The sequence below is a fragment of the Saccostrea cucullata genome, unplaced genomic scaffold, assembly GCF_032062105.1.
Source record: "Saccostrea cucullata isolate Sc308-1 unplaced genomic scaffold, CSIRO_AGI_Scuc_v1 ctg33, whole genome shotgun sequence".
In the NCBI taxonomy this organism is placed as follows: Eukaryota; Metazoa; Mollusca; class Bivalvia; order Ostreida; family Ostreidae; genus Saccostrea; species Saccostrea cuccullata.
The window spans coordinates 24,108-79,431 of NW_026936019.1; the positions used below are offsets into that span (position 1 = coordinate 24,108).

The 55,324-nt window shown below is 32.7% G+C and overlaps 4 protein-coding genes and 1 pseudogene across 4 annotated transcripts; 1 reads left to right on the forward strand and 4 right to left on the reverse strand.

The window, feature by feature from the left end:
• Window positions 1-2,991: 2,991 nt before the first annotated feature.
• On the forward strand, window positions 2,992-4,837 carry LOC134244577 (uncharacterized). Its single transcript, XM_062726832.1, has 3 exons — window positions 2,992-3,734; window positions 3,834-4,026; window positions 4,152-4,837. Exons 1-3 carry the CDS (start codon window positions 3,225-3,227, stop codon window positions 4,835-4,837), a joined length of 1,389 nt encoding a protein of 462 aa, XP_062582816.1. The 5' UTR covers window positions 2,992-3,224.
• A 2,851-nt stretch (window positions 4,838-7,688) lies between these two features.
• Window positions 7,689-13,872, reverse strand: LOC134244578 (receptor-type tyrosine-protein phosphatase mu-like; annotated as a pseudogene).
• LOC134244589 (multiple epidermal growth factor-like domains protein 6) lies at window positions 13,361-26,139 on the reverse strand. Its single transcript, XM_062726842.1, is given in 10 exon segments — window positions 13,361-13,743; window positions 13,847-14,636; window positions 14,728-14,783; window positions 14,866-14,968; window positions 18,019-19,665; window positions 22,344-22,547; window positions 22,625-22,786; window positions 23,693-23,803; window positions 24,701-24,758; window positions 25,024-26,139. Coding segments are annotated over 9 exon segments (2,511 nt in total). The 5' UTR covers window positions 25,030-26,139; the 3' UTR covers window positions 13,361-13,743; window positions 13,847-14,472.
• A 1,888-nt stretch (window positions 26,140-28,027) lies between these two features.
• Window positions 28,028-33,061, reverse strand: LOC134244588 (uncharacterized). The gene is made up of 5 exons (XM_062726841.1): window positions 32,796-33,061; window positions 32,496-32,553; window positions 31,529-31,639; window positions 29,273-29,434; window positions 28,028-29,195 (listed from the first exon to the last, which is right to left on the reverse strand). Exons 1-5 carry the CDS (start codon window positions 32,811-32,813, stop codon window positions 28,879-28,881), a joined length of 666 nt encoding a protein of 221 aa, XP_062582825.1. The 5' UTR covers window positions 32,814-33,061; the 3' UTR covers window positions 28,028-28,878.
• Window positions 33,062-34,078: 1,017 nt separating this feature from the next.
• LOC134244579 (multiple epidermal growth factor-like domains protein 6) lies at window positions 34,079-48,789 on the reverse strand. The gene is made up of 9 exons (XM_062726833.1): window positions 48,773-48,789; window positions 42,611-42,641; window positions 42,335-42,392; window positions 41,373-41,483; window positions 40,037-40,198; window positions 39,756-39,959; window positions 36,252-37,607; window positions 34,229-34,302; window positions 34,079-34,120 (listed from the first exon to the last, which is right to left on the reverse strand). The coding sequence occupies exons 2-9, from the start codon at window positions 42,614-42,616 to the stop codon at window positions 34,079-34,081; spliced, it is 2,013 nt and encodes a 670-aa protein (XP_062582817.1). The 5' UTR covers window positions 42,617-42,641; window positions 48,773-48,789.
• Between the last annotated feature and the right edge of the window lie 6,535 nt (window positions 48,790-55,324).

Consider the following 55,324-nt stretch of genomic DNA (forward strand, 5'->3'; position numbering starts at 1 on the left):
CTAATTAATTACGACAATCAGTAAATCGTACATTGTTTCATTCTCTCAAAATGGCGTAACTATACTTAATAAAAAATAATGAAAGAAAAATCATATAGTCGGGATATTTAAACACATGAATTGTGATCAATTATAAATTTTGAAATATTTTATGACTTATTATCGGGAAAAAATAATTAACAAAGGCGTAAGCAATACATAGTTATGTGGGTTGTTCGAGAGTTGGTGACGCAAATAAACTGTAGAGTTTACACTAAATTGAGAGAATAAACTTGTTTAGTATGATCAGGAATCGGGTCTAGTTTGCGTTCATTCTGGTGAAGTCATTCAATTTGTTAATACCATTAGCGCGGAATGACTTCAATCTGTGCATCCAGAACTTTTCTTTGCTTTTCCTCTGAGCATCTGTCCATCTTGGGTTATGGTCAATCACCACTACTGTCATGTCCTCCCATTTGTGACCCTCAAGGTTGAAATGTTCCCCAACGGGTTCATTGAGTTTTTTGGTCCTAATGGTCGAACGGTGGTTATTGACTCTCCTGCGGAGATCTCCTGTTTCACCAATATACTGTTTGGAGCAAACTTTGCAACTGATGAGATAAATGCAGTTGTCAGTATGACAGGACAAATTCCCTAGTATTTTGTAGCTGCGGCCTGTAACAGGGCTGTTAAAACTGTCTGTGTCAGTGCTGTGCTTACAAAGAAGACATCTCCTGTCAGAGCAAGTTTTAAAGCCCCCGTTAGGTAATGGGTTGTCCAGTCTGGTTCTTACTACCATGTCCTTTAGATTCCTTGGGCGTCTGTATGCAGCCAATGGGGGTTCCTTAAAGACCTCTGCCATTCGTTTGTTTGAATGGAGAATTGGTAGGTTCTTTTGAAGGATACCGCTAAGGTTTTTAAGGACGGGATGGTATGTGGTTACCAGAGGGACCCTGTCGCTATTGTCTTTTTCCTTGTAGCGTAATAGGTTTTGCCTGTCATGTTCCGCCATCTCATCAATAGCTGTTTGCACGGTGCGGGCATTGTAGCCTCTTTTGCATAAGTGGGACTTAAGAAGACCACTTTGCTCCTGATATAAGGCAGGGGACGAACAGATGCGTCGAATCCTGGTGGCTAGACCCTTAGCAACTCCCTTAAAAGTGTGTGGGGGATGACAGCTAGTGGGCATAAGATATAGGTGGGAGTCTGTGGGTTTGGTGTGGAGACTAAATTCGATTTCACCATCAATCAGGGTAGATGTAGTATCTAGGAATACGTTTTTCGAATTAGACATGTCTACTGTAAATTTGATCGACTGATGAAAGGTGTTGGCAAACATAATGAATGCCTCGAGGCTCTCACGACATTCCACCCACTTCATCTCTATATTCAATGAAACGCAACCAGCTATGGGGCCTAAATGGTGCTTGAAGTAACAAGTTGCGTTCCAGTCTGCCCATGAAGACATTGGCATAAGACGGTGCCATTTTCGTACCCATAGCAGTGCCATTAACCTGCAGGTAATGTTCCGAAAGGCTTTCAGATAAATGTTACACCTAACATAGGGCCAATCTCCAAACGCTTTCAGGAACGCTGGGACGTTATTACAAGGAGATGTTCTAAACAATTGATGTCACTATTTCATAGAGGATATATATATATATATTTCATAGAGGATATATTTAAAGTTTTTTTTACTATTTTATTATTTCTTGAGAGAGTGGTTATTTTTTGTCCCCTTTAGACTCAAACTACTTTAAAACAAACCCTTTTCATGTATTTTATATTTTCATGTTCGTTGCTGAAAGCGGGGCCCTTTGAGATGGCTCCAATCTCAATGATATCTAGTTGTAAAATTTAGAATGCTTTTTAAGCAATTGCAATGCTCTTATTGTTTTGATAAAATATACGAATTTAAGTTTGATTTTGCATGAGTTAGTGTTAAAAAAGGGTGCTTTTGAGAACATCAATTTACTAAAATCTACCAGAACATAATTGTCCATTTTGGGTTAAATTATCCGTTTTTCTCAAGAGAAAAGGGTCATAATGAATTTTACAAATTGACCAGAACAGAATTAACACAAGAATGAAAGGTGTTTAAAATGCTCAATTAAAGTTATGTTCCTTAGTTCTCCTGCCGAACAACTGAGCTTGTTTTTATTAAAAGCAGAAAAAAATTAAATAACATGTAGAAGTGATTTAATTTTAATAAAGTAAATAACGAAAGAAGTAAAACAGTTAACAAAATTGTAGAAAAAAATTGGACTCAAATAAGAATATCACACATCTTAAGTAAAATATTACACAATCTTATCCCAAGCACCATAATGCCATAGTAACATGAAATACATAGGAAAAGGGGGAGTCAACCATACTAGATTAAGAATTTAAACCCTTTAATTTTTCACAAGATACTATATGCATGTATTTCAAGTTGACCTCTTATAAACATGATAAGATTAAAAAACATATGCAAAATGCTATAAACTACTGCTTGCCATCATAAAGGGTGGGTAAAACAAATGAACAAACAACCAATAACAAAACGATCGATTGATTGTACGTTGTTAAACGTCCCTCTCGAGAATTTTTCACTTATATGGAGACGCCATCACTAATAAAAAACGAAATAACAAACGTCCGCTGCATGCCATATGTCAACCTAAAAGATTGATTAGTTGAATATTGTTTAACGTCCCTCTCAAAAATTTTTCACTCATATGGAAACGTCAACCTAAAAGAAATAACAAGCATTGAAGACAGATGGGTTAAATGATAGGTTTGAAAAATTCAGCAGTTCAAAAAACTAGTATAAAACTAGGTACAATACAAACACTGTTATATAGTAGAATTTTTACACCAAAACATTTCACATAAATATTTTTTTTGCAATAAGTACTTTTGTATGTTCCTTATTTTATGGGTCAGAATAACCCTAAATGCCAGCAAAGATCAATCACACAGTTTAAACTTAACAATAATTTATTTACAGTATATATATATATATATATATATATATATATATATATATATATATATATATTATTTTTACTGTGTAATTCAGTTAGATTGATTGGTTTGGTTTATACCACGTGTTAAATTATATTTTGCCGATAAAGACTTGAGTTACTAAGAATAGAAAAGGAAAAATCCAAGATTTGTTTTACTGATTGCGATTAGTTCATGATCGAAAATTTAAGCCAATGAAAATCGTTCTTTCATGTACGTTCCGAAACTAGCAGAAGATGAACGACACGAAAGAGCTCGCAAAAACTGAAAAGCGAAGATTCGCTTCTATTGACGATGAAGGCATCAAAAATTTGATGGATAATGTTGAAGCACAAAATACCAAACGAGTTACTTCAACGTCAGTGAAATTGTTTCGGGAATACCTGTTAACGAAGGGGCAGGAGTTAGATTTCGAATCTTTCGACAATGAAAAACTTGACGAACTTTTATCCAAGTTTTACCTTGAGATGCGCAACAGGGATGGTGAGATGTATAAAAAGACAACACTGCTTTCGTATCGACAGGGCTTACAGAGACATTTAGAGAAAACGAGAACTGATATTGACATTTTGAAAGGAACTGATTTTAAGAAGTCGGCAAGGGCATTCAAGTGTATGACTAAAGAGCTAAAAAGACAGGGTCGCGCAGCTATAGATCACCATCCACCCATCTCAGACGAACATTTGGAAGTAATCTATGAACATTTAACCCAAAACTTGGAGGATGCCCAAATGTTGCAGTACAAGGTTGGTACTTTAGCCATTATGAATAAGAAATTGTAAATAATTAGGCCTATATGATATATCAAAGTTTTTGAGAGTGATATCGTGTCTTGTTTGTTTAAGGTCTTTTTGGACATAATGTTACATTTTGGCCGGCGAGGCAGAGAAAACCTTTCCTCCCTAACACGAAAGGACTTTGCAGTAATGAGAGGGGAAGGAAATCAGCTCTTCGTGTACAAAACAAAAGATGAAAAAACAAAGAACCATCAAGATGATTCTGAAAAATCATCTGATGGAAGGATGTACGAGATAAAAGGTAAATATTTGAAAAGTAAGGAAAGAAAAAATAATTTTATTTTTACTTTAATTATAATAATCACCCTACTTTTAATAAGATATTGGGTCAAAGCAGTTCTTAGAATTTATGTTGTATAATTTCAGATAGTGACCGATGTCCCGTACGAAGTTTTGTGAAATATCTTCGACGACTGTCTCCTCATTGCCCAAGATTGTTCCAACAGCCTCGAAGTGTTCCTAAAGACAATACCTACTACTGTAATATACCTGTGGGTCATAATGAACTTGGACAGTATATGAAAAGAATTTGTGTCAGTGCTGGAATAAATGTACTCTACACTAATCATTCATGTAGGGCAACAACTGTAAGTGTGTTAGATTCAGCAAATATCCCAAGTAGACATATAATGTCAGTTACTGGTCATAAAGCAGAGAGTTCCCTTAAAACATATTCAGGGAAGACCAACGAGAACACCAAGAAAGTAATGTCACAGATAATCTCAGAGAAAATATCAGGAAGAAAGGCAACAGAAACAGTCACTAGTCCAAGCCCAATGCAAGATTACAGTTTATTGCCCCTATCAAATTCACAGGAAGAAGTTCTTATGAAAGATTTATTTGATGAATCGGATGGAATTGATGATATCGTGCGTTCTATCGAATTTAAACAGAATGTCCAAGCCCAGAAAAAACAGGTTAACACCACCTTGGTACAGCCACATACCTTACAGTCAGCTAACATGCTTGTACCAATGCCAGGCCTGTGCCTTAACAACTACACAAGTGTTACTATAAACTATAACATAATGCAAAACAATAACACAGAGTAAATGAGTTTTTGTGTTCAAAATTGTTGTTAGTTAATACAAAATGTTTGAATATATTATAATGGTCCAAAAAATTGTTTTAGCCTTATTTTTGCCAAAGAAAATAATATAACAAATGTAGCCCTTTGATTCAGTCGATCCATAGATATATCGACTTCACAGAAAAGCATATCGACCTCGCACTTCGTGCTCGGTCGATATGCTTTTCTGTGAAGTCGATATATCTATGGATCGACCTCATCAAAGGGCTATATTATATATATATATATATATATATATATATATATATATATATATATATATATATATATATATATATATATATATATATATATATATATATATATCATAAAGTACAAACTTAGCAAGAATCTAAGAATACATACAAGAGAGTGTCCGTTGCTGCACACAATATACCAATGAAAATATATCCCAGTCTCTTGGTACGCCAATCTTACTTGTACATCAATGGTGCTTATACGACAATAAATATCATGCTTACAGTTGACAGGGTATTTATACATTATCATAAATCTAAAATATTCTAGAAGTTGTTAAGACATTATATTACTGAAACAACCTGGACATACACAAATGTTCTAGAAAAATGACCACTCTGGAATGTTCAAGAAACTTCTTAATGTTACTAATCATATACATGATGAAACAATACAAATACAACACACCCTACAACACTTAGTTTTCCTGTCAAATAACTGAGGTTTTTGCAATAAGCAGGCAAAAACAAAGGGAACTCAAATAAAGAATTTTACACATCCTAATCAAAATACACAATCTGACCCCCAGCACCATAATGACGTGGTAACATGATGTACATAGGGAAAAGGGACAACCAGACTAGAATAAGAAATCAAACCCTGTAATCTTTCACAAAATAAAATATACAAGTCATATATTTCAAGTTCACCCTTATAAACATCAAAAACATCAAGATTAAACAAGAGGCTCACGGGCCTTATAGGTCACCTGAGCATCATGTAACAACTTTCCAGCGATTGTATTTGGTTCGTGTTTTAATCCAAAAGCCATGAAATTCACAAATTTTGAAAGAGGCACCATTGCTTATCAAAGGGCAGATTTCAAAGCATTAATTTATTTTTAGTCAAAGTACGCCCCGGTACCCCTGACCCAGCGGCCCTGAAATTATCTATATTTTGAAAGAGGCCATTTTCTTCATTATAAGGCCAGCATTTTTTTTATGTTTAGGTTTAGTTATGAACATGAGAATAAAAAAGTCCCGCAGGAGAAGGAAATAAAAAAAAAATTGATAAATCAATTATTAACATTTGTACATTCTTTTTTATGCTATCCTAACAGGCTCCTTACCACTGGACACATAATGCTTACAAATAGGAAAGTAGAACATTTAATTGCTTATTTCATCATCTGCCAGTTTGGGCCAGTAATATAAAAAGTCTTTCAATAGTGTAGACATTGTTCTAAAATTTACTTGATACCTTAGATTATAATTCCTATCATAAAACAGACAGGGAGTATTGGGGAGTAGGGTGAACATTTTTTCAATTAAGTGTGAAATAATTTTTCTGGCTGATACAAATGATACTACATGCCTGTATATATTTGTATATTCTTGCCTTTTAATAGTTGAATTTTTTTTATTTCTACAGGTTATTGTTTATTTCTTCCTCAAATGGACTTAACTTCTCCCAAAGTTTTATTCATTACATCTGATGCATAAGCAAGAATGATGCTTAGACTGTAAGCTATAACAGAGACCTAAACAATGTCGCTGGCAATATGCAATAGCTACCACGGGCAGTTTAAAACCTGGGGGGGGGGAATAATTTACAGATACTTTTGAAACGAATACATAATTATCTCACCAGCATGTCATTGTGCAACAAAGTCGTCAGCATTTTATTTGTCCTTTGAACGGGTGAAACGTTTTGAATGGCACTCTTATCGATGAATTTTACACTAAACCAAGCCATTTTCTCAGAACTAGCTTTTTTACCCGCCGTTTCGAGATCGTAGAACCGGAAGTGCGAGTTCGTATATTTGGAATCTCGATCCCGACTCAAATTTGACATCGGAAAGAATTTTTTTTCTGAAAATTAAAAACTTTGAGCGGTGGGTTTGTAAAACTGAAAATAAAATAAATCCTGGCCTTAAATATGTAATTAGATCATTAGCATATTAACCAGGAGCAAAAGATAAGATGTTCAGGGAATTCATGCATTTCACTATATAATCATTAGAGCCCCACCAGGAGCAGAGAAGAAGATTTTCAAAGAATTCATGTATTTTCACTATATAATCAATAGAGCCCCGCCCTAACACCAGAACCCCTGACCCTGGGGTCATAAAATTCACAATTTTGGTAGAGGCACTCTTGCTCATTATAACTATGTACTTAGTTGGTTTATTTAATACCCAGGAGCAGAGAAGAAGATTTTCAAAGAAATAATGCATTTTCACTACCTACTTATTTAGCCCCGCCCTAGCACTAGAACCCCAGACCCCAGGGCCATGAATTTCACAATTTTGGTAGAGGACTCATTGCTGATTACAATCATGCAAACAGTTTGACTGCTTGATGTCGAGGAGTAAAGAAGAAGATTTTTAAAGATTGCATTAATTTTAGTGGTTTTGGCCCCACCCCTCAGGCCCCAGGGGGGCAGGGACCATGAAATTCACAATTTTTGTTCCCCTTCACCCACAGATGCTGTATACTAAATTTGGTTGAAATTGGTTTAGCGGTTTCAGAGAAGAAGCTGAAAATGTTCAAATATTAACACACGACGAACGACGGACGCCGACGGACAAACACGGATGGCAATAGGTCACCTGAGTGACTCAGGTGACCTTAAAAAACACAACAAAATGTTCAAGACTGCTGCCTGCTATATAAAAATTCGGGTTAAACAAAATATCAAACAGCTACAATGCAATCAGAGATTGAATCATCCCTGAAAGTCATCTCAATCCATGTTGACTCCATGTTTTTTCATCCATAAATTGATTAAAATTTTAAAAAACCCAAAAATTTCATATCTTGTGTTTTATGCTTTATATTTTTACACAATATGATGGCTGTCTCTCTTTCTTTATGTAAGAAGAGGGTTAACAAAAAAACTAAATTAAAGGCCACATAATGTTTACTCTGTATGTCTTTAGACATTGATACAATTCTCACTAATTGTTTTTAAGTAGTTTTCTACAAAATTGTAGATGTATTCCAGTTGTGCCTGAAAAAGATAGAAAATAAACAGTAGAAGATTATTGTAAAAAAAAGCCTTCAAATTTTTTTACTGCTTTTGAAATATAGGGTACCTACAAAACTTTTTAACAAAAGTTTACAAATCAATTGGAAAAATGCTGAGAGAAATACTTTCACAAAAATCAAGGCGGTATTAAAAATAAAAGAGAACGATATATTTGGAATAAGATTCCAGTACCTAAGATTTACAATTTATATACAATAACATAATTAATTTTCATATTGTTCCCCGTATAACATAGATTAATATATATTTCAGTATCTGCTTTACTATACATGTGCATGTGAATATAAAGGGTTGATCAAAGTGTGTAAAACAACAGGTTCTTACCAAACACGGAACAATTTGAATTCACCGATGTTGTTTGTTAACTACCGTCTGCAGAATGTCAACTATACCAAGTAAACGCCTAGTCTAAAAATGGAAAGAAAATATGTAAGGAAAATGTTCTAATGGAAAGTATCAATACAGCAATAAAAAACATGTTCTATTCATAGAAAATGTCATTCAGGATCTGAAGCTTACAGTTAACCTCTTCTTGATCATGTTGAAACATTACAATACTTAAGACTTCATGATCCGCCACTAAGGAGAGGAAATTTCCCACCGTATTCGGCAATGGAGTTTGTGTCAGGATATATCCGAAAGGACGCTGGGCATCCTACAACACCTGTAAAGGTGATTATTAGCAAATTTTACTTTCACTAATTTTATACTCAGTATACTATAATAATATTAATAATATTATTAATGCATAAGTGCCTTTAAATCCTCTTTAAAAACGTGTTTAATGCAAGTTTGGTAAGGCAATTTGACTGTATAAATAAATAGATTGTTGTTATCTTTATTTTCTGAGATTTTTTCAATGTGCAAATGGTGTTAGACAGGGTGAAAATATGTCATCGTTTTTATTTCCTATGTATCTTAACGATTTACACGATTTCCTGAATGCATCCAATATTGAAGGTTTATCAACTATATCAGAGATGTTTGAGAACAAACTAAATATATTTTTTAAATTAGGCCACACCAATAAAATGTTTTGTTCGTCGGACCCGCGCGCTCGTATTTAAACAAAACTATACAAATAATATTAATTTAAAATCCCCGCACCATGGGAATTCTGTGCTGTTTTCTGTTCCATTTCCGCTCTATTTATAGAAATTTTAATCTACTTACTCTGCAAATCAGAAAAAAATATAATTCTCCGCTCAAATTTTTTCATGCCCCATCTAAAATTTTTGCCTACAATAAAGTAATAATATTATTATTTAACCGCTAGCCTGCGCGTACTTTTTTCATCAAATGTCCGACGAACAAGAAATTAAATTGGTGAGGCCTTATTTGCAATCTTATACGCAGATGACACTGTATTGGTTGCAGAATCTTCTGAAGAGCTACGAAAACAACTAGATAGATTCTGTAATTATTGTAAAAAATGGAATTTAAAGATAAATATCGACAAATCGAAAATATTAATATTTAGTAAAAGTAGACGTGAAGAAAATATACAGATGCAATATGATGATAAGAAAATAGATGTAGTAACAGAATTGAACTATTTGGGAGTTATATTATGTAAATCTGGCTCATTTATAACGGCAAAAAAGAAAATAGCTGAAAAGGCAACAAAAGCACTATACGAAGTATTAAAAAAAGGAAGATTACATAACCTGTCAATACAGTGTCAGCCAGATCTATTTGATAAAATTGTGCAACCTATTTTGTTATATGGATGTGAAGTTTGGGGATTTTCAAATAATGCAATAATAGAAAGGGTTCACCTAAAATTTTGTAAACTTCTACTCCGTTTAAAAGATTCAACCCCAGATTTTATGATATATGGCGAACTTGGCCGACACCCCATGGAAATCCAAATAAAAACGCGCATGATATCTTAATGGTCAAAATTAATCACTGGAAAGGAACTTAAAATTGCAAATTTATGTTATAAATTAGGCTTCACTATAAATCAAGAAATAGGAGGGAAAATTGTTTGGCTTGAAAATATTAGAAATATCTTAAATATCTGTGGACTCTCAAATGTATGGCTTGAATAAAACCCAATTAATATTAAATGGTTAAAGGCGAAAGTTAAACTCACATTATTGGATCAATTCAAACAAAGTTGGCAATCAATCCTTCAAACCTCATCCAAAGCTTTAAATTATAGAATATACAAAGACAAACTAAAATTTGAAAACTATTTCAATATTTTATCAAAAAAGGACTTAATAACATTCTGTAGATTTCGAACATGTAACCATCATTTACCAATTGAAAGTGGATGCTGGCTTAATATACCAAGACAAGATAGAATTTGTCCCCATTGTAATCTAAAAGAACTTGGAGATGAGTTTCATTACATTGTAAAGTGCAACTCGCTACAAACAGAAAGAAAACTATGCTTAACAGAAAAACACATAAAATTCCAGAATATAATTAGTTTTAAAAACATTATGAATAACAATAAACACTGCTCTCTAAGAAAATTGTGCTCCTTTGCAAAGAAAATAAATAAAATATGCTCCCTGGCCTAAATTCCCTTACTTCACATTTATAGTAACCTACATTTTTTTTTGTTTAGTTTCTTACTCACGCATGCCTTTCTAGACCTATTGCTGTATATAAAATCACCTATATGTTTTTTGTAGTCTCTGTACGCTATTGTAAAATGGTGAAGAGATTCAAATAAATGATTGATTGATCAAAATACTATAATGCACCAGACCGGTAGCTGAACAGCATTGATTTAGTCACTTTCTCTTCTGCTTAGATATAATCTATAACCGTCGTCTAAAAATATAAAGAAAAGCCAAGGCTAGTTTAATTGGAATGCAAATATCCCGAGCCCTGAAATTTCAGGTGTGTTTCGGGTAACGATTTTTTTCATAATATCTCTAATGTATAATCCATGAGAAAATTCATCTCTAGAAAAAATGGATACCGGGGTATGGTATGTCAAAAACAGAGTTAATTTCATATAGGGTATATGTTGGTAAAAACTAATGATCATAAAGACAAGAGTCGCCCCAGAAACAGATTTTGTATTAAAACTGACTCAGTTGAGAAGTGTGGCTAATGAGCATCTTGTATTATATCAAAATCATATATACGGATACCCCTTTTTGAATGAACGACATACCTGGTAAAACATTGTTATGCCTATTTTTGATAGGTTGTTCACTTCTTTCGCTGTTTGGTATTACTTCTCATTAAAAGTAGGAGTAAGTTTTTCGATCAACTGAAGTAAAAGAGACAAGCAACTTGTAAATAACAGTTGATAATTAAATATAAAATATAAACACTGTGAAATATAAATGTGTTGCTTTTCATTGAAACTAATATTTAAATAAATATTTTTATTACATGTAATTAATAATCGGAGAAATAAAATGGTCGACATATTTGCGAATCTGTGAAGCAATTGCAGATCTGGTGTTCCATCGAAATGTTAGAATTTTAATTTGAAACTAATTGTGTTATTTTTAAGCCGATTTTTGTATTCTCAATGTTACAAAACTTAATCAAAATTTTTTACATGAGAAGAAAATATTTGCTGTGGCTTTCTACTAGACATTCGGATTATATTGACGTTTTTCAATCAATAATGATATTTATTTTCACTAATTTTAGTGAACAGTCAGCTATTTCTCTTTCATATTTAACTGTGTAACTGATTTTAGATGATAAGAGCGACATAAGAGTTAAATAGTATGACAATCGATATGACTTCAATTTCTATCGCGCCAACTTTTTCTAATATTGGCAGCATTATTTCGCGACCACCTGCATAATTATGGTGCTTAGCCTTACCAACTTATAGATACTCAAGAGCATGTTCCGAGTATGATTGTGCTTTAAAGAGGTTAAAGAGGAAGGTTACTCACATGTAAGTGGATGTAACAGGGTTTCCTACGATCAGCATCTTATCTACGAAACTTGCTTTCTTATTTTTTAGGTTTATGGAATATAGGTATTTCGAATTTGTCTTATAGTAGTTTATTTATAAATGGTATACCAGACCTTAAGGCAAGATCATTCAAAATAGGCCATTTGACATAAATTAGAAATGTTAAACATTTTACAGGTCAAAAATTTGAAATGAAGGAAAATTACATATTGTCTGTTTGATAATTGGTAACCACAAGAAGGTAAAATTTATTGGTATATGAAGGATTACCTGGAATTCCTCTTCAATGTGTTGTTTTCCAGTTCCTGGATTGAGCGACTTAAGTTGACTTAAGTAGTTTCTAAAGTCGTTTTTAAGTAGAGCACTCTGACGTCCAGTAAGTTTTTTTTGTGATGACGTCATATAAATAAATATACTGTTCCTAAAAATAGCATTGAGTGCAAATAATAAAAAAAACGTCAAGTTGCAGTGACCTGCGAAACAAAACTTAATCACACTTGAAATGAGAATACTAAAAAGAATATAGAAAGCACATAACATGCTGTTACAACATTCCAATCAATGGAGTTTGTGGAAAGTCTTTGGGTAGAAGAATATTTTCAATGCATTTCATGCAATCAGACTAAACTGAAATACATTCAATGCCAAACATATTGATTTTTATGAGAGGAAGAGAAAATAAATTTATACATGTACGTATATGTTGCAATCTTGTATACAGTATACTAACAGAGAAAAGATTTTCAACATTAATTAGAACTTTTTATACTTTTAGAGAGGAAAAAACATTATGTAGATAAAGAATCAAGTTATATGCGTCAGGCTAATTATTTATGATGAGCGTTGAATAAAGAGGGATAGAATATAGATATTTCAGTGCATTCTTCGAACCACTGTTTGTATGGCGTGTGCTCTCTGATGTCTGATCCTAGACACACAGCTGACCACATCAACACTACCGTCCCGCTGTCCCTGTTTTATCAGGTAGTCTATAGCTATAAAGCTACCCGTCCGACCAATCCCCGCACTGAGAACAAAGACACGTTACACACGTTAAAAAAAATTCAATAGATGAATGAAAACGTGAACTTTAATTTAGCAATTTACAAATTAAATAAAATTCAAAGATACTTACAATTTCGTTTTCTTCCAAGTTTGTTAAGATAATGATTGTGTTTGCGTTTGATTGCCAAATCATTCGCCAAAAATCATTGATCGTATCGTCAGTAAATGGACCTTTAGAAACAAAATTATTGCATAAGAAACTCAATATAATAATGATCAGCTTTGTTCAAATAAACAATCAATATTAACTTATATATTAATATTATACACTATAATGTATCTTGCCTTGAGCTGCTATATATTCTCTCGGTTTTTCAATTCCTTGAAATTTTAAAAATTACATGAAATTAAAATAATGTCAACTCTATGGAATGCGGATAGGATCATGAAGTTCACCAAACTTTTGAGATTTAGATCCATCGTGCAAAGAGGCAATAGTGCCATGACGATAAAGAAATTGTACAACAATAATGCAATGACAATGATGCTATGGCTTAATGAGGTGATAAGGCGACACAGCACAATGAGGCGATAGGGCCATGATAGGATAACGATGCTACAATGGTACATGTAAGGTGATAAGGATAAATATGCTTGTATCTGTTTAGTTTTTTGTTTCCTGTTTTCTTTGCTACTCTACACTCCAGCAGCAGCCCTTCAGGAAGGTCCTGCAGAAAAGGAAAATTAACCAGTTTTATTGAATGAATTAAAACTTAACACTAAATTTTGTAAATGTTTATACAGAATTCATCTGCAAAAGATTCGTTATACCCTGAATTCTTCCTTGAGATAATCATTGGCTTTATTCTTTCGAGTAAATTCCCAGAGACTGTTAACGAAAATACGCGAAATTTTCACATTAAGGTACTGTAAACGTAGAAATTTTGACGATGTGCTAATTTTGACTATTTTGACGATTTTTCTTTTCTCGTCAAAATATAAACACGTCAGATTTTGCATCATACATATAGCGTCACAACATACATAGACCAGTGTACAAAATTACGCTTAATTTTCTCGGCTTTCCCCTATTAAACCTAGATCAAAGTTACTGTTGATATTTTTTGTATTAGTTATGAAAACAGAGATATATAATCACATTTAAAAAAACCATTGAATCTAAACTAGTATATCGAACACTACTTGCGTAACGTAGCCTAATTATCACGCCGTGTTTGACCTAGTTTGTCACCTCAGGCAATTGACCGCTTATAATGAAACCAACTTACAAGAGTTGTTATTTAATCAAATCTTACACATTGTAGATACTAGTAGTCTGTACAAAAATTAAATTTTAGTAATTACTTTGTATATCTCCGTGAATTCAAAGATATATAACTCTTGATTAAATATTTCGTCAAAATTAACACTCGTCAATTTTCGTAAACAAGAAATCGTCAGTTTTTCAACTCGTCGATATAACCACGTTTACAGTAGTTGTGGTTTTCAATCACTGGAACAGATATTTCCTCAATATCTTCCTCTGGATCAAGTTCTGTCAGAAGGGCCTGGGATCCATGAATATTATACAATGATAAAGCATTGTTTTCAGCAACAAGACCTCAAAATTATAATGCTAAAAATTAGAACTGTTATAAAAAGAAATGCGTAAAGTTAATATATAATATAAGATATTTAATAACTAGCATTACCATTTCTCACGTGTATAGTCAGTTGATCTTCTTGTGATTTGACCCTTCTCACCTTCCTGTAAATTCATTTTTAGCTGTTACAAAGCTTTACTTTGACAAAATATTAATTTATAAAAAGAAGTATGTAAAATATATTACCTTTTGACTTTAAGATATATAAAGACTATTACGGCTATCATAATAGTGACAAGAAGTAGTACAATGGCGATAATCAAGATTTCTGGTGAAGGATTGGTGCCATCTGAAAAGAAAATTAATTTAACATTTGTAATAATTATTATTGCAATTTTTTTTTACAGTGTATGTGAACAATGAAACATTTTAAACAAAAAAAAACTATAAGAGTTCATTTCATGTTCTATTTTATCTCAGTTGCATTTGAAAAAAGCAAACGTGATTTACATTTACAAAAGTTGGTGAAAATTATTCAAATATTAACATAGGCATCATACAAAACTTAAATATATATGTATCCTAAATTGATTAAATTGAACTAATGTATTTATATTGTTTATATATTGTAAGTGAGAATGACATTACCGTTTATATTCTATAAAAAAAATTAAGAGATGTACGCTTTGAATCAGTTCATTACCTTCAGGTTGGCAGTTTTACGAAATTTTCCTAATTCGAATATAATTTCCTTTGTCTCACGAGGCCTACTCTAATAATATAAATTTATTGTGAATATATTTAAATGTAAGGATCCCAATTTCTACAACTTGCGGCAAAGGTTTGGAACTACTGGGGAATCTGTCTAAGCCTACGCTACGCAATTATTGAATGGATCAAAGATGAAAAAGAAAACATTGAGATTCTGTTAGATTGGATTAAAAGTATAAGGTGGACATTTACTATTTCATTAAACGGCGAAAGGGAAATATGAAACTCGTCTATTCTTCTGTCTTCAGATTTGACCAAAAATCGTCTCCACTTTGGCTGACTTGTCTCATAACAATTGTTAAGCGTTTGATTTTTGACCGAATTTCACTGTGGAATATTCTATCTACTTGCGTTAATAGTTAGGGCTCAAGGATGTTTACTCCATCTACGCACCTGATCCCACCACTGGAAGTTTCAGGTTCCCTGTTTATGCCCTCTCCACGAATTTTTATTTTATGAATGAGATCGCCATAATAATTCGTTATCTTCACCTTTTTCATAGATATTATTGTATGCAGGTTCCTTCTTAAAAACAGGTAATGTCATATTCTTTACTGGTAAGGATTATTATAGTTGCAGTTTAGTTGGATTCAGTTATGAAATGTATAGTTAAAGTACATGTAATTTTCCTTATTATGAAATTCTTCATACTCTCACATGTAACTCATTTTATATAATATATTTATTTTTCAAGTTTACCGACAACCTATTTGAGTTCGAGGTAGATTATCGATCTATACTGGATGCCAAAAACTTCACAACAATTGTTATAAACATTTATAATTACATGGTGGGTTCAAATAAACTCTAGAGAACCTTTTTCTTGACTCCTCGTGAAAATATTAACAGGGTTGAGAAAAAATCAAGAATAGAAAATGCATAGTTTTGGAAATTTATTTAAATTTCCTAAAATATACTCGAGATTTGAAAATTTTCACTACTTCGCAAAAAAAAAATAGTGTTAATCTTCCTTTACAAATCTTACTATTGTTCAATCTGTTAGAGAAAAAAAACTTAAGAGAATTAAAACAGACTTTCTAACCGAATGGACTGTTACATATAACAATTAGATTAATTATGATACTAAATTGATTGATTGGTTGTATGTTTTTAACGTCCCTCTCGATTATTTTTCACTAATATGGAGACGACTTGTGATTTTAGAACAAATATTATAACAAGAGGTCCACGGGCCTTATAGGTCACCTGAGTATCATGTATCAACTTTTCAACAATTGAATTTGGTTCGTGTTTTAAACCAGAGGCCATGAAATCATAATTTTGAAAGAGGCACCATTGCTTATCATAATTATAAACTTGGCATGTTTACGCTATTTACTTAATGCCCAGAGGAAGATCAGAGTAACAAAGAGAAAATACACTTCCATTTTATGACCAGTTGTGCACCCCACCCCAAAGGATCCACCAATCCTGAAGCCACATATTTCAAAATTTTGGAAATTTTATCATAAATTTTATTTAATCATAAATGGTTGATTAATTTAATACCACAGAGCAGATTTCAAAGTATTATTTTTTTTCAGACTATGTTATCCCCCCTCCGATACCTCTGGACCCAGGGCGCATAAGATTAACCATTCTACTAGATGCACCTTTCTTCATCATAAATATATACTTGGATCATTAGCATAATACTCAGGATGTATTTTTACTATATAATCAAAAGAGCTCCCTCCCCTTACACCCAATGGCAAAATCTCTGATATGGGGGCCATAAAATTCACAATTTTGAAAGAGGCACTCTTGCTCATCATGACTATGTACTAAGATACAAAGATTATTTAATACACAGGAGCGGAGAAGAAGATTTTTGAAGAATTAATGCATTTTCACTATATCATCAATAGAGCCCCGCCCTAACACCGGAAACCCCTGACCCTGGGGTCATAAAATTCACAATTTTGTAAGAGACACTCTTGCTCATCATAACTATGTACTTAGTTAGATTATTTAATACCCAGGAGCGGAGAAGAAGATTTTTGAAGAATTAACGCATTTTCACTGTATCATCAATAGAGCCCCGCCCTAACACCAGAATCCCTGACCCTTGGGCCATAAAATTCACAATTTTGGAAGAGGCACTCCTACTTATCATAACTATGTACTTAGTTAGTTTATTTAATACTCAGGAGCATAGAAGAAGATTTTCAAAGAATTATTACATTTTCACTATATAATCTATAAAGCCCCGCCTTAGCACTACAACCCCTGACCCCGGAGCCATGAATTTCACATTTTTGGTAGAGAACTCAATGGACATTACATTCATGCTAACAATTTGCTTGCTTGATATCCAGGGGTAAAGAAGATTTTTAAAGATTTCGTCAATTTAAGTGGTTTTTGCCCCACCCCTCAGGCCCCAAGGGGGCAGGGACCATGAAATTCACAATTTTTGTACCCCCTCGCCGGCCCATAGATGCTGTATACCAAATTTGGTTGAAATTTGTTCAGCGGTATCAGAGAAGAAGCTGAAAATGTTCAATTGTGAACACACGACGCACGATGGACGACTGACGACGGACGACGATGGAAAACGGATAGCAATATAAAATACATGAAACATTGATGGTGATTTCGTAGACATGCTTTAAAAATAGGAAACCTTACCAGATTCCTTTAATGTTTTACACTGTTTAGCGTTGGCGTTTGGTTTACAGGCTATGTCACATTTTCCTTCGTCATCACATGTTGCATTAATACAATGTTCACATTTCTTCTCACACTGATTTCCATAGAATCCATGATCACAGAAACCACAGATATGAGAAACATCTGAACATCCTAAATTGTAAGTCTTGCATGTTTTACTCTGGTAAGTCCAACCGAGTGCGCAAGCATCACAGCTAACATTATCACGACATACTTTACAATTGTCTTGACAACGTAGATGGCAAATCGCACCATAGTTACCTTCATCACACCCCAAACATTTAGAGGCATTTAAGCACAGCCTACAACCTTTAGGACAGTTCTGGTCACACTCACTACCGTATTTACCGTTACTACATCCATTCAAACAGTTCCCATTCATTTCACACGCGTTATTTATGCAAGCATTGCTACATTGATATTGACATCGTTTGCCATAAACATGGTTGTTTTTACATGTTGTGCACATATCATTTGATTCACATGATAAACAATTTTCGGGACATTTATCGCACCTGGATTCATTCAAGAACCATTGATTAGCACATTTTTGACATTCTATCTTTCCTGTATCCCCTCGCTGGATACATTGTGTACAACTTCTTATTGCAGCGCTGCATTGCTGGTTACATTTCTCACCAAACCATCCATCTTTACACCCCACGACACACGTCTGATTATTAAAACATGTTAATTCTAAACAGTAATTGCTACAAACTTCTGTACAAAAAGGACCGTATTTGCCTAAAATACATTTCTCGCAGTGCCCTGTATCTTGGGTACATTGTTTCTTTAAATCACAATGTTCACTACATTTCTTTTCACATTTGCTGCCATAGTATCCTGGAGAACATGTATTGCAGTCGCCTGATATTATTTTACAAGATTTATTTCCTCCACAAGAAATGGGACATTGTTCAGTACACGTCAGGCCATAAAAACCTTGTTCACAAACATCACAGATGATTTCTTTTTGTTTACATCGTTGGCAATTTCTTGGGCATTTGGCGTCACATGTATTCCCCCTATACCCTGCTTTACACGCAACACAATCACCACCAATTCTATCACATGTATCCCCTTTACAGTTTAAAGAACATGTAAGATTACAAAAGGGACCAAACCTATTCTTTGGACATTTTTCACACAAACCAGTGGTTTTATCACAACTTTCATTGCAATTCCCCAAACACTCATCATTACAGTATTTACCATAATAACCATCAACACATGACAAACAGGAACCCGTTTTTTGATTACAGTATCTATTTAAGCAATTGGAAGGACACTCCATTGAACAATTTTCAGAATAAAAACTTCTTTTACAAAAACAATATCCAGACGTCTTAGCACATTGATCTTGACAACCAGTTGAACAATTTTTCTCACATTGATCCCCAAAATGTCAACTTTTGCATCCAAAACAATCACCGGTACTAGAGTTGCAGCCATTCTCGTCGCAGAATGGAGAGCATGGTTCGCCACAAGACTCTCCATATAAACCTTTTTGACAAACACAATCTCCCGACATTTTATCACACTCCTTGTTACATCCTGATGGACATATATTACTGCAATTTTTTCTGAAAGTGCCACTTGTACAATCTACGTTTGCAAAGCAACTTAAATTGAATCTATTTTTTGGAAAATTGACTTTTAAAGATGTTAAAGATGGAGACATTTTGATATCTATTTTATCTTCAAAGAATTCTCATTTTTAAAATCGAAGAAAAACAATACTTTTCATTGGATAGCAAGTAAATTATTATTCACGTATCCTAACAATTTAGTCTGAACAACGTACGTTTCAATATAAATATTAATTTATTTCAAAATCATAAATTAAAACCAGAAGTCTCTGTCGAGACTGTAGCTCTACTGGTTTGTACTTATAACAAAGGATGAGAAAAGAAGCCATTGCCATCAGACCAAAACTGTAGGAGTAGCGTTTTAAGGGAATTTCACAGACATTTCTATTTTTAGTAACAATGGCAACACTGTTCATCAAAATCAAAAACCGATGCACTATTTTATATATCTTAGTGTAGTCTACTTGTGTGCCAAGTTATATTGAAATCTGAACAAAACTGTAGGAGGAGTAGCGTTTTAAAGGAATTTCACAGAAAATTCTATTTTTAGTAACCATGGCAACACCATTCATCAAAATCAAAATCCGATGCATTATTCTATGTATCTTAGTGTAGACTATTTGTGTGCAAAGTTATACTGAAATCAGACCAAAACTGTAGGAGGAGTAGCGTTTTAAAGGAATTTCACAGAAAATTCTATTTTTAGTAACCATGGCAACACCGTTCATCGAAATTAAAATCCTATGCTCTATTTTATGTATCTAGGTGTAGTCTACTTGTGTGCCAAGTTATATTGAAATCAGACCAAAACTGTAGGAGGAGTAGCGTTTTAAGGGAATTTCACAGAAAATTCTATTTTTAGTAACCATGACAACACTGTTAATCGAAATCAAAATCCGATGCACTATTTTATGTATCTTTGTGTAGTCTACTTGTGTGCCAAGTTATATTAAAATCAGACCAAAACTGTAGGAGGAGTAGCGTTTTGAAAAATTGTTTACAGACAGACGGATAGACAGACAGACAGACGGACGGACGACGGACGCATTACTATCGCATAAGCTCTTCTGGTCTCTGACCAGTAGAGCTAAAAATTATCAATCATTCCTAAATTTGTATATCCCCATGATGTGTGAAAATATGTTAGAAAACCTATGTTTGTAAAAATCAATGCTCATTTTTTTTTTCAGAGGTTTGTATTCAAGTAGTACAATGGTGAAGATTTAAAGTAGCATAAGACAAAACATTTTAATACAGACCCACCCCACGGCATAATAGCATAATATGATGTATATATTTTCTCCCCTTTCAACATATATATGGAAGAAAAAAAAATGCTTCAAATTCATTCAATTTTATTACGGTAAAAAACTTTACCATTTAAAAAAAATGTTGTAGATTAAAATATCTTATATAGCTATTTTGCGTTAGTGCATGTATTAGCATTTCGTACTTCCCCATTATCCACAAATATAAAAGTCAATAGTCATATTTTATTCTCAAACTCTTGATTTGATTTTTTTTTTATTAATTTGGAGATTAATGAAAAGAGAAAATTATTTCATCTTTTTCTGCATATACCAAATAGCATTTAAGGGGAGACAGGATACATGTCACATGACTAAAAAGACATATCACGTCATAATCGATGATGATATACATGTTAAACGTTGTTGAAATAAACAGTTCTTGTGTAATTTTATTCTAAATTTTAAAATTATTTTTTAAACATTTAATTTTAGAAATTATTATTCATATTATTAAATAAAACTTTGAAAGATCTTGCCATCATTTAGATATTGTGAAGTTGCCCACACATTTGTTTCTCTTTACCCTGCAGTCTGACGTCAGTGACGTCATAGACTTAGAGTTTGAATTCTCAGTGCAACGAGATCAAGTACACACACCCGTCATGATCAGTTTTATTTCATAATAAACAGGTCACAGCCAATGTATCGTGGTAAGTTTCTGAAGCAGATTTTTTTAAAATTAATATTTTGTCGTGTTTAGTAGCAGAGATTCTCTCTAATTAGATGATTTTGAATGTTTATATTTTCGTGTGACGTCACAATTGATATTTCCCGCACTCGGAAAATACAAACGTGAAGCATTTTATCATGCTTTCGTCTAATTCAACGATGTCCTGTGCGATATTGAGGTTAGCTTCACCCTGTGATATTTATGCAGTAAATAATTACGATGAAGGACTGACATTCAATCGTAAATTTAGAAATATTTATTGACAGAATGTTTTCCAATCGAGGTTTTTCTCGTTGAAGCTGCCTTGAAAAATGCAGAAATTATCCCACCCAAATACTATATAAAATTAAAACAATTGCTTTCAGATAATTTAAACACTATGAATATCATGAAATATTTGGGTATATAGTGTTATCTATCATATTTATCGTTTGTGCGTAAAAATTCGCATTATGGACTCCGTTATGGGCCCGTAAACATAAAGTATCTAAACTCCATACAAACTCTAAACAGGGCGGTATTTGTGTGGCGATATCTTTTAAATAAGTCAAGAAATCCCATGACAGGGCCGTTTTAAAATGTTAAATACATATTAAATTAGTAATATAAAACATACGAAAAAAATTCATTGACAGGAATTTTTCAGCTAAAGGTCCTATTCCTCCTTAATTAAAAGATATCCAAAGTGTTAATTCAAATTTGATATCGACATACCTAAGCTTTGGATTTCAAAAACCTGCAATGTGGAATTTCCTTCAGACACAATTTCGAGATATTTCCCAGTAAGAGGTTTACTGCATTTCATCGTTATGGTTTTAACTATATCCGCTTCAGTATGTAATAAGGTGTCACAAGTCACTGCAGGTTCACGTACATATTCCATCTCCTTTACATAGAATGTGTACTTCGTTTTTCTTCCTGCAAATCCAATCACGGATTAGCAAAGCCAACTCTCAGAGTTTCACTTACATTATATCAGATACCAGTATACTTACGAAGGAATACGGTAACGTCTACTTCATCAATTTGTGTTGCATTTTTAAGCTGGACTCGTACAAATGGGAACTCGCTTGAATCCATTACAAATGTCCGTAGATCACCATCCAGTATTTTAGTTTGTGTGTTTTCTTCACCATCAGCTCGATATAATGTATAAGCTAAAAGGAAGCTGGATAATTAGTGTCATTTACTTTATAAAGCAAACAAGCATTTAATTTAAATAGCGCATCGCAGCAACAAAAGTCAGAACTTCTTACAAATAAAAACAAATATTCCACACGTAGTCTACATTTTTGGTCTCATAAGTATATATATATTGATAAATCTTATTATGATTTATCATTCAGTGGTGCAATAGGAATGAGCTTAAGTAGTAACAAAGGAGGGTGTGTTTTCCTTCAATAGTTGTTGATATAAAGTATTGACTAAAGCTTGCGTATGGTCGTTAACAAGCCATCAAACTTGCGACTGCCAGTCCTAGTATTTTCCCAAGCATAAGTTGCATACCTTGTAAAGAGGGGGGTATTGCGCCCAATAGGGATATTTATCACGGGTAGTTGTGATATGACTATATATTTTTACTCTTCTATGTCTAGTCAGGGTACGATATGCTAGTCTAATTAGCTGGAGATGCACAGTATAGCATGATGTACAGTAACATTTTTCCATACCACTGTAAGTAATCTGTATTCAGTATTTTTGAAATGATACGTTCTTTTGTATATATATTTTAGCGTGGAAACTTTACAAAAACTGTCTTTTTTCTTTTTTTACATTTTTGTTTACTCTATTTTGAAGTTTACTTGTACTTGTTTTTACAGGGGATGCTAATTTTATTTTTGCAATATTTAACATGGAAAATAACATGACATTCAACTCTCTGATGATCTTAATTTTCTATAGGCGTAAGGCAGACACACATACAAGGGATATTTTTCTTCAATAGTTGTTAAAAAAACTGGATCATAGTAACAATTTTAAATAAACAAACATTTTTATTCAGAAAGCTCATATCAGAGGCAAAAGTAGTAACAAATAAAACAACCATTCTACACGTAGTTTACCTCTTTGGCATTTATTTTTGACTGATCCACCCCATCCAGGCGAACATTCTGTACACGTTTTGTTACAGTCTACACAGTGACAAACACATGTACCATTACCCAGACATTGTCCTGAAGAATTAAAAACAATCTGATCAACAGTAAAATACTTTTTACTGCTAGACTACCATTAATTAAGCCTGTGTGTCACTTCTTCCTCAAAGCCAGATTTTGGAAGTTTATCTTTTTCTTATGTAATTTTATTCGTACATATACATGTATATTTGTATTTGGCGTTTTTTTCTTTTGTGGCTCTGTGTTAAAAAAAAACCGTTGTATTAACCTGAAAGATCGAGAGAAAATAAACATAACTTTCATAAGATATATTGACGTACAGGTTTTCGATATTCTCTTTTTGTATAATGTTAATTTTCAGCCAGTCAGAGAAATACAAGTTAATCAAATACATAATAAAAAAATATGCACATCATCAATTTTTTTCTTTGTTGTCTTTATAAATAGATTATTAATACAGTTATACGATATCAAAAAATGAAACATTGAGATAGCGAACAGTATTCAAGATCAAAAGTCCATAAAACATTACAAAACAGTAGAAGAGCAAACACGGGTCTCCAACACATCAGAGGCGGGATCAGGTACCATGGAGGAGAGAGCATCCCCTCCTGAAAGGTCATACCCGCCGTGTGCTACTTGTCATGATCGGGAAATAACGGAAAAATGAAAGTAAGTATTAAGAAAAAGTTCCGACCATTAAGCGTTGAAAGACAATTAAAAATCTAAAGAAAAAGATATCATGAAATCTTTGCACTGAATTTCACAGTAAGCTTAAATTCCATATCATAAATATACGAGTACATGTATTACACATAAAGTCATTCTAGTCTCAACCTTACAACTAAGAATATGATAAATAATTTAACTCAGTTGAGATCCTTGATGTTGAAAAGCAAGGATTTCTAAAAACAAAAACTGTCAACTTTATACATAAATGAAGTGTTAACAAACCTTTGCAAATGTCGACTAGTACAAATTGAACTATCACCAGGAATCCCAGCGTTTTTATCTGAAATTTTTTTCATGAAATATGACCCATTTTAATTATATGTGTCATCATATAATAATCGAGATTAATTCCAAAGATTTTAATGCTCCATTGTATAAACTTGTTTAATACTTTATCAAAATCAGATTCATTTCAAGTACATGCAAGTTTAAAGTAAAAAGTTCGACAGGAAAACACTCAGCTACAACAATGTAAACAACAAATAATGAAAATGTCTTATAATTTTGTAAAAAACAAAAAAAAAAAAAAAAAAAAAAAAACTTACTGTCATGTTTGAGCACATCCGAAAAGATATCCTGAATTATAAAAAACCAAACGTAGTTCTTCTGTTCTTATAGCAAACATGTCAATGAACATAAATTACTTCGTCAGCTTCCGTAACCATTTATGAAGGATGATTGTAATGGACTGGTAACTGGTCGCTGAGTTGACTCAAATATTATTCGTGTTATTTGGAGAAATGAAAAACCATCACAAGATATAACCACTGAGAGAAAAGTTTCTATATGAGTGCTCTCTAATACCTATGAGTACAAACCTGTTATTATTGACGCCTCCACTTCATTCCGCCTGAACGTGTACAGCAAATCAGGATCATGGAAGTAAACGCGAGATTTTGTAGGAAATTAATGATGGCGTAGGTGCGAGAATATTCAGTATATCACCACTACTAAACAACTGTCAATTTTTTAATAATACTTTTGGTCAAATTTGAAAGCATTTACACTATATATCTACCGTGTCAAATGTTTAATTCGCAAGTTTATAATGAATAGTAAAAAAAAGAAATCCAGATGACTATGAAATATGTCCAATTTGTCGGGTATACTCTGGTGAAGTGCGATTTACATAAAAAGGAATTAATTACGCTATAATAAATTACGACAATCAGTAAATCGTATATTAATTGTTTCATTCTCTTAAAATGGCATAACTATACAAGATAAAGAGAAACCAAAGAAAGATGATATAAAAGGGATATTCTAGCATATGAATTTGAATCTATTATAAATTGGGAAATGCACTTTAGGACTAGTTATCGGAAAAAAGAAATAATAAATATCAGCGGAAGCAATAAATAGGTAAATGGGTTGATCTAGAGCTGATAACGCGAATTAACTGTAAAGTTTACACCATATGGAGAGAATGGTCTATATACATGTGTATAATAGCGAATGTCCGTGTATATTTGTTACTTTTAGCTCTATACCATATCGATGTTCTATTCAAAAGAGGGGGTTATATTCAGTTTTAATAATGATAATGAGAGATGTTTTTTAATGTACAAATGAATATTTAATCTATAATCCGCTGATAGCTGCAATGTATATTTCTTTAAAAGTCTTATGCATATAGGCCTATCCAGATATCAGAATATATAAAGTATCTTCTAGACTGAAAAATGGTATTCGAGAATGATAAATCTTTGTTATTTCAAGCTAAAACCATATGATAAGATAATAATAATGATTTTAAAAAAATCATCTTAATTCGTAATTCATAAAACTGTTATCCCCTAGCTGTGAGTGAGATAACTCTTTCATCAATCTCGTGACAGGAAACAAATTCCCGAGGGCTTGCCCGGAGGAAGAGTTCCTATCAGGGGTTTAATGAAAGAGCTTTCTCATTCACAACCAGTGGATTTAAGCGTTTTATTAAACAAATGCAAATTACAATTGAAATGGATTCGATTACATGATACAATAGTTTCTAACGCAAAATATGGAAAGAAAGATTTTAAAAGTTTTGTCCAAGTCAGTTGCCCTATCTTACCTTTATATAGAAAATAGTTTAACAGAAAATTATTTTTCTTACCTTGGCAAATCGCACCATAGTAACCATCATCACACCCCAAACATTTAGAGGCATTTAAGCACAGTCTACAACCTTTAGGACAGTTTTGGTCACACTCACTACCGTATTTACCGTTACTACATCCATTCAAACAGTTCCCATTCAGTTTACACGTTTTATTTATGCAAGCAGTGTTGCATTGATATTGACATCGTTTTCCATAAAAATAGGATTTTTTACATTTTGTGCACAAATCATTTGAATCACATGATGAACAGTTTTCGGGACATTTATAGCACTTGGATCCATTCATAAACCATTGATCACCACATTTTTGACATTCTATCTTTCCTGTATCCCCTCGCTGGACACAGTGTGTACAACTTCTTATTGCAGCGCTGCATTGCTGGTTACATTTCTCACCAAACCATCCATCTTTACACCCAAAGGCACACGTCTGATTATTAAAACATGTTAATTCTAAACAGTTATTGCCACAAACTTCTGTACAAAAGGGACCGTATTTGCCTGAAATACATTTTTCACAGTGCCCTGTATCTTTGTTACATTGTCTCTGTAAGTCACAATGATTGCTACATTTCTTTTCACATTTACTGCCATAGTGTCCCGAAGAACATGTATTGCAGTCGCCTGATTTTATTTCACATGATTTATTCCCTCCACATGAAGTGGGGCATTGTTCAGTACACGTCAGGCCATAATAATCTTGTTCACAAACATCACAGATGATTTCTTTTTGTTTACATCGTTGGCAATTTCTTGGACACGTGGTGTTGCACGTATTCCCCCTATACCCTGCTTTACACTCTATACAATCACCAATTCTCTCACATGTATCCCCTTTACAGTTTAAAGAACATGTAAGATTACAAAAGCGACCAAACCTATTCTTTGGACACTTTTCACACAAACCAGTGGTTTTATCACAACTTTCATTGCAATTCCCCAAACACTCATCATTACAGTATTTACCATAATAACCATCAACACATGACAAACAGGAACCCGTTCTTTGATTACAGTATCTATTTAAGCAATTTGAAGGACACTCCATTGAACAATTTTTAGAATAAAAACCTCTTCTACATAAACAATATCCAGAACTCTTAGCACATTGATCTTGACAACCAAATGAGCAATTTTTCTCACACTGGTCCCCAAAATGTCCATTTTTGCATCCAAAACAATCACCCGTAGTAGAGTTGCAGCCATTCTCATCGCAGAATAGAGAGCATGGTTCGCCACAAGACTCTCCATATAAACCTTTTTGACAAACACAATCTCCCGACGTTTTATCACAACTCTTGTTGCATCCTGATGGACATATATTACTGCAATTTTCTCCGAATGTGCCACTTGTACAATCTATGTTTGCAAAACAATTAAAAGTGAATTCATTTTTTGAAAGTTGACTTTCAAAATGTTGAAGATAGAACATTTTTATCTATTTTATCTTCAAAGAATTCTCTTTTTTGTTTGATAATAAAATTGAACGAAAAAACATTACCATTCATCGGATAGCTAAAAAAAAGCTAGTAGTTTATCATTCAAGTATCCTAACAATCGAGTCTGAACAACTTACGCTCCAGTATAAATATTGATAAATTCTAAAATTATGAATTTAAATTTTTATCAATCATTCCGAAATTTGTATATCCCCATGACGCGTGAAAATATGTTAGAAAACGTATCTTTGTAAAAATCAATACTCATTTTTTTATTCAGTGGTTTGTATTCAAGTAGCAGAGTTGTGAAAATCTGAAGTAGTATCAGATAAAACAATATAAATGCACCCCCCCACGGCATAAGCTGATGTGTATATTTTCTCCCCTTTCAACATATACACATTTGTTAAAATTAACACCATACTGTAATTTGGAGTAAACGTAATCGATATGCTCAAGAGAAGAAAATTGCTTCAAATTCATTCAATTTTATTAAGGTAAACATTTTTACCATTTTAAAAAATGTTTAAGATTAAAATACGTAAAACAATTATTTTGCGTTAGTATTAGCATTTCATACTTTCCCATTATGCACAAATACCCCTGGTATAAAAGTCAAAAGTCATATTTCATGCCCTATCTCTTGACTTGATTTTTTTCTACTTTGGAGATTAATGAAAAGGAAAAATGGTTTCATTTTTTCAGCATATTACTGTAGAAGTACTTTTTCTGCGTGGTATTACTTTACACTATGTACGCGGTCACAAATTATCCGTGGAAATTTGCCCAATCATACTCAAAATACTTGTAAGGAATATAGTGAGAATCTAAGAAATCCGCGTAATTTTCTACCCCTGGATTCACGAGAAATCGAGAATTATGACCCCGTGGAAAATAGTACGTCTACAGTATACCAAACAGCATTTAATTAAAAGACATCCAAAGTGATAATTTAAATTGGCTATTAACATACCCAATCTTTGTATTTCAAAAACCTGTAATGTCGGATTTCCTTCAGACACAATTTCGAGATATTTCCCAGTAAGAGGTTGACTGCATTTCATTGTTATGGTTCTTTCAATGTCCGCTTCAGTATGTAAAAAGGTGTCACAAGTCACTGCAGGTTCACGAACATATTCCATCTCCTTTACATAGAATGTGTACTTCGTGTTTCTTCCTGCAAATACAATCACAGATGAGCAAAGACAACTCTCAGAGTTTCATTTACATTATATCAGATACTGGTATACTTACGAAGGAATAGGGTAACGTCTACTTCATCAATTTGTGTTGCATCTTTAAGCTCGACTCGTACAAATGGTAACTGACTTGAATCCGTTATAGATGTTTGTAGATTATCATCCAGTATTTTAGACTGTGTGTTTTCTTCACCATCAGGTTGATATAATGTATTAGCTAAAAGGAAGCTGGATAATTAGCATGTCAGTTACTTTATGAAGCAAAAACAACAATTTATTTTAAATAGGGCATCTCAGCAACAAAAGTCGGACATTTTTTCAAATAATAACAAACATTCCACACGTAGTCTACATTTTTGGATTCTATGAGTATATACATGTGTATATAGTTTGATAAATCTAATTATGATATAATTATAATAATTTATCATTCAGTGGTGCTAATAAAAATTTGATTATTCTTATCTTTTCATCTTGTGTTTCCAGCCTCAAAACCTTTGTTCACAAGGAACAGGGCTCTGTATGATCGTGTAGACATACGCAGTACATCTACTTTTTATTTTTTAGAAAATAAATTAATAAACAACCAAGACAAGACGACTGAAGCAATCATTTTTAATGGCTGATCATACATGGAGTTCAATGTCAACTTAATACATAAAGGAAAAAATGATTAGGAATGAGCTATAATTGTAAATAGTAACATTTCCTTCAATAGTTGTTGATATAAAGTATTGACTGCAGCTGGCGTTGGGGCGTTAACAAGTTGCATACCTTTTTAAGGGGGGAGAGTAAAGCCCCACAGGGATATTTATCATGGTTAATAGTTGATATGACTGTAGACATAATTTTACTCATGTATGTCTCGTCAGCATATGATGAGCTAGTATAATTAGTTGGAGATGTACACAGTATAGCATTATTGCATTTTGTGATGTGCAGTTACATTTCCGTATATATATATATATATATATATATATATATATATATATATATATATATATATATATATATATATATATATATATATATATATATATATATATATATATATATATATATATATATATATATATAAAGCAAAGAAAAAATAAAAATGACCAACGACACGAACAATAAAACAAAAACAACTAGCACTACTACTAAACTACTAAACACTACATATTTACAAACTTAGTTACATGTTGAATTGGAAATTTTTAAGAACACTATTAAAGAAAGAAATCCGGACCGCTATGAAATACGTCCGGTCTACCGGGTATACTCGGGTGAAGTGCAATTTACATAATTGAACGAATTAATTATGCTAATTAATTACGACAATCAGTAAATCGTACATTGTTTCATTCTCTCAATATGGCGTAACTATACTTGAAGAATAATCAAAGAAAAATAATATAGCAGGGATATTTTAAAATATGAATTATGATCTGTTATAAATTTTGAAATATTTTAGGACTTATTATCGGGAAAAAATAATTAACAAAGGCGTAAACAATTCATAGTTATGTGGGTTGTTCGAGAGTTGGTGACGCAAATTAACTGTAGAGTTAATACTAAAATGAGAGAATAATCTTGTTTAGTATCTTCAGGAATTGGGTCTAGTCTACGTTCATTCTGGTGAAGTCATTCAGTTTGTTAATACCATTAGGGCGGAATGACTTCAATCTGTGCATCCAGAACTTTTCTTTGCTTTTTCTCTGAGCGTCTGTCCATCTTGGGTTATGGTCAATCACCACTACTGTCATGTCCTCCCATTTGTGACCCTCAAGGTTGAAATGTTCCCCAACGGGTTCATTGAGTTTTTTGGTCCTAACGGTCGAACAGTGGTATATATATATATATATATATATATATATATATATATATATATATATATATATATATATATATATATATATATATATATATATATATATATATATATATATATATATATATATATATATATATATATATATATATTCCTGTACTCTATTTTGCAGTTGTAGATATTGTTGCTTCTTTTTTTACAAGGGGATGCTAATTTTATTGTGTTTTTCTCTTTCATTCTTTCATTTATTTTCAGCCGTATGTTTTTTGCAATATTTAACTTGATAAATAAATGACATTCAACTGTCTGATTAAATTATCTTTTTCTATAGGTGTAAGGCAGACATACATACAAGGGATGTTTTCTTCAATAGTTGTTGAAATAACGTATAGGCTTAAAAAACTGGATCAGAGTAACAATTTTAAGGGAAAAAACACATTTTTCATTTAGAAAGCTCATATCAGAGGCAAAAGTAGTAACAGATAAAAACAACCTTACCTCTTTGGCATTTATTTTTAACTGATCCACCCCATCCAGGCGAACATTCTGTACATGTTTTGTTACAGTCTACACAGTGGCACTCACACGTACCATTACCCAGACATTGTCCTGAAGAATTAAAAAAAACACAATTTGACCAAAAGCAAACTACTTTCTACTGCTACACTATTATTAATTAAGCTTATCTGACACTTCTTTCTCAAAACCAGAATTTGGAAGTTTATCTATTCAAATGTATTTTTATTCGTACATGTATGTTTGTATATATCTTTTAATTTATATACAGTGCACAAAAAAAACGTTGTATTAACTTGAAAGATCGAGAGAAAATAATCATAACTTTCATAAGTTATATTGACTTACAGGTTTTCGGTTTTTTTTCTTTTTGTATAATGATAAGTTTCAACCAATCAGAGAACTACAAGTTAGTATAAATTTTCTTTGTTGTTTTTATAAATAGATTATTAATACTATTATACTATATTAAAAAATGAAACATAAGGAGATAATGAACAGTATTCAAGATCAAAGTCCATAAAAGAATACAAAACAGAAGTAGAGCGAACACGGGCTTAATACACAGGTTGGATCAGGTGCCACGGAGGAGTGAGTATCCCCTCCTGACAGGTCACACCCGCCGTGTGCTACTTGTCATGATCAGGAAATAACGGGGGAAAAAATGAAATTAAGTATTAAGACAGAGATTATAAAGTGTTGAAAGACAATCAAAAATCTATAGAAAAAGATACCATAAAATCTTTACTTGAATTCAGAAAGCTTAAGCTTAAACTTCATATTTTAAGTATTCATGTATTATATACATGTATAAAGACATTGCAGTCAATCTCAAACTTACAACTAAGAATATGATAAATAATTTAACTCAGATAAGATCCTTGATGTTGAAAAGCAAGCATTTCTAAAAGCCCTTTCATCTATATACATAAATTAAGTGTCAACAAACCTTTGGAAATTTTGACTAGTTCAAATTGAACTATCATCAGGAAACCCAGCGTTTTTATCTAAAAAAAATTGTTTGAGAAAATATGACAAATTTTAATTATACATGCGATCATGAAATTTTCGAAATTGAATCCAAAAAACTTTATGTTCGATTGTTCAAATTGCTTAATATTTCATCAAAATCAGATTCATTTCAAGTACATGCAAGCTTTTAGTGAAAAGAACGACAGGAAAACACTCAGTAACAACAATGTAAACAACAAATAATGAAAATGTTTGTAAAAAAAAAAAAAAAACTTACTTTCATGTTTGAGCACATCCAAAAAGATATCCTGAATTATCAAAAACCCAAAGTAGTTGTACTGCTCAAAGCAAACATGTCCATGAACAAGAATTACTTCGTTAGCTTCCGTAATTATTTAATGAAAATAATTTTAATGGACTGGTAATTGGTCGCTGAGTTGACTTAAATATTATTCGTGTTATTTGGAGAAATGACCATTTGGAGTTATAACCAGTAAGAAAAAAGTGTCACTTTCTCTTTGAGTGCTCTCTAATAGTTTTGAGTACAGACCTGTTATTACTTACGCCTCTACTTCATTCCGTCTGATTTCGTTGACATCACTCTGCACGTGTACAGCAAATCACAATCACGGAAGTAAACAATATTTTTTTGAGAAATGAATTATGGCGGATGTGCGAGAATATTCAGTATATTGTTCACACGTTATTAGCTGCAATGTTGTGATGATATGATTTGTGAACGAGTTGATTGTAAAAAAAAATAGACAAGAGGCAACCCTACATAGACAGTTCTTATAAATAATAGCACTGAGGAAATTGTGTACCATTTTATTTATCCTCAAATACTATAAAACTATTAAACCAAGTATACTGGACATAGTATGCTTTATTATATACCTGATGTGTATCACTCAATTTTACTGTTGATTTTATGCAATAACGTGACGTCGTGATCCGACTTTCCGGATCACCACACTGTGGTTTTCTGAATTCATATCACCACCCTCTGAAACTGATGACGTACTACGCAGAAATATGACGTTATTTTTTTGCGCGTTAAAATGTCCCTTGTTAATATGCTTTGTTAATGTATTATTATTATAAACTTGTCAAAATCTCTTCTAAGTCCCCACACTTTATTTTTTCTAAATGTTCAAAACCTTTACATCAATAATCTAGTTGCTTACAATTTTGCCTTCTATTTGCAATACTTACCTGTCAAGGCCAAAAAAATTGTAATCTAATGTGTAATTACTCGACAGTGACCATTTTTGTTAAAAAGCATGAAGTTCGATTTCCATATGTTTTTCGGGTGTGTTCTTCTTATTTTTTACTTCCATGTGTTCTTCATCTTTAATTAATAACGAAAAACAGAAAAAAAAGATTGATTATATACCTGACAACAATGTGAAAGTGAAGTTGAATTGGCCCAAGCTGGTCGTAGTTAACGAGAGTTCTGTTTCCTTTCACTGTATGACTTTATTTTACTTAAAAACTTTATAATTACTTTATAATTATCAACAAACGCAACAGAATAATCCTGGAATTTATGAGGAAAAATCAATGGAACCGGAACCGGAAGTGCCCTCCCTCAATGTCAAACTGGAGGAGTGGGGAATACATATAATGAGACATTATGTAACTATTGTCGGCAAGGCACATGCACTTTCAGTAAGCCCCTTTGTCATCATAATCTCAACCCTAACTTACACGTATGGAAGAAGATAGACCGGAGTGTGAGACAACTTTTCCAGCAGCAGAATCTAGCGGAACTAGAGGAAGACCTAGTTACCACATGGAAAAACATTCAATAAATGAATTTTTCTTCACTAGTGTGACCTTTTTGAGGAACGGTTGTCTTGCTGTGAATTCGTTTGAACGGAGGTTAATGCAGTATTTAACGTTGTGATTTTTTAAATTCTAGGGTGCCTTAACGTTTCTGCATATTGTGTTAATGTGCTTCAATAAATATAAATTAAGTGCCAAAAATTGTTTTGCTACTTTTTTATCCTGTATACATATTAAATCAAACTGTTAAAATATTTCAATATAATAGCGGTGTAAAGCAAAAATCTGCTTGGGGACTTAGAAATTTTGACTAGTATACAATTGATCCCTAAAGATTTATTTTAATATATTTATCCAGTTATAAGGGGGTGTATAAAAAAGAACTGCGAACGATAGTATTGTTCTCCCACCTACCTCCAAGTCAATTTTCAAAAGTACACCCCCCACCCCCGTGTCACAAAAATTCCTTTTTACAGGTAGTATGGAATGTTATTTCAAAAATTCATACCAAAGCTTTTTGTTTGACACGGGGGAATGTATGTTTATTGACCAAAAAAACGATAAAAATGCTTATTTTCCACCAATATCAAAGCGATTTACAACCGAAACATAATATTTCATTAATATATTTATGTTTTTTTATTTGCCTAAAACATAAGGAAAGATATGAAGAACATTTAATTATTTCCAAAACAAAGTATGGTGATGCTTGAAACTCCGATTTCAATGGAAAATATCGTCTACCCCACCCCTCCCCCCTTTTCAAGAGCTGGAATTATGGATAATTCAAACCATCACTAACCATTGAATTCTTTGAGTTCTTTATATTAAACAAAGATTTTATGGCTAAATTGCTATTTATATTGAATTGAATGGTTCCAAAATATAGGCGGGAATCAAGAGTAAGCGTGCGTATTTCTTTATCATTATATCAGTAACTTGATCCGAAGAGCCGTATCCTCCGCCCCAGCCCGGGGTTGAACTCTCGACCTTCGGAATCTGTCTCCTAGCAATACAGGAACAGCGCGTTAGACCACTCGGCTATCTAGGCAAGTCAAAAAATGCTTTCAATGCCGATGGAATTCTCACAGCGCTGCCCTATACTACAAGATCATTAAGAATAGAAGTGATGTACAGTTATTTGGACACAAGTTTTATTAGAGAATCGGTTGCCCGTGTGGCGCAGTGGTTTAGAATGTCTGCTCTAGAGTCGCGAAGTAAGGAGTCAATTCTTACGTCGCGGGTTCGAATCCCACTGTGGGACATGGAGACCGGTCCTTCGGATGAGACCGTATAAACCGGCACGAAAAAGATCCCTCCCTGCTCAATGGCCCTGAGAGCCGAGTATAGGACAAAATTTGCAGCTCTCCACCGGCAAGTGGTGGCGCCTCCATATGAGTGAAAAATTCTCGAGAGGGACATTAAACAATATACTATCAATATTAGAGGATCGTTACCAATACATGTTGTATGAATTTAATTTTATTTATAAAACACAATTTACAACAGCTTAAACCAAAATTGTATTGCTAGGAAACAGATTCCGTAGGTCGAGAGTTCAACCACGGACTGGGGAGAAAGTGGGTATAATTCATATACTGTGGACCTTCAGATATCCGGACGCCAGATATACGGATGCTTCAGTATCTGGACGATTTTTCATCAGAACGGAATTTTTTAAACGTTATTTATCTTGTTTAACTGATAATTCAGGTATCCGGATGCTTCACATAACCGGGCAAATTAACTAATAACCAAAGCGTCCGAATAAACGAGGCTCCACTGTCTGAGTGAATTTCTTTGTACTTTCTATATTAATATTCCTTCACTTAGGACAGTTATGTTACTTTAAGAGCTTATTGTATTATAAAAGTTTTGTCCAAGTCAAAGTTGCCCTATCTTAACTTTACATTGAAAACGGTAAACAGAAAATTATTTTTCCTACCTTGGCAAATCGCACCATAGTAACCATCATCGCACTCCAAACATTTAGAAGAATTGAAGCACAGCTTACAACCTTTAGGACAGTTCTGGTCACACTCACTACCGTATTTACCGTTACTACATCCATTCAAACAGTCCCCATTCATTTTACACATGTTATTTATGCAAGCGTTGTTACATTGATATTGACATCGTTCCCCATAAAAATAGGACTTTTGACATTTCGTGCACATATCATTTGATTCACATGATGAACAGTTTTCGGGACATTTATAGCACTTGGATCCATTCATAAACCATTGATCACCACATTTTAGACATTCTATCTTTCCTGTATCCCGTCGCTGGACACAGTGTGTACAACTTCTTATTGCAGCGCTGCATTGCTGGTAACATTCCTTTCCAAACCATCCATCTTTACACCCAAAAGAACACGTCTGATTTTTAAAACATGTTAATTCTAAACAGTTTTCACTACAAACTTCTGTACAAAAAGGGCCGTATTTGCTAGCAATACATTGTTCACAGTGCCCTGTATCTCTGTTACATTGTCTCTGTAAGTCACAAAAATCGCTACATTTCTGTTTACATTTGTTGCCATAGTATCCTGTCGAACATGTATGACAATATCCTGATTTTATTTCACAGGATTTATTACCTCCACATGAAATTGGACATTCTTCAGAACACGTCAGGCCATAATAACCTTGTTTACAACTAACGCAGATGAATTCTGTTTGTTTACATAGATTGCAATGTCTTGGACATTGGCCGTTACACTTATTTCCCCTATACCCGGCCTTACACTCTTTACAATCACCGTCATCTCTATCACATGTATCGCCTTTACAATTCAAAGGACATGTGAGATTACAGAAACGACCATACATATTCCGTGGACACTTTGCACACAAACCAGTGGTTTTATCACAACTTTCATTGCAATTCCCCAAACACTCATCATTACAGTATTTGCCATAATAACCATCAACACATGACAAACAGGAACCCGTTGTTTGATTACAGTATCTATTTAAGCAATTTGAAGGACACTCCATTGAACAATTTTCAGAATAAAAACCTCTTTTACATGAACAATATCCAGACGTCTTATGACATTGATCTTGACAACCAATTGAGCAGTTTTTCTCACACTGGTCCCCAAAATGTCCATTTTTGCATCCAAAACAATCACCGGTACTAGAGTTGCAGCCATTCTCATCGCAGAATGAAGAGCATGTTTCGCCACAAGACTCTCCATATAAACCTTTTTGACAAACACAATCTCCCGACGTTTTGTCACATTCCTTGTTGCATCCTGATGGACATATATTACTGCAGTTTCTTCCGAAAGTGCCTGTTGTACAATCTACTTTTCCAAAGCAATTAAAACTGAATTCATTTTTTGAAAAATGACCATATTAAAGATGGAAACATTTTTATATGTTTTTATCTTCAAAGAATTCTCTGTTTTGATTGTTAATAAAATAAAAAAAAAAACAATAACATTTACTGGATACCATAGAATAGCTAGTAATTTTTAGGTCATCTGAGTAAACTCAGGTGACCTATTGCTATCTGTTTTCGTCCGTCGTCGTGCGTCGTCCATCGTCAGTCGTCTATCGTGTGTTAACATTTGAACATTTTCAGCTTCTTCTCTGCCACTGCTCAACCAATTCCAACGAAATTTAGCATAAAGCATCTATGGGTAAAGGGAAATATAAATTATGTATTTCATGGTCCCTGTCCCACTGGGCCTGGGGGTGGAGCCAAAACCACTAAAATTAATGCAATCTTTAAAAATCTTCTTCTTTTCTCCTGGACATCAAGCAGTCAAATTGTTAACATGAATTTAATGACCATTGAGTCCTCTACCAAAATTTTGAAATTTATGGCCCAGGGGTCAGGGGTTGTAGTGCTAGGGCGGGGCTCTATTGATTGTATAGTGAAAATGCATTATTTCTTTGAAAATCTTCTTCTCTGCTCCTGGGTATTAAATACACTAACGAAAAAAATAGTTATGAAGAGGAAGAATGCCTTTTCCAAAATTGTGAATTTTATAGCCCCAGAGTCAGGAGTTCTGGTGTTAGGGTGGGGCTGTATTGATTATCATAGTGAAAATACATTAGTTCTTTTAAAAATCTTCTTCTCTGCTCCTGGGTATCAAACAAACTAAGTAAGTACATAGTTATGATGAGCGAGAATGCCTCTTCCAAAATTGTGAATTTTATGGCCCCAGGGTCAGGTTCCTGGTGTTGGGCGGGGCTCTATTGATTATATAGTGAAAAATTGATTATATAGTGAAAATATATGAATTCTTTGAAAATCTTCTCTGCTCCTGGGTATTATGCAGATGAACTACCTGTATAGCTATGAAGAGCAAGGGCCATATTTTCTGAATTGTGAATTTCAAGGCCCCAAAATCAGGGGTACCATAGTGGGGGTTGGGGGGGTGGGGGGGGCTCTACTTATATAAAGCCCATGGGCCTCTTCTTTATTCAGGTATTCTAACAATCGAGTCTGAACAACTTACGCTTCAATACAAATATTGATTAATTAATTATAAATTGAAAAAAAAATATTTTTATCAATTATTCCAAAATTTGTTTATTTCCATGAGGTGTGAAAATGTTACAAAACGTATGTTTGTAAAAATCAATACTTAATTTTTTATTCAGTGGTTTTTGTTCAAGACACATTTCGTACTTCCCCATTATGGGGGGGGGGGGCTCTACTTATATACTGAAAATGAATTAATTAATTGAAATATGCTCCTTGGTATTAATAAAACATTTTTGATAAGCTAGGGTGCCTTTTCCAAAATTGTGAAATGTCTGGACCAAGGATTAGGGGTTCATGTGTGGTAGTGGCACTACTAATTATTGCTAAATATTACTGATTAGTCGAAATGCATTTTTTTCTTCCCCTACTTTATATATGGATAATAAGTAACCAAAGTAAGCATCCTAAGTGTATAGTTATGATAAGCAAAGTGCCTCTTTCAAAATTGTGAATTTTTACAGCCTAGTTTAACAGTAACCAAATTCAAGATTGGAAAGTTGTTGCATGATGCTCAGGTGACCTATAAAGCCCATGGGCCTCTTCATTATATTATTCAGGTATTTTCAATCGAGTCTCAACATACTATTTGTTCAGATACAAATATTGATTAATTAATTATAAATTGAAAAAAAAATATTTTTATCAATTATTCCAAAATTTGTTTATCTCCATGAGGTGTGATAATGTTACAAAATGTATGTTTGTAAAAATCAATACTCAATTTTTTATTCAGTGATTTTTTTCAAGTAACACATTTCGTACTTCCCCATTATGCACAAATATAAGAGTCAACGGTCACATTTCATGCTGTATCTCTTGATTATATTTTTCTCTACTTTGGAGGTTAATGAAAACAGAAATTATTTCATTTTTTCTGCATATACCAAACAGCATTTAATCAAAAAATATCCAAAGTCTTAATTTAAAATTGATATCAACATACCTAATCTTTGGATTTCAAAAACCTGTAATGTGGGATTTCCTTCAGATACAATTTCGAGATATTTCCCGGTAAGAGGTTCACTACATTTCATCTTTATGGTTCTTTCTATGTCCTCTTCAGTGTGTAATAAGGTGTCACAAGTCACTGCAGGTTCACGTACATATTCCCTCTCCTTTACATAGAATGTGCACTTCGTGTTTCTTCCTGCAAATTCAATCACAGATAAGCAAAGCCAACTTTCAGAGTGTCATTTACATTATATCAGATACAGGTATACTTACGAAGGAATAAGGTAACGTCTACTTCATCAATTTGTGTTGCATTTTTAAGCTGGATTCGTACAAATGGTAACTGGCTTGAATCCGTTACAGATGTTCGTAGATCATCATCCAGTATTTTAGAATGTGTGTTTTCTTCAACATCAGCTTGATATAAAGTATTAGCTAAAAGGAAACTGGATAATTAGCATGTTATTCACTTTATAAAGCAAAACAAGCATTTAATTTAAATAGCGCATCTCAGCAACAAAAGTCAGAACATTTTACAAATAAAAACAAACAATCCACACGTAGTCTACATTTTTGGTTTTTATGAGTATATATATTTCCATAAGTCTACTAATGATTTATCATTCATTGGTGCTAAAAAATTGATTATTCTTATCTTCTCACCTTGTGTTTCCAGCCTCAAAATCTTTGTTCACAAGGAACAGGGCTCTGTTTGATCGTGTAGACATACGTAGTACATCTACTTTTTATTTTTTTTAAATTGAATTCATAAATAACCACCGTGTTACCCAGTCAAGAAGACTGAAGCAATCATTTTTGATGACTGATCATACATGGAGTATAATGTCAACTTAATATATAGAGAATAAAGATGAGGAATTAGCTAAAATTGTAAATAGTTAATATAAAGGGGGTGTTTTTCTTCAATAGTTGTTTAAATAAAGTATTGATTGAAGCTGGTGTTGGGGCGTTAACAAGCCATCAAACATGGCAGCCCTAGGGGTTTCCCCAGCATATGTTGCATACCTCTTTAAAGGGGATAGGAATATTTACCACGGGTAATAGTTGTGATATGACTATATATTTTTACTCATCTATGTCAACTCAGAGTATGATATGCAAGTCTAATTAGCTGGAGGCGTACAGTATAGCATTTTTGCATTGGTGATGTACAGTTACATTTTTCCATACGACTGTATTTAACGAGACTTCAGTATTTTTAATATTATATGTTCTTTTCTATATATGCTTTTATGGTTGCTTTACAAAATATGGGTTTTTCTTAACACTTTCGTGTAGTCTATTTTAAAGTTCTTGTAATTGTTTTCTTTTTTCTTACAGGGGATGCTAATTTTATTTCTGCAATATTTAACATGGAAGATAAATGACATTCAACTCTCTGATGATTTCATTTTTCTATGGGCGTGAGGCATATATACATATAGGGGGTGCTTTTCTTCAAAATATGTTGAAATGAAGTATTGGTTGAATCTGGAAAAAACTGGATCATGGTAACAAATTTAAATAAAAAAATCATTTTTCATTTAGAAAGCTCATATCAGAGGCAAAAGTAGTAACAGATAAAACAACCATTCTAAACATAGCTTACTTCTTTGGCATTTATTTCTAACTGATCCACCCCATCCAGGAGAACATTCTGTACATGTTTTGTTACAGTTTACACAGTGACAAACACACGTACCATTACTCAGACATTGTCCTGAAGAATTAAAATCAAAATTTTACCAAATGCAAAATACGTTCTTTTGCTAGACTATTATTAATAAAGCCTGTCTGATACTTCTTTCTCAAAAGCAGATTTAGACGTTTACATGTATCTTTCTTGAATTTTTTATTCGTACATGTATATATGTATTTGGCATTATTTTAAATGTTTTGGCACAATATACATGATATACGAAAACGTTGTATTAACCTGAAAGATCGAGCGAAATAAACATAATTTTCATAAGTTATATTAACTTATATGTTTTCGATATATATATATATTTTTTGCAATATGCTAAGTTTCAGCCAATCAGAAAACTACAGGTAATTATATATTTAAAACAAGATGTGTTTATGAAATACTATGCGTCCGGCAGCAATAAAGTTCGAAAAACGTATTTTTAGCCTATAGGTAACAGTCAAGGTTACACGGTCATTGACCTTGATGGCATTTGAAGTCTCTTATGGTTCCAAAGTAATGGTGAAAGTTCGAGAAAGGTATTTTAGCAGGTCTGAGCAGGTGTCATGAAGGAGTGAGCATCCCCTACCGACTGGTCACACCCACCCTGTGTTCCTTGTCATGATTGAGAAATAACGGGAAAATAAAAGTAAGTATTATGAAAAAGTTCGATTCACTTGAAAGACAATTAGAAACTTAAAAAAGCTACCGTAAAATCTTTGCATTGAATTCAGTCTTTCGCAGTAAGTATTATATGCATGTATAAAGACATTGTATTCAATTTCAACCTTACAACTAAGAATTGATAAATAATTTAACTCAGATGAAATCCTTGATGTTAAAAAGCAAGCATTTCTTTATACATAAATTAAGTGTCTACATACCTTTGGATATTTTGACTACTACAAATTGAATTATAATCAGGAATCCCAGAGTATTTACCTAGAAAAAAAATGTTTATGAAATACATGTATGATCCATTTCATCTATACGTGTGATCCTAATATAATCGAAATTGAATTCAAAATGTTTAATGCTCCATTGTTCAATTTTTTAAATACTTCTTCAAAATCAGATTTATTTCAGGTACATGCAAGCTTTAAGTGAAAAGTTCGACCGGAAAACATTCAGTAATATTATTTGTAAAAAAAAAAACTTACTTTCATGTTTTCACACGTTCAAAATTATATCCTAAATTATCAAAACCCAAAGTAGCTTTTCTATTCTGAAAGCAAAATGAAATCGCATACAAATATGTCCCTCCGTCAGCTTCCTTAGTTATTAATGAAGAATGATTGTAATGGACTGGTAATTGATCACTGAGTTGACTCAAATATTATTTGTGTTATTTGGAGAAATAAAAAACCATCACAAGATATAACCACTGAGAGAAAAGTGTCACTTTCTATATGAGTGCTCTCTAAAGGTTTAAAGAAAATTGAATAAAATCTTGTTTTTATTGTCAAGAAACGAATATGGTTCCTTGTAACACTGAATTTTTTATTAGAATTATTTTCGCTTCTAGAGTATTTTTTGTCAAAGATCTAATAATTCATCACAAAGTTAAAACAATTAAGAATGAAAATCACGGAAGAACGCAATATTTTCTGGGAAATGAATAATGGCGGAGGTTCCAGAATATTCAGTATATTGTTGACACGTTTTCATCTGCAATGTTGTGATGGTTTGTGGAAGGGTTAATTGTTTAAAAAAAAAAAAAAAAAAAAAAAGAAGAAGGAAAAAAAGAATGATGCACCCAGAGATGCGTCTTACACGGTACATCTACAGCCGTTTGTCTTTACGGAAAATCTATCATGTACTATGACCTATTTCTGATTAAATTCCTTTCTTTTGTTTATTAGTATGTGAAAATTTAGGTCCATTTACTAAAATTTTGAAAATTTACAACGATTTTTACGATGCAGTCATACGATTCACGGAGCAATCAATTGACGCTAAATGGAGTGACAACCAGATCTTAAACCAGTTAAGCTTTTCATTAGCTCTAAATACTTTTCATTTCTTTAGTCGTTTTTTCTACTGCCGAATTAAATACATGTATCTATATCAAAACATGTCACTCTTATTCTATAATGTCTTTTGTATTGTTTTGGATATTAGTGAGATCTTAAAATAGATGTCTAGGCAGATAAGCAATCAGGTATGGAGACAATGCAAAATCGATGTCATAGGATTCATGGAGAAATCAATTGACGTTAAATGAAGTGACAACCAGATCTCAAACCCGTTAAGCTTTTCATTAGCTCTAAATACCTTTCATTTCTTTCGTCTTTTTTTTCTAATGCCGAATTAAATACATGTATCTATACCAAAACATGTCACTCTTATTCTATAATGTCTTTTGTATTGTTTTGGATATTAGTGAGATCTTAAAATAGATGTCTAGGCAGATAAGCAATCAGGTATCGATACAATGCAAAATCTATATGCGCAACTTCCATGCAATAAGTGGGGTACTGAGATATCTCAAGAGTTCATCATTAAAAATGTTAAGCCCTTTATTTTTATAAAGCTATTACTATTTAAATACTTTTGTCCTTTGTACGTATATAAAATTCCCAGCAACATCTATAAAAGAATTTTAGTCTATTTTTTTTTTTATATTTTCCTGTGGTCTGCACACATACATTGTAGTAGCTCGATGCTCCATTAAGTTCAATGACGTCCCCATTCTTGGCTTTGTTTTTACGTGTTGATTACATTTAAATGGCTATAAACAGTCCTCTAATTTAATTAAAAATTTTGACAAGAGAAGTTTCATGAATACTGAAGCGATTGGTAAAATATCAAGATTATTTTTGCGCTACAACTTTGTAATTTTTAATTTCATTAAAATGCGTATGTAATGTAAACGTGCGAAAAAGGAGCATGCTCCGTGAAGCATTTTGTATCAAATAATATAGCTGTATATTTTTAAAGGAGTACTGGAAAACACCAAATCTTTGTATATTTGTTAGAAAATAGGTAAGGTTTTTAACTGGAGAGTTTTACCGGTTTCATTGAAATAGCGCGCTCACAATAGAACTTGTCAGCGAACTTTTCGTACAGCCCTCGTAGATCATTTATCAAGCAAATGAAATAAACAAATGATTATGTAAGCTAGAAATAGATCACAAATATGAAAGATGATAAAGCATATATGAAAAACAAATTAATTAATATATGCAGATTTATTAGTATTTCCTATCAAAATCATAACAAGAGGCCCATGGGCCACATCGCTCACCTGAGAAGCTTTGGCCATTCTGTTTTTTACCAGATTTCCAATTTGTAATTACATATTGTGACCCCATCCTACCCCATTGATCATAATTTAGACAATTTGAAATCTACTCTACCCCAGGATGCTTCCACATAAGGTTTCAGCTTTTCTGGCCCAGTGGTTCTTGAGAAGAAGATTTTTCTTAAAATTTCTAATATATTTCTATGTAAAATTTGGATTCCCTATTGTGGCCCCGCCCTACCCCCGGGGGTCATGATTTGAACAATTTAGAATCTACACTACCCCAGGATACTTCCACATAAGTTTCAGCTTTGTTCTTAAGAAGAAGATTTTCAAAGATTTTTCCTATATAGTTCTATGTAAAACTTGGATTCCCCATTGTGGCCCTGCCCTATCCCCGAGGGTCATGATTTGAACAATTTAGAATCTACACTACCCTAGGATGCTTCCACATAAGTTTCAGCTTTTCTGGCCCAGTGATTCTTGAGAAGAAGATTTTCAAAGATTTTTCCTATATATTTCTATGTAAAACTTGGATTCCCCATTGTGGCCCCGCCCTACCCCCGGGGGTTATGATTTGAACAATTTAGAATCTACACTACCCCAGGATGCTTCCACAGAAGTTTCAGCTTTACTGGCCCAGTGGTTCTTTAGAAGAAGATTTTTTAATGACCCCACCCTATTTTTGTCTTTTCTTGATTATCTCCCCTTGTGAGGGAACTTGGCCCTTCATTTTAACAATTTAAATTTCTTTTTACCCAAGGATGCTTTGTACCAAGTTTGGTCAAAATTGGCCTAGTGGTTCTTGAGAAGAAGTCGAAAATGTGAAAAGTTTACAGACGGACGGACAGACGGACGGACGGACGACGGACAAAATGTGATCAGAAAAATTCACTTGAGCCTTCGGCTCAGGTGAGCTAAAAACTAACAACTAATTTGTATGTATCTGGCACCTGGGCAGGTCTGTTTATTGGACGCATCTATTGGACAGGTGAGTATTTCAGCCCGAGGTGTGTCCTGTACTCGGACAGGTCTAGGACAGGTAAGTACGAAAGACCAGAAGGCCCATTTGTTATGAATATATTCAACGATTTCTTGATAGTAAACACATAATAAAGGAGAGTAATCAAATATTGAACCCGCTTTTGATTGGTTAGTCTGGATCTTGAATCTCGAAACTAGAATTTTGAATTTCGAATTTCGAATCTCGTATTTTGAAACTCGAATCTCGAATGAGCCTTCTGGGCTTTCGTAGGTAAGGGTCTCCGAGTTTCTGTCCTATACACAGAAAGTTCTTAAGAATAATAGCACATTCTTAACGTAGTTCATCTCTTTGTTTATTTCTTTTAATTCTAACTGACCCACCACATCCAGGCAGACATTCTGTACACGGTTCTGTACAATCCACACAGTGACAAACACATGTAGCATTACTCAGAAATTGTCCTGATAAATTGAAAACAATATTGACCAAAACAATGAAGCAGATGTTAAATTGGACACTTTTTATGATTTGAGGTATCGAAATTGAATTGTGAAATTTTCGATAAGGTACAGGAAATGGGTATGGTTCTTTGTTACACTGAATATTATATTAGGATTTTTTTCGCTTCTAATGTATTTTTGTCAAATATTTAATAATTCGTTAAAAAGTTAAAACAATTACAACTATTGCTGTTTATAGAACAAAACACGAGAAAACATTTTACATAATTCATGTACTCCAATATTTATTTTACCCTAATAATCACCAGAAAAATGCAAACCGTATAAACACTTGTTTTTGAGATTAATACGGTTATTTACCAACCCGTGAAGTAAATCACACCCCTTTTATTAATATTTTTATTTAATCGGTAAATTAATTGATTTTATGATAAAAATGAGTTTTTTTTTAGACAAATGAAAATATAAGTGTATGTGTTCTAATAATAATTATATTAATAAATATAAATAATAAATATTATTAATACACGAATTTACAAATAAACGAATCATTATGTTACCCGAGGTACTAAAAATTCAAAACAAAAATAAGAGGGATTGATTGATTGATTGATTGATTGATTGATTGATTGATTGATTGATTGATTGATTGATTGATTGATTGATTGATTGATTGATTGATTGCACATGTATTTTGTTTTACCACCCGGTCGAGAATTTTACAGACGTCGCCATAAATCTGCGAAGGGCTTCAAATTTAACTTTTTATTGCTACGAAGCAGTCGTACCAACGCCTGTAGTGACACAAGGCCTCGGTTTTTAAGGTTTCATCCGAAGGATCCGCAACTTTCATTTCAAAAGTGCCGAGCATTTGGACTAAAGACGGTTGGTTCCTATTTTCCATAGGCTGAGGGTCAGACGCGAATCTGATCGCCTCAGTCGCGGCCATGATTCGAACACACTGGAAGAACACTAGCTATTCCAAAGACGTATAATCATTCGATTTTTAACAAAACAGAAAAACATACCAAAATTGAAAAGTGAATGTTTCATTGTAAACAAAGATGTTTTTCCCATTGAAGCGTTCGCATTTTTGAGCTTCGCAGTTTTTATTTATATCTAAATGCAACTTTTAAAGTGATGTATACCTCTCTACCAACATTTCTATAAAATAACTTGCCATTTCAACAAAAACAAGACTCTATGCCTAAGATACTCCATAAATGCATTATTGCGATCGAGAGTGTTATTTGATTAATGGTATAAAAAAGATTATCACTGAATAACTTGGTAATACCCAATAATATTTCAGCAGTGTGTTTTATATAAATTATGTGAAACAACATTTGCTGTACATAAACAGATATATTGATAGCTCAAAGCCCATTTTTAAAAATATAAATCAGGTATTAAGCGCCAAATAATAGTGAGCATTCCCTGCAAACCGATCACATCAGCCGTGTACTCGATGGACAGGAAGAACGGGGGAAATGGGTTTGAATAGTACGGCAATAACAATTAGTATGAAAAATTTATTTCAGTCATTATTTAACTCATTGATAGGTATAATTAACTGAAAATGACATTGTAGCGACCAAAATAAAACTTGCAAAAAGATGACTTCAAACAAGACTGTTGGTATTCTTATTTCATAAATCTGTTTGTCATTAGCTTGCTACTGTGTATGGAATCATTTAACCCCATATGCAGGAGATTAGGGTACATAGCTATATAAGTTAATAAGGAAATCTTACGATTAAAAAACGAGGCCGCCATGTTTATCATTTTGTTTTGCTTCTCGTTACCATTAAAGCTTTGAATATCTTTCAATATTACCCTTTCGATAGTGGTTGTAATGAGGAATCCTTCGTATGGATAAACGAAATTCCCACTGTCCCTATATCCACTATCTAGCAAAACCACAGCCAAGTGAACAGGCCTGGTAAACGTGAAAGAACCTCTCATCAATACAATATTGAAATAGTTACTTTAATAACAGTTGTTATTTTAAAAGTATTGTGATTAGTTGATACAATGTATCGTTTGTTTTGTAGAGCATTTTTAACGACTTCTGGAATAATTATTTCAATAGTAGACACAACATGTTGCAAAATTATTGTTGATTATCCAGCAATTAGATACAATTGTTAAAATTATCTCCGAAATTTTAAAAGGTATACATTTAAAGCCATACATCAACTAAAAGACATCCTCCCCTCTACCATTTAATGTGTGGGTCATAGAACTTGTCTTTGAAATGGCCAATTTTTATGTGAAATAAACAAAATCTTTCTACATCATAACTTACACATTTTACCTATATACTCGTGAAAACAAACCTTTGTCACCAATTAAAACTGAACTATAAAAAGGGATCCAAACGTTTTCATCTAAAAACAATTACGTACAATTTATTAAATATGTTAAATGTTTCTTTCGAATATCGGATTTGAGAGTGTGAATGTAAACTGAATTAACTGTTAACTGAATTTTACCTCGTCTATATAATAAGTATAAAAAGTGGCTTCATTGAAACATTTCAATAAATTGCAAACACATTAGTCTTAAATACAAGCACATTTTATTTAGCCATGTGCTAAATTTACATTTAAAAAAGTCTAAATAAACTTACTTTTATGCCTTTATTCTCCCGAACATTTCGCAAATATCATATGAAACAGTGTGCTTTCGGTTCTTTAATATAGCTGGCAACTTCCGTATATTTTTGAGTCACTAAATTTACCTAATTTATAAGCCTCGAGTACCTCAATAATCTGAATGTACAAACTAATTTTGTAGAGTATACAGGTTTAAAAATAGCTGTTACAAAGATATTGAAAAGTATTGATATTGAAAAAAGAGAAGAAAGTGGACCTTTTATCCCAAATTCAATTTACATTTTTTATAAAAGCACAAATGGTTGTAAAGATATGTACAATATACTCATCAAGAAGAAAAAGCAAACAATTAAAGCATTAGAAAAGTGGGAAAATAATGGAATATCTTTGGCGAGTTAGAATGGAACAAACTTTTTGAACTACCATTTAAAGTTTAAAAAGCGGCAAAAGTTCAGTGGATGCAATTTCAAATCCTGCACAGGATTATTGCAACAAATATATACCTATACAAACTTAAACTAATTGAGTCACCTGTTTGCTCATTTTGTAAACAAAAGTTGAAAAAATAGAACATTTATTTTTTTAATGTTTCTGTGTAAAAAAAAAAAAATATGGTGTCATAAAGAGGAGTGGTTTATAAAAAAAAATTCCATTTTATTATTAATTTTGATAGAACAGATATACCGTTTGGGAAATTCAACAATAAAAACATGTATAGATTAAACAATAAAATAATACTTACTGTAATTCAATTTATTTTTGCCAGTAGGTTTAAAAATATGCCTAAATTAAGTATTGCAATGCTAGAAAAAAATATTGTAGATAGAATACTAGTTGAAAAGGCTATTTTTTAAAGAAATTGTAAATTTTCAGAATATGAAAAGAACTGGAAAATTATTTGTGATATGCTATAATGTATTTATTTTTTTTCGAATTTATACTCAAATGTACAAGTATGGTAAAATAGTGAAAACTGTTCCCCCACTTCACTTTTTAAAAAAAAATGTTTTTCTTCCTCCACCCTCCTCTTTGTTTACTTCTTTGTATATAAAGCTTTCACAATGAAGGTTCATAATATACACAAATGTCATATATCTTTTGCAGCTTTATGAAATGAACTTGTATTTAGCATTTACCAAAGAGAATTTGTATTAAGTATACAATATAAATTACATGGGAGAAAAATTGAAAGTATGTATTGAATGTAAACAAATCTATTGTACATAGTCTGTAAATATGAAAGCAAAAATAAATTCTATGAATTAAAAAAAAAATTACCAAATTTACACACAATAATCGAAATCATCATCAGTTTGGAACAAATATCAAACAATTATTTATAATATTGTCAATTATTTTATACAGATCAAAAACGCTCGTGTTTAATACAAGTGCATGCGCAATGACTGACGGATTAGAAAAAAGCATTTATATTTTATACGTAAATGAAGCTGAGTATAGAAAAAACCATCCCGTTTTTCATAAAGTTTTGTTATCAGGTTACAAACGACTTTTTTCTTGTAAAATATTCAAATATAAATCTGATGTGTCACACTCTGTGGTATCTGTGGTATTCAGCTTGAAAAGTAGGAAAGTATATAGTGATCAGGATGTACGTCTGTCCGTCTGTATAATCTGTCCTTCTGTCGACCTGTACGTCCGTTCGTCTGTATAATCTGTCCTTCTGTCGACCTGTACGTCCGTCCGTCTGTATAATCTGTCCTTCTGTCGACCTGTACGTCCGTCCATCTGTATATATCTTTCCATCTGTCGACCTGTACGTCCGTCCCTTCCATCCGCAACTCTTATACCACTGAATAAATTTTAACGATGCTTTTACGGAATCTTTGTTACATTGTGCCATTGTGCACCCTCTAATTTCACCTTTTGATCAAACACATATTTCATGCAAAACATGGACACTGCCATCCTTTGTGTAACATTGAAGGGTACTCATCTCTTATCCGCAAATCCCCCTATACCATTGAAAGAAATTTAATGATACTATAACAGATTTTCCATTACATAACGCCATTGTTCATCTCCTATTTTACTTTTTGAAATGACACATTTCTTGTCTGTAAGAATAAAATTTTGTAAGCTTCCTCAGCACCCTGTTAAATGCCAATCAGCTTACAGTGTTTCCATCCCGTGTAAATTCAGTTAATTATCTTTTATCAGGACTACTCATGACATCCGTCCACATATAAAAAGGGGGACATCCTCAGCCCGTTGCATGTATTTAAACACCCTAAATAATTTACTTCACATCCTTGTAAATCATAACCAAGTTCCATTTCTCGTTTCAAATATTTCATTTAATAAAGACTTCAATGAAATATAACAAAACAATCAGTACATCTATATGAGTCTAAGTCCTAGCTTAACATCTCTGGACTAAAAAAATACAGTGGATTGCGGTGTCCGTGCGGTGGAGAAATTATACGTTACTTAATTTGTATTAGTTTACATTGTTTTCTCATACCCAAGTTGCTAATAATTTATAGTCAGTGGTGTTGATGACGTAATATGATCTGATCGTTATGATCGTCGTTGTGAAACTGACGTTCGCTCCTCGTATATATATCCTTCTATAATGGTCACGTGATCACAACAACCAATGAATAATTGTCCTTTCTGGAGCCTCTCAGAACTACTTTACATACAAAATGTGTAATACAAAGAAAATAACATCGCTCAAAATGTCCTTTCTACATGTAAAGTAGGAGCTATAAATTCTATTCGATGTACATAATAAAATAAGTTCAACAAACAATCTGTAATAAAACGGACACACAATCCGTGGCGTAGTAATATATACCGAACAATAATGCATACACATAAGTCTTACGCTACACATTCAAGTTCCAAAATATTTCGTCAAAAAAAAATAATTAAATGGCAATACTGCAATAAAATAACATTTAATTATCAATTATGAATATTTGAGGACACGGACAGTGTTATTTCGATCTTATCAATTGTAAAACAACAATGTTTATGTGTCACATGACTACTTCCTTCGTAAGAAAGATGGCAAGCGCCCAATTTACAACACATGTGATAATGCTGAAATAAGTAAGTAAATTACAGTCGTAATATGGTAGATAATGATGAAAAACTGACATACAGCAACTCAGTATAACTGTCTCTTACTGTCTATTCAACAATATCTCACTAGATCGTGTAGTAATACAAAAACAGCATTTGTTTACATAACAATGTCGAAGTGCAATGTGTATTGCATCAATAATTCAGGTAAGCAATAAGATAATGAAATAACATGAACAATAAAACATTTCTTATAAATTTACAACTGGATGCTACTTTAATTCACTAAAAAACACTCCACCATCAGCCTGTCAGTGTAATTGATATGCAAAATTCTAAAGTCCAACCCCCATGCATATTACAATATGGTATTATTAATTGATAGTATCTAAATATCTTATATAAAGAGGTTCGCTCCCGGGCTTTTAAACAGATTTTTGTCTTTACCTCTATTAAAAATAGTCTGCATAATATTTTAATTTTTATAAAGAATATTAAAGGAATCTCTAATGCTAATAAACTATTTTCCATTAAAACCCCATTATAAAAGCCCATGATGAAAACGTTTAGAGAGGAATTGTACTTTGTTGAGGAGGGTTTTTTTTTGTAAGAAAAAGACCATCATGATGTTTTCCTCCTTTGAAGTATTTAGGATTGTGAAGTTTGGAATCCTATTTTTACATGCAGCCTGCAAACTGAGTAATCATGTGAGGTAATATGTTCTATTTGGTCCTAAATTATTTATTAAATTGCCCAATATGGCAAATATATCATATTTATCATGAAAGCAGTTGGAAACTGAGCAATGAGCTCACTAAATGACACCCCGCCTCCCATATGTATAGCACGCCAAATTCACAAAAATTAGCTAAACATAGTTTCCACAGTCGATAAACTAGGTTTATCGGTTGTAAACTATAGATTACGGACTGTAAACTTCAGTTTACAATATTAATCTATATTTTACATCTCTAAACCATAGTTAATGCAATAATCTATGTTTCAGAATTGTAAACTATACTTAACACTGAAAACAATCATTTGCGATTGCAAAACATAGATTATCTGATAAATACAATTTCAAGATTTTAAACTATGGTTTACAACTCTTAACTATACTTAACAATCTGATAAATATAGTTTCACGATTTGTGAAACTATTGTTAACTACTCTTAATTATAGTTAACGATTGTAAATTATAGTTTACAGACGTAAATCTATGTCCATCGTCAAAATCTATTATTAACGTTTTATTACAGACAAATAAACGTAGATTAACATTCGTAAACTATAGTTAACAACCGTTAAATATAGTTTTACAGAATGAAAACTAGAGTTAACGAATTGTTAACTATAGTTCACGGTTTGTAAACTATAGTTAACATCGGTAAACCTAGTTTATCAACTGTGAAACTATGTTTAGCTCATTTTTGTGAATTTTGCGTGCCATACGTATGAATATAATGAAGTGTCAATGTTTTGCAGTTGGAAACCTAAAATTTGTGTCGGATCATAAAGTAAAATAGAAGGTGCACAATGCCATTATGTAATAAAAATTATGTGAAAGTTTCATCAAATTTCATTTAATGGTACATGTATAAGAGGAGTTGCGTATAAGCCATAGGTACCCAAAGCGTAACAGACGGACGGATGTAGAGACAGACAGATGGACGGGCGGACATACCGATTACCATATAACCACCCACTTTTCAAGCTGGAGGAGGGGGTATAAAAATGGTCCAATTTAAGCTTGGAATTAGCACCATTTTTGTAGTATCTAAAATTAACATCACAGCCTCTCACTTTTTATTTCATTTTCCAAATACCCGGTATATACGATAATTTTAACCATTCTACTCAAATTTGAAAAAAAATAAATTCCTTTCAAATACTTTTATTGATTTTTTTTTAATTTTTAACAGTAGAAAAATAACATTTTTAAATGCAGAAAGGTCGAATTATAGACTATGCAAAGTAAGTTGAATATTTCTATTGCCATTGATTTAAATGTGAGACTTTTCAAAATGAAAAAAAAAGTTTTTATGCCCAAAATTCATGTGGATAAAAATATCAGTGGAAAAACTAAGAAATATTGAGTTAAGTTTTATACCTAATCAGTGTATAAAAGGTTCATATTAATTACTCCGTTAATTTTAATTTATATCACGCTTTGTGTGGAAATTCTAAAAAAATTACATGACAAAAAATTCTCAATTGTACAGATCACAGGATCCAACCTGCTTGAAAAGAAGAATACACTTGCTGTTTTGCCTTCAACTCGACATTTAGATATATCGACGAGGTATTGTCAATTAACAATGGTCATTTCCGTTCTTACGTTAATACGATATATTCCGGTGAGCTTGAGATAAAAGATATCACAGAGTCTGACACATCTGTTTCATACTTGGATATTTTACTTGGAAGAGACGTTAATGGTAACCTAACAACCAAGCTATATGAACGTGATGAATTTAACTTTTCTATCGTCAACTTCCCTTACTTATGCAACAATAAACCTTCAACACCTGCATATGGAGTGTATAATTATATCTCAGTTGATTCGATACGCAACAGCATGTTTTACGTCTGAACATTTTTTTTCAAATAGGTAAATCATTGACAAGCAAGTTGATGAAACAAGAATATCAACAGTCTCGTTTAAAGTCATCATTTCGTATTTCTATGGTCGATACAATGACCTTGTCAGCAAATAAAATTTATCATTTAGTCAAATGCTGACTGGCGGTTTTCATACTAATTGTTAGTCCATTATTCATACACTGAATTGACGACGAATTGTATTGTTTATGGACTTTGATATTGAATAGTGGTGGTTATCTCCATATCCTTCCTTGAAGTCAAAGCAAGTGTGTTTTACTTTAAATATTTTTTTAAATAAATTCTGCATCATAAGAAGTAAACATTTCAAAATAAATTTGTTAATAGCGAGCCGCATTAAGTACACATTGGAATTCCAAATAATTTTTGGAAGATCTGATCTTTACAATTGCATTGATCGGAAAATAAATAATCTCTTTCGTATCAAATTCACAATACTTGTTTGAACAATTAAAATGTGTTTACCTGTTCTGCAATACATTGTGCTTGGTCATTTTTTGTTTAAAACATTTTTATTTTAAATACAAGTACTTTGGAGTTCATATTAAAAGGATAATGTAGTTTTTCATTGAAAACATTTATTTACTCTTCAGACACCAATTATTCTAAGTGTTGGAGTTTCGATGGGCACCAAATGTGACCGTTTTTGTTTGGCATTTTTTTTATATTGCATTAAAGCAAGACTTATTTAAAACCTTAAATTAGTAGACAACACGGAGTCTGCCACATTCTTTTCATGATTCTTGCAGATCTATTTTTGTATTCATATGAAGCAGAATTTATCCATCAGCTTATGCTTGAAAAGAAGGAAATTTTGCTTTGGCCTTCAACAGACATTTAGACAAATCGACGACGTATTGTCAATTCAAAATGATAATTTTCATTCTTATGT

Excerpts from the sequence above, each read along its gene's own strand:
- LOC134244579 (XM_062726833.1), bottom strand. Across the intron at positions 41,484-42,334 it reads AGTAGTCAAAATATCCAAAG|GACAATGTCTGAGTAATGGT; the intron begins GTATGTAGACAC and ends TTAATTCTTCAG. Across the intron at positions 40,199-41,372 it reads TAGAAATAAATGCCAAAGAA|CTAATACTTTATATCAAGCT; the intron begins GTAAGCTATGTT and ends GTTTCCTTTTAG.
- LOC134244588 (XM_062726841.1), bottom strand. Across the intron at positions 31,640-32,495 it reads ACTAGTCAAAATTTCCAAAG|GACAATGTCTGGGTAATGGT; the intron begins GTTTGTTGACAC and ends TTAATTCTTCAG. Across the intron at positions 29,435-31,528 it reads TAAAAATAAATGCCAAAGAG|CTAATACATTATATCAACCT; the intron begins GTAAGGTTGTTT and ends GCTTCCTTTTAG.
- LOC134244577 (XM_062726832.1), top strand. The coding sequence starts at position 3,225 with ATGAACGACACGAAAGAGCTCGCAAAAACTGAAAAGCGAAGATTCGCT. Across the intron at positions 3,735-3,833 it reads CCCAAATGTTGCAGTACAAG|GTCTTTTTGGACATAATGTT; the intron begins GTTGGTACTTTA and ends TGTTTGTTTAAG. Across the intron at positions 4,027-4,151 it reads AAGGATGTACGAGATAAAAG|ATAGTGACCGATGTCCCGTA; the intron begins GTAAATATTTGA and ends GTATAATTTCAG.